The sequence below is a fragment of the Brassica napus genome, chromosome C2 (genome assembly GCF_020379485.1).
Source record: "Brassica napus cultivar Da-Ae chromosome C2, Da-Ae, whole genome shotgun sequence".
NCBI classification, from domain to species: Eukaryota; Viridiplantae; Streptophyta; class Magnoliopsida; order Brassicales; family Brassicaceae; genus Brassica; species Brassica napus.
Window position 1 is genome coordinate 15,235,744 of NC_063445.1, and position 72,089 is coordinate 15,307,832.

Below are 72,089 nucleotides of genomic sequence, written 5' to 3' on the forward strand. Positions count from 1 at the left end.
AACCGAAGAACCGATTGGAACCCTAATCCGAAAATACATCGGGTTGTACCGGTTCTTTGAAGATTTACTAAACCCGACCCGAACTCGATATAATCCGAACCGGTCCCGAACCGATCCCGAACCAAATTTTCATATAACTTGAATTGGGCTGATTTTGATAAACCCGAAAAACCGAAATCCAATTGGACTAAACCGAATCCGATTGGACTAAAGCGAAACCCGATTGGGATCCAGAATGTCCATGCCTAGAAAAGATAGTGGAAACAAATTAATAATAAAACTTACGTAAGCATGTTTATTGTCTGGCTGTTCTGTAGGAAAAAAAAAAACACAACTAAAGTAAAATAAAAAAATTCGTTACTTTATATCGAAAACTTTTATTTTCTTGTTTTATATTCTAAAATTTTCCGTGGACAGTTTAAGTAGAATTTTTTAAGTGTATTCAATATGCATGTGACTTAATTCTATTAATTTCTTCATTTTTTTTTTCTGAGAAGAACTGGAAAAGTAAAGTAGATGCTATGATTTTTGACCGTACGTCTAATTTTTCAACTCATCAATAAGACCCTCACCTTACCAACCAAATAGAATCTTCTTTTTCACACTTTTTTGTGTTTAAAAAGTTGAAATACATTACCTTTTGCGGTTTCTTGCAATGTATGTTATTTTTCACCAACAGCTAGAGTCGATTTTACGTTCTTACAAAAAAATGTTGATAAGTTGTTAATATCGAATCAACATGAATCAAAAGTCAACGATATTATTAGTTCTCAATAACAAAATCAATATTATTAAAACTGGGGTACATTTTACAAGTGTTTGAAAATACGAATAATAATATAAAAAATTATAATGTTGTTTGAAATCATGAATAACAGTATATTAAGAAAAAGATAATATCTAATCTATTAATTTAAAATTATATTTTATATCTACTGTTGAAAGATGTTATTTAAATTTTAGACCCTTATAAATAGGTTAGTAGAATATCACATGCTACTTATAAAATGTAATCAAGCTACTTAAACTAAACCAATATCGTAAGATAAAACTAAATCAGTGTCATATTTTTTGGTTATATGCTAACAGAAGCACAATTCAAAAAGTGAATAATATTATTTATAATATGTCTTTCAATACTGATTCTAAATAGACATCACGTTATTTTAAAATAATTGTGTTTGCGTCTCTTCTCTTGTGTTCAATACAAAATTGTATTTGCTTCTCTTCACATCACTAACTCCACCTGCAACATAACAAAATCTAATTAGATAAAACTTTGTCCATCTTTCATCGTAGTCTAAACTCTACCAAATAAGATAGTAATGTGTTGTCCACTTTATACACTTCTTCATGTATTAATGTGATGCACATTCCTTACTACGAAGCACATTTGTGTCCGTAATATGACATCCAAACCGCAATCACTTTCTCTTCTTTTAGAGTTATATTGACTTGGCATTACGAACAAAATATTGTCAGCATATAAGCTTGAATCTTATAAAGATTAGATCCGGTTCACCTTTTACATATCATGAACAGTATGTTTCTTTTGTTTATCACACTACAAAAAAAGTCCACATTCATAGCACATGATGATAGCTCGTTTTACTGATCTGCTATCGTAGATCCATATAAAATTTATATACTCTATAACAACACTAGATTAACGCTAAGGTAAAGTTTTAGTAAGCGGGAAACTAAATTGTAATTTTTCGCGAAACACTTAATGAAAATCACAAAATTTTCCTCTCATCACTCACTTTCCCTCTCTCATAGCTCTCATTTCCCCCTTTTCTCTTCGAACCCTAACAAAAGTGAGATCGATTCCATCGCCATTTCCATCACCATTTCCTTATCCCAACCGTAAATTCATCGCCATTTCCATCACCGAAGGTGATCTTGCTTCAATCGCGAGGTCAGATTTCGTGTTTAGATTTCTAGGGTTTTGATTTCGTTTTTGCATGTTCGATTTCGTGTTTGCTTTTACATGATTGACATCGATTTCATAGTTGTTTGCTTGAATTGAGAGACTGTATATATCGAGTTATTATCTACTGATATGTCTTCTGAATTTGATTGATTTTACTTTGAATTGGTTCTTTATGTTAGTAAAGGTTTCAATACAGGTTAGAACATACAATGGTGGACAAAGCGTGGGTGCATCTTAGCAGGTAATGAATTAAATCATATATGTTAGCTTTCGGTAGGTGTTTTGAGACTTAAATTAACTTGTTTATTTGCTTTTCCTTTTGATTCTGAAATGTAGAGTTGATCCTGCTTATGAGAGAGGGGCTTCAAAGTTTGTATGAGATGTGGCTGCAACTTCTGGAGGGATTGATATGATTGTATGTCCTTTCATTGACTGCCGTAATATAGATCGTCACTCAGGAAGTGTGGTAGTTGACCATCTCGTTACTAGGGGTATGGAGGAGGCTTATAAGATGCGGTCTGATTGGTATCGACATGGAGACTTCAACTCAGGGGCTGCAGATGAAGGCAGAGTTCATCAATGGAATGATGAGATCTTCGGGTTATACGAGCTGCTGAGTGTTTTGATGCAGTGTTATCTGGTACGGGGGATTTGTTTGAGATGGCAGAGGGAGACGACAAGAAAGAAGATGAGTTCTTGGCGAAGCTAGCTGATGCTGAAACACCATTGTATCCAAGTTGTGCAAACCATAGCAAGTTATCTGCTATTGTATCATTATTTAGATTGAAGACTAAGAATGGTTGGTCTGACAAGAGCTTCAATGATCTGCTAGAGACATTGCCGGAGATGTTACCAGAGGAGAATGTGCTACACACTTCACTGTATGAGGTTAAAAAAAATTTGAAGTCATTTGATATGGGTTACGAGAAGATTCATGCATGTGTCAACGACTGCTGCCTATTCAGAAAGAGGTTGAAGAAGCTTGATCACTGTCCTAAATGCAAGGCTTCAAGATGGAAGACTAATGTCCACACTAATGAAACGAAGAAAGGAGTCCCGCAGAAAGTGTTAAGGTACTTTCCAATAATCCCAAGACTGAAGAGAATGTACCGGTCTGAGGTAATGGCCAAGGATTTACAGTGGCACTTCAGCAACAAAAGCACTGATGGAAAACTTCGACACCCCGTTGATTCAGTCACATGGGATGAGATGAATGCCAAATACTCTACCTTTGCCGCTGAAGAAAGGAACATGGGGCTTGGACTTTCAGAAGATGGATTTAATCCATTCAATATGAAGAATACGATGTACAGTTGCTGGCCAGTTTTGTTAGTCAACTACAACTTGCCACATGATTTATGCATGAAGAAGGAGAACATCATGCTTTCATTGTTGATTCCTGGTCCACAACAGCCTGGTAATAGTATAGATGTGTACTTAGAACCCCTCATCGAGGATCTAAACCATATGTGGAGCATTGGAGAGTTAGTGTACGACGCAGTGACTCGATCAACGTTTACTCTGAAGGCGATGCTGCTTTGGACGATCAGTGATTTCCCAGCTTATGGGAATCTTGCAGGCTGCAAAGTAAAAGGAAGAATGGGGTGTCCTTTATGTGGGAAGAATACTGATAGTATGTGGTTAAAGTTTAGAAGAAAGCATGTGTACATGTGCCACATAAAGGGTCTGCCACCAGTTTGTAGATTTCGTGGAAAGAAGAAGTGGTTCGATGGAAACGCTGAACAAGGGAGAAGGGGAAGGACTTTAACCGGGCTTGAAATATCTCAAAACCTAAGAAATTTCAAGAATGAGTTTGGAAATGTTAAACGATCTGGAAGTAAGAGGAAAAGGGTGGTCTGTACAGATATAAGATCTGATACTGACGGTTTATCCAGTGAATCAGAGGAAGAGGAAGAGGAATATGAAGAAGTCAAAGTAGATGAGGATGAGTTATCTAGATGGAAGAAGAGATCAATCTTTTTCAAACTACCTTATTGGGCGGTAAGATACTACTTTCCTTTGCTTATATCTTTCTATTATTGTTGTATTTTGTTTAACTTAGATGAGGTTTTTATTGTTGTTTCTGTTATGATTAGGAACTCCCGGTGAAGCACAACTTAGATGTAATGCATGCTGAGAGAAATGTCTCAGCTAGATTAGTTTCGACACTGTTGCACTGTGGAAAATCGAAGGACGGTCTTCCTGATCGTAAAGATCTGGAGGATCTTGGTATTAGGCAGGATTTACACCCTAAAATCTAGGGAAAGAGAACATATCTTCCTCCATCACCGTGGTCATTATCCAAGACAGAGAAGAAGGTATTTTGCAGGCGTCTATTTGACTTCAAAGGCCCAGATGGATTTTCTTCAAACATTTCTAGAGGTGTTTCACTAGATGACTGTAAAGTCACAGGTCTGAAATCACATGACTACCATGTGTTGATGCAACAACTTCTTCCGATTTCTCTTAAAGGGTTGTTACCTAAAGGACCTAGGCTAGCAATTACAAGGCTATGCGCATTCTTCAATTTGTTGTGTCAGAGAGTGATCGACAGGGAGCAGCTTTTGGTCATGGAAGCGGAGATTGTGGAGACTCTCTGCTTGTTCGAAAGATATTTTCCTCCAAGTTTCTTCGATATCATGGTCCATTTGACTGTGCATCTAGGAAGGGAAGCCCGACTTGTTGGACCAGTCCATTTTAGATGGATGTACCCATTTGAGAGGTACTATTATGGTCCATTTTACTTATTTCATTGTTAGTATTCATTAGCTAATCTATATTTACTCACATTTGTTCAGGTACATGAAAGTACTCAAAAACTTTGTCAGAAATACTGCAAGACCATAGGGGTGCATCGCTGAGTCATATCTAGCTGAGGAATGTATCAAGTTTTGCAGTGAGTTTCTGAAGAAGACAACAAATGTAGAAGATAAAAGTGAAAGAAACATGGAGTATGAGAACAGCTCTATCTTAGAGGGGCGTCTGATATCCACCGGAACCTCAATTACACTCACTGAAATGGAGAAGAAAATAACACATCTTGCTATGGTTCTCGTAGAACCTTATGTAGAGTAAGTAACATATTCTTTTCATTGATCTTTATATGCATGTTTATATTAATGACTGACAATTTGATTTATTTATTTTGCTCAGTGAGCATCTCCACTATTTACAAGACACAAATGACAGATCATGGCACATCATACAATTCATACACATACATAAGATTAGCTATAAGTTTTCTTATAGATATAAACCGGTTCGTTTATATATATTGTATTTTGTAATTTAAAAAATGTTTATCTAATTATTATCTAATTCAATAATCTATCCAGAATATTCTAATCACATTAAGATAAGATTTGATCAAATCTACACAATGTGTCTTGCAAAAACAAAATCCTCTAACAACTTAATTTGGTTTTTAATTTTCGTTAATATATTTTATATTTGAAAGTGAAATTTTTATTTTCAGGATTTTTTCTTATATTTTGAGCTCTATTTTTATCAAAGTCCCATCTCCATTCTTTAGATTACAAATCTTAACTTCATGTAATATACATATATTCACAAATTGATTTTTACTAAAATATTTTGCTATAACCAATATAAAAAAATGTTTTCAATATATATAAGAAAAATACAATACAATGTCCAATTTCAAACACCAACTTAAATTATGGTTTTTGTATTTCACATTAAGTTATAAAAATATAATATATGTGATTATTTATATGATGATGCATATAAAATACTATTAACTATATGATTACTTATATGATGGTATGTATAAAATATGATTAATTATATGATGACACATATACAATATATAATAGTAAAACAAACATGAGTATATTTTTGAAAAAATATACCCACGCGGACGCGCGGGTCAAAGTCTAGTTTGGTCTATTAAAATTCCAACTTGATATTCGGTGATTAATACTGTTCGTTGATAAAAAAATATTTGAGCTACTTCGGGTTATTGGCTTCCTTATGTTATTTCATTTCTGTTTTTTTTTGTTGCCAGCAACTTAAATAGACTTATGTAGACTCTGCAAACCAAACAGGTAGATCTGCATCCATATGAACAACATAAGACAGTTGCTTCCTTGCAACAACATAAGACAGTTGCTTCCTTTCACTACGTGCGAGACTATATGCCCTTGTATTTTGTGTCCGTGATATATGAATGAGCTCTGAGTTGTTTAATTACCACATTACAAACAAATGAGAAAATATTGATTGACTTAGTCGTTTTTTTACAACGAACGACTATTCTATTATTCAAACTTGAGGTGATCTTGATAATCATACCGCGATGTAACAAAGCTCTCTATAAAAAGACTTCGCATTCCTAGCTAAAAAGTCTGAGATTCCATTTTGTTGGATTTGTTTAGCCCATGTCCAACTCTTTATTGTCTTATTAGTACGATATTGTCCACTTTGGACCTTAGAGGCAAATACGCATGAATTTACTTTTGGATTCCTTTCCAAAAGATCTCGTATTAATTAGAGTAAGAAATCACTTTATATATTAGACATTATTTGTTTTAACTTCTAATGTGTTGCTTTAATTGACATTTTTTTCCCTGAAATCAAGGACCATACTCATTTTGTATCCATTCCTTCAGCGAAATTCCTTGGCACCTATCTTGTCGCGTCTTCAACATCTGGCACCCAATCGCAAGGTTAATTTGTGTTGCTTTGAGGATGTTCTTCCTACAACACCATAGGTTCCATGATCTCCTGGCTAGTTTATGCCACATACCTCCTTTTCCGACTTAAAGGGTATTTTTTTTCTTGAAGATTTTCGTCCGCTCTGATACCAATTGTTGGAATTTTAGTAGCCCATGTCTAACTCTCTATATTGTTGGGATGCGCTTTTGGGATGTGAAAGATCTTCAATTCTGGAAAGCATATCAGCAGAGTCTTTATCGTCTCTAACTCTATAGCAAAACTTGGCCAATCATGAGTAGGGGTGTAAAAAAGAGCCAGCTCAGCTCATCTCATTTGTTATATGAACTTCAATATGTAAATTCGAACTTAGATCATCTAGAGCCTTGTTCGACCACTCCACTATGTTTATTATATGAACTTCAATATATAAAAAATTTAAACTTTTTATTTTTATATTTAGGGTCTATTCAACCACTCTAATTGCACAGACAGCCGTGACTGGTCCTACTGTTTTGATCACTAAATATATCAATTTAGTTTAGTTGAAATAATCAAGAGAGAATAAAGAGAAAAAGAAAATTGAACTTTATATTGAGAATTTTTTTTCAAAGAATGAGATCAAAATTAAAAGAAAAAGAAACATTAGAAGAAGTTTTGAGAAGATAAATAATCGTGAAGTTGGAAAGCTATGGGGGCCAATTAAAAAAAGGATTGAACTTACTTTATTATTGCATATGCAATTTGCAATGTAGATGTGGACACTTTATGTAGTGTAGATGCAGACGTAAACTGTTCTAATTTTCAACTGCAAATAATGTTTTAATGCAATTACTGATACGATGAGTTTTTTTTTATAGAAAAACTGTATAGATGAGATTATTGATAATACCATTTATTAAACGGAGTTACATTTGTTTTTCTAACAATAAACTACACTACTTCAAACTAGACACCAACGAAAGTATTCAAACCGGTGGAACAGTAAAATAAACCATACTTATATGATAGTTGAGTTTGAGCACTTCGTGTAAATTTATCCATCATTGTATTCTTTTTTTTTTTTGTGAAACAGAGAAAAATGCATTTCATTGTTAAAATTTCTTCAAATGCACGGTAAAAGCTGGTTTTCCTATAGACACCTATGCACTATTTTTAGGGTAGAGAATAGTCTGCGGAAGCACCATCTCTAAAACTGTAGAGTTTTAATCCACTCTATCGCCAAATCAAAGTTTTACATTTTGCATGTAAAACTAATATACTTCATCGGATATTCATGATTTCCAAGATATTGCATGTTAGATTTTCTGTGCACCAAAACCATCTTTGACATATAAATATGTTTTTACACTACAAGAAAACGTGCCCATAACAACGAACATTTACGACGAAAATATTTCGTCGTAAATTTACATGGTGTTTACAACGCAGTTACGAGGAATCCATCTTTCGTCGTAAACGCCATATAAATTTACGACGAATAGTTTTCGTCGTAAAATCCATGTATGTTTACGACGAATGTATGTGGAATGAGAAATACGTCGTAATCATTATATCGACATTACAACGAAACATGTTACCGTTATATTTAGGTGAAAACGTGTATTCAATGTGCTTTAGCTTACCTAATTTCGTCGTAAAGTCGTTGTAAATATTATGTTAAAACCATGTAAAATATTCCTTGTAAAATCGATGTTATATTTCAACTACCCAAATCGAAAATTTCTCTATATATATGTCATTTCCCACAACTCTCTTCCTCACAACACACAAACGGGAGAAAAAAAAATCAGAAAAAAAAAAATTTCAAAAAAAAATCTAAGAAAAAAATGGCCGGTGGCGGTAGTATTTACGAGTTACGGAGTTGGATGTATTTGCACAAAGATTCCGACGGGAGGGTGACGAACACATTTCTGAGCGGGCTAGAGACATTCATGCACCAGGCGGGCTGTACACCGATCACACTGGAAAGCAGTAAGATGTTCTGCCCTTGTCGAAAATGCAAGAATTCAAAATTTGCACGTAGTGAAACTGTATGGAAGCATTTTGTAAACAGAGGATTTACACCACAATACTACATTTGGTATCAACATGGAGAGGGTTATGGGGGAAATTAAGCTAGTAGTAGTAATAATAATTTTGAGGATGGTCATCATAGTGAAGAACCGAATCATTTGCATAATGAATATAATTATCATCAAGATCATGAGCAGATGGTAGATCATGATAGGGTTCAAGATATGATTAGTGATGCATTTTTGGAAACAACTACAACAATAGCTGATGGAATTGGAAATGTAGAAGAACCTAATTTGGATGCAAAAAGGTTTTATGAAATGCTAGATGCTGCAAATCAACCAATCTACACTGGTTGTAGAGAAGGTCTCTCTAAATTGTCTCTAGCAGCTAGGATGATGAATATTAAAACGGATCATAATTTACCTGAGAATTGCATGGATGCATGGGCAGAGTTGTTTAAAGAGTATTTGCCAAAAGACAACGTGTCTGCTGAATCTTATTATGATATTCAGAAATTGGTTTATAGTCTTGGGTTGCCTTCGGAGATGATTGATGTTTGCATCGACAACTGCATGATCTACTGGAAAGAAGATGACAAGTTAGAAGAGTGTCGATTCTGCAAAAAACCACGATTCAAACCGCAAGGCCGTGGGAGGAATAGGGTACCGTACCAAAGGATGTGGTACCTACCAATTACAGACAGATTGAAAAGATTATATCAATCTGAGAGGACTGCTGCGTCGATGAGGTGGCATGCGGAACATGTCCAGAGAGATGGTGAGGTTGCACATCCATCAGACGCAAGAACGTGGAAACATTTCAACAAGGTACACGCAGATTTTGCTACAAATATTCGGAATGTCTATCTTGGGTTATGCACCGATGGATTTAGCCCATTTGGAATGTCTGGTAGACAATATTCTTTGTGGCCAGTCATTCTTACGCCGTACAATTTACCGCCGGATATGTGCATGGAACAAAAATTTCTATTTTTGACCATATTAATCCCTGGGCCGAAGCATCCAAAACGGTCTCTTGATGTTTTTCTTCAACCGTTGATAGAAGAGCTAAAGCAATTGTGGTCAGAAGGGGTGAGGACGTACAATTGTTCCCTGAAAAACAATTTTACGATGCGAGCAGTTCTGCTGTGGACGATAAGTGATTTCCCTGCTTATGGGATGTTGTCTGGGTGGACAACACATGGAAGATTATCTTGTCCATATTGTCTTGGATCGACGAATGCTTTTCAACTGAAGAATGGTAGGAAGAGTTGTTGGTTTGATTGTCATCGTCGCTTTCTTCCACTTCCCCATCCGTACATAAGAAATAAGACATTGTTTCGGCACAAAAAAATTGTCAGAGACGGTTCTCCTCCATATCTCACCGGTCAGCAGATCGAAGCAGACATTGATTATTACGGAGCTCAGGAAACAGTTAAAGTTGGAGGAAATTGGCATGTTCCTGGAAATATGCCTGATGGGTATGGTGTGTCTCACAATTGGCATAAGAAGAGTATATTTTGGGAGCTACCCTCTTGGAAGGATCTTCTCTTACGCCACAATCTGGATGTCATGCATATTGAGAAGAACTTTTTTGAGAACATCATGAATACATTACTTAACGTCCCTAGGAAGACAAAAGATAACAAAAAGTCAAGGATGGACTTACCTGATATTTGCTCAAGAAGTGAGTTACATATCAAGAGCAATGGAAACGTTCCTGTTCCCATCTTCCGGTTGTCATCAGAAGCCAAAACAACCTTGTTTGACTGGGTCGCATCAGAAGTTAAGTTTCCTGATGGTTATGTTTCAAATCTGTCAAGATGTGTTGAACGAGGTCAAAAGTTCTCCGAAATGAAGAGTCATGATTGTCATGTGTTTATGCAACGACTATTTCCATTTGCTTTTGCCGAGCTCCTTCCAGCAAATGTCCATGAAGCACTTGCAGGTAATTATAATTTTATAATATATATACATATGTTATGAAATGTTATTAATTTGGTTACTTTTGCAATATACAGCCATCGGCGCTTTTTTCAGAGATCTTAGCACACGTACGTTCAAGGAAGAAGTCATCGAACAACTTCATCATAACATTCCGATCATATTTTGCAACCTGGAGAAGATATTTCCTCCTTCATTTTTTGACGTCATGGAGCATTTAGTTGTCCACCTACCGTATGAAGCATTGCTTCGTGGACCTGTTCACAACGGATGGATGTATCCGTATGAGCGACAGATGAAACATTTGAAGGGGAAAGTAAGAAATCTTGCAAAGGTGGAAGGTTCAATAGTTGCGGGGAGTTTGACAGCCGAAATATCTAACTTCACATCATACTACTTTGCTCCAACTGTTCGTACGAGGAGAAGAGTTCCTAGAAGATATGATGATGGTGGAGTACCGACATCATATCCAATTGATGGTGTTCCTGACATTTTCTGCGAAATTGCACGGTTTGGTGGTAAAACGAAACAAATAACCTCGATCCTGTTGTGAATCGAGGGATTCGGTATAACAAATTTGGTGTTGTAGATGTCAATTTTGGGAGAAGATACAACAAATTTGAGCCTTTCATTTTAGCTTCACAAGCCGAGCAAGTTAGCTTCCTTCCTTATCCTCGGCTTCGAACTTCCGGGATAAACTGGTTTGCTGCTATCAAAATTACACCTCGTGGACGCATTGTCGCTGGAGAAGAACCGCCCTTGCAAGAAGAAGACGCTATCAATGAAGTTGAGGTACCAGAACAACCAACTGATGAAATCCTTTTGATCGACCCGCAAAACTTTCAATATGAAGATATTCCCGAAGATGCGACAGATGAAGCACGTGAAAACGAGTTCGAGAGAAGCGACGATGATGATTGTAATGATAGTAATGAGAACGAAAATGATTTAGAGTGATGTAATATTGATGAGAACGAAAACGATTTAGAGTGATGTAATATATGTAACAAATGTTGTATTTCTCTATTGTAACGTATGTTTAAAGAAATATTGTTTTTTTACCATCCTAATGTATGTGTAACAAATGTTGTTTTATATAATATGTATTTCTTTAGTTTTTAAAAAATTATTTGGACTTTTAGGGTTTTAGAGTTTAAGTTGGAGAAAGAGCACAAAGTAGTAGAGAAGAGATATGATGTTAGATGATATTTGACTTTGGGGTTTTGGGATTTCATTCTCGGTGTTTAGGGTTAAGCGTTGTAAAATCGTCGTAAATGGTTATCTATTCCACGTAATTTCGTCGTAAATGAAAAAACACGGGCCTGGTAACTTCGTCGTAAACGTGGGCCTGGTAAATTCATCGTAAACCGACGTTTCGACGTAATTTCGTCGTAAATCAAAAAACGCGGGCCTAGTAAATTCGTCGTAAATGAAAAAACGCGGCCCTGGTAACTTCGTCGTAATATTACGTCGCGTTTACGACGAATCCTTTTCTATATATTGAGACGCCGAGACGAGGCTTCCTCGTTCATTCCTCCCAAACTCCTCTCCTCTCCCTCTAAGGTACATTCTCTTTCCTCCTTTTTTTTTTTAAAGTTAGTTTAGGTTATTAATTAGTTAGGTAATTAGTTTAGGTGATTAGTTAGATGACGGAATACTATAGTTTAGGTGATTAGTTAGGTAACGGAATAATTTTTTAATTATGTCGTCATAATTGATTAAATTTATTTAAATTTTTTTTAGATGGCTCCTAGAAGGAAACCAGCAGCACCTACTTATGCCCAGTTGTTTGGCGATGGTTCCGGTACATCTTCTTCCGGTCCATCGTCTTCCGATGCAGTTCCAGACTCTCAGACTTCTCAGAGAGTTTTTTCGAGTCCTCCTCTTCCACCGCAGATGCCTCCACCTCCTCCTCCAGCGGCTGCACCTGAGCCTGTCCCAGAAGGTGTAGTTCATCCGGATTTGAGTGTGCCTTCATATACTCCATTCGCGAGATATACGGTGGAGGATTTGCTTGCCCAGCCTGGACGGGAGGGTTTGGATGTTCTAGACCCCGATAGACCCCGAGGAACTTATTGGTAAGTTATTAATTTTTATTACATTAAAATTAAATTAATTTTTATTTTCTAACGGTTAAAGTGTATTTTTTTCAGGTTTGGGGCTAACAACCGTGTTAGCCGGAGCGTTTCGGCGACGATTAAGGGTTACTACGACGAGGCATACCCGAACTGGAGCAAGACACCAAATCACGTTAAGATCACGTGGTTTAAATGTTTTGCGGTAAGATTTTTAAATTTAATTAAATTTTCACTTTTAAATATATATATATATATAATATTTATTATTAATTGTATTTTTTTAAAAAAAATTATGTTTCAGCAAAAGTGGCATTGGTCTTTGGGAATCACCGAGAGGGTGAAGGCGGAATTCGTTGCAAAGGCAAAGATACGCCTCTGCAACACAGTCTCTGATTGGAAGGACAAGTGGGAGATCTACGGGTATGAGGGAAAGCCCACTGAGCTCACGACGGATGCGTGGGATGGCCTCATCGCCTATTGGGAGCACCCCTCTTCGATCAAAAAGGCCAATTCGTGCTCGGCTTCTCGAAGGACGAAGGATAAAGATGGTCATTTGCCCATGCTTCACAGAACCAGACAAAAACCTCATGCAGGAGTCCGTCTAGAAGCTGTAAGTTTTGTTTTAAATATATATTTTAAAATATATAAATTAATATAATTTATAATATTTAATTTAATTTTTTTTTGTAGTTCGAGAAGACAGGAGTCTTACCTTCTCTGTCTGACCTATTCAAGATGACTCACGCCACATCCGACGGAGTTTTTGTGGATCCTGCATCTGAGAAACTCTTCCAAACAGTGGCTGGTCTGATTAAAGAACGGGAGACGCAACTAACCCAGGAGTCTCCCGATGGATTACCAGTCACATTGTCCACCGAAGAGGTCGACAGAATCTTCGAAGAGGTACAATTTAAAATTTTTGTTTACATTATTTTAAATATTTTAACATAATTAACTATATTAATATATGTTTTGATTTTATAGGTGGCTCCTAAAAAGAAGGGACGGATAGTCGGTATAGGCTCTGTTAACGAAGTTGCAAGGGCAATTTCGTCATACACTTCGAGACGGGATGAAGAGACTGCTCAGATGAAGGCTCGAATGGATAGCCAGCAGGTTCGTTTAGACTCTCTTGAGGATTTGCTAGACGTGATGGCCGTGGGAAACCCGGTTATGCAGAGAATGTTGAGTGAGAGACGAGCCGCTCTTGGAATGCCACCACGAGATCCCCAAGAGTCCGATCCAACCCGTCAACAGCCGAGCAACCCCACCAACTACTTCGAGAATATGTAGTTTTTTTTTCTTTCTGTTTGTATTATGAATTTAAATATTATTGCATGACTTTTTAAAATATGTTTTCCAATTTCATATTTCGTTTTAAAATTTAAATTATTTTAAATTCTGAATATTAAATATAAATTAAAATTTATTATATACTAATTAATAATAATATAATAAGAAACGATGTAAACTCCTCGTAAACATTACATGGAGTTTACATCGAATGTTTACGAGTGATTAACATCGAAATATTTAAGAGGGTTTTACATCGAAATGTTTACGAGTGATTTACAACGAAAGTATTTACGTGGGCTTTACGACGAATGCTTACGTGTCGTTTACGACGAATCCTTTCCCTGCGCTTTACGAGGAATATATTTCGTCATAAACGTAACGAGTCGTTTACGACGAAACCTCCGTTACGACGGACGTTTAACAACGAAACGTCTTTCGATGTTAATTCGTCGTAACACCCCGTTTACGACGAATTTACAACGAATACTGCCTTAGTAAAAAATATGTTTTCTTGTAGTGTTATCTCTCTAAACTTCATCCACATTACATTTATAATTATATTTTGATTTAATTTTCTTATAAACACAAAAATAAATAATATTTTTATGGTGGTCATAAATATAGTTTTATATGATTTATAGTGACTACAAAATTACTAATTCAATAAGTAAATAAAACAGACTAAATTTTAAGTGACCGAATAGTCATGTTTGGTAAATATTTGGAAATTAAAATATAAGTGATACATTTAAAGAATATTTTCCACTATAGGTATTATCCGATCTGTATATTGAGATTACTTTCGGATCTTTTCCAAAAAAAGAAGATTGCTTTTCGGATAGTGAATAGATCTAATTACCGTTTCCCAGTTAAACGCAGATTTTTCAACCATCTATTTTATTAAAATAGAAGTGTGACCTATTGATAAAAGTATGGTCCAACTATTATTTTTTTTATTTTTATCATTATTTAGAATATTATTTATTATGTTTTATGCCATTAGACCTATATTTAAATTACCAATTGAAAAGACCTAAAAAGATGTAAAACAAAAAATATACCCGCCTTTTTTTAAGGGCGGGTCAGAATCTAGCTAATAAATTTGTTGATGAATTATTAGTGCAGTGACGTATTGAAGTCCCTCTCTTGATTAATCGCATTGTTGAATTAATAGACTATATCCCGTACAAATATATAAAGTAAATAGTGCTCTGATAACTGAAATATAGAATCTGAATCTCAACCAACTTAAATTTATTTAATGTCAGATTTATATGATTAGGGTTTCTGGACGTCATCACATTTTATGTACTCTCACGATCCAGCGCTCATGTCCTCATATGTCTATGCCTGCAAATTTACAACTGATATATAATGGAGCGCCCACATTATTGTTATAGAGTATAATCTACAACAATTACTTTTCTAAACAGCCGATAATGTATACTTGAGCATCTTTTATTTCTTAATGATGTATCATATTTATTACGGTTCGAAGTATATTTTATGAACTAGTATATTATATTCCATAGATTGTATGATTAACTATTTATGATTAGTCTCCTCATACATAAGCCAGAAGGAGATTAAGGGACAAGCGCTAGTCAACTTTGCCTTTTGGAAAAGACTTTAGCCATTGTCACTCTATTTTATCGAAGACGTTAATGCTTTAATTTGGCCTTAAGTACGCACTTAAAGCTATAAACTCTAATCATTTTCTACATATATAATTATTCAGTTCTTATGTTTTCCAACTATATATAATTAAAAACTCAAAATTCATTTCTATGGCAAAGATTTGATGTCAAGCTAAATTGTCTCAATTATGTGAAAAGGTAATTTGTTTTAATTATGTCAAAACGAAATTATCAAAAAAAAATTTAGATTTACTTCGTAATAAATTATCTGGAAAGCCACCGGAATAGAACAACTAATAAAAATATTTTTTTACGAAAAGCACATGCAGTATTAGCTAATGAATCGGTAGTATGTTTTGCGTTCAAGATGATAAACAATTATCATTTATACTCCTTCTGTTTCATTATATATGATGTTTTAGAAGATTTTTGTTGTTTCAAAATAGATGATGTTTTGATATTTTTATGTTATTTTTAACTATATTGAAAACTGTGTAATCAATTAAATGTTGTAGTCATTTATGTAATTGGTTGAATGATTTTTAAATAATATTTTTAAAACTACTTTTAGAAGAAAAAAAAATTCATAATATTTGTGCATTAAGAAATAACATCATGTATCGTGAAACGGAGGGATTATATGTTTAGATCAACTTGTAACAAATTTGGATCAATCTAAAAGGATAATTTTTTGGGGCAGATATATATACGAGTTATTTAAGCTATGAAAATTAGTGGTCGCTCTAGTGAAAAAAAAATGCGGAGAAGCGTAGCCGGAGAGATGACCCGTAGGGCCGTGACCGTAAACGGCTCATATTCTTTTTTGGAAACTCAAAATATTCTATCGATTTCCAAATTAATAGCCCCACCACGTAGAAGTAGCCTCAATTGGTATTAAATTTCCTTAAATCCCAACCATTTTAACACTTGTTAATTTGATGAGTAGAATTTGGTTGATGGTTAGTCGATTGGTTGAACCAAGTGATATTCATATTACTCATCAATAATATAATTTTGATGTTTTTATTTATATTACTACTTATTTGTTTCTAAATAACATCGACTAGTTCGGACATTTGTATGTAATACGTATGGTTAAAACACACAGTATGATAAGAGCAACAGCATCGCTCTATATAGCGAGATTTCTTAGCAATTAAAAGGGTGAATTTAAATAAAAAATGGTTATAAACGCAGATTTTGTTTGTTAATTAAGAAACGTTTATATGTGGTTTGTGGAGGCACGTGTCACCTAGACGAGACCGAAAGAAAGACGCGTGAGAGGGAGCAAAACAAATCAACTCCATTCTCTCTTCTTTCTTCTCTTTTCTCCCTTGTCTCTCTCCCGTGCGATATATGTATCTCTCGAAACCGAACCCGTGTTCCGGTTGTAACAACGGCGAATCGACCCCTCAAAGTCTACTTATCGAGGCCTCTGTATCCCTACGACGGTGATACGAACGATCTCTCTTCTCTCCTCTCAGTGTCGGCGTTATCTCTCTCTCGAGGCGATCTCCTCTCAGATACCGAATTGAGCCGCTCACATACCGAATCAAGGTCTGACATACCGAATCCACCGCTCACATATCGAATCGAGACCAAAGCCGTGAACCTCTGTCAACATCGATTTCTCCCCCGATTTGAACCAACAGCTAATTCGATCGAACATCTATGGGATAAATTTGGAGATGAATAATAACTTTTTATCTTTAACTTTTTATGAATTGAATAAAAATATTGTAATTTGCATTTTTAATGTTTTTTCAACTTTGTAATTTTTTTTTCCAACTTTGTAATTTTTTTTTTAACTTTGTATTTTCTTATGTTTTCAATTATCTATGTTATATGTTTTATTTGCTACACAAATAATTAAAAAAATTAAAATTAAAACTAAGAACCAAAAAAGGTTTCTACCAATAATCTTCATTTCTAACCAAGTTTCTTAACAAAGTTTCTTAACCTACTTTTTATCTTAAGAAACAAAAAAAGTTTCTAGCATTGCTGATGCTCTAACATATACACACACACAGTATTATAATTTATTATTATATATGATTATTTCACAAAGTCGTTGTTTGCTTTAACAGAAAATGTACCCGTTGTAATCAATGAACGGTAATGTGTTTGACAATGAACATGCATCCGACCATATACATATGTTAATAAAATAAGAAATGTGTTATTATAATTCTAATACGATTGTATCGAACCATAAGTAAATTTAGGCTACTTTCGTTTCAGTGTCTGTATATATCCATGTCAAACTGTCAATAATTAAAGCATATGCTTGCGCAACTCATTACGTGCATATTAGCTAGCTAGAGCACTGAATGCGTGCAGTTTTAACTTTTAACATATAAACACGAATTTAACCGAAATGACGCTTACATAATTTAAACTTAAGTCAGATATGAACAAGTCAAATTGTGTTGCTTTCGTGTATTACGGGTTGCTGTGTGTATATATCAAATAAAAGATATATTTATTCTGTATAACTAAGTCCAGAATATAGCTAGCCTACAAATGTTGCTTTCATTTTTAATTCTGTTTGTTATAATATAGATTCATAAATTTGTACAGCCTCTTTGTCAAAAAAAAAATTATGTACAGTCTATACATTTTTAAAATGCATTAGAAACCTAACCTTAGAAACGAATACATACCCATGTTGAACATGATCAGATCCCATTTTACATCATTTGGGCATTCATCAGTTTCAGCAACTTTCATTTGAATTACATCTTATAAATGCTATCTATACACTCTTATCAAATTACATAAACAAACGATGACATCACACATATATAAATTTTAAACAACTATCGTAGACAAAGAATACATAATTTGTGGCACCAAAAGGGATATGATAGAAGGAAATGTTTAGTAACAAACAAAACAATACATCATTATTTTAGCAAAAAAAAAAAAAACCACTTTTTAGTTTCACGCTTAGAGCACGACTGGACAACAAAAGTTTCATTATACATGATGATATCAAGAGTAGAGAAACATACATCCAGGATAAAAATAATAATTATCTTAACTGGAAATATTATAAATACTTACGAAGGAAAACCAGTCGTTTGTTTGGGTCGAATCTAATGCGAATTACTTTTAGAACTCTTCTTCCCATCTTTTATGTATTAGTGGCGCAGTCTTTATAGTATAAAGGTTCTATATTGGGAAAACATCCATTGAAGAAGCGTTTCCTTTTTTAATACCATGTAGGTTTATAGTAGAAACTTTTAGAAAACAGTGTTCTGTATGCTTCCAATAAATGACTTGTTTTTATACTTCTTATTTCTTTTCATTTTCTAGAGTTCTTATATTAGTAGTTTATGAAAAAAAATGTACAACTCAATATATATAATTAAGAAATTGTTTAGAATTTTACCACAAATGACAGAATTTAATCATCCATAAAATGTATCGATATGATAGAGGGCTTGGCATCTTTTTCTTAACTATTAACTAGACTTTGTCACTGCTTTTATGGGTTCTTCGACTACGACCCGATCGATCAAGAACCACTCAGAATCTACTTTTACATCCGTTACGATCTCAAAAGACTAAAAATACACTTTTAATCCGAATATGTGTGTGTTATGTATGCTCGTCGAGTGGGCACTGACTCAGTTTAGGTAATTTGGTGGACACAGAGAAAAGATGAAACAAAGAAATTTGCCTATTACTGGTAGTATATGCTCATTGGGCGGTTGATATTATTCAGCTTTTTTCCCTTGGATGTTACATCTTATCTTAAAAAGTATATTCCATTATTTTACAATTGGAATATTTGTTTTTTTCTTCAAGAATTCGCGAGTGTATTAATTTGGTAGAAAATGAAACAACGAAATTCAGTAATTTAAATCAAAGATTTTTTTTTAATCTAATGCTGAGAGATTGTCCATAATTTATCAGCTTTTTTTTTTACTCTTGATTTATTTTTGTAAGATTTTTTATTTTATACTTTTGTTTGCATTAATATTTTCTTGTGTGTTTTTGTTTTTTTTTTATAATAATTGGCTCGGACCGAGGCCCATCCTAATAAACGTAAACTTAAAAAAAAAAACCTAAAATAGGCCCAATTCGGGACTGTGTTGTTCTCCTCCCATTTATTACTCGGAATGTTTAGAACCAAAACAGGCGGTGGAGAAGACCCTGTAACAAAGCCGAGAAGTCCTTGACCACTGAGGAAGGTTTCAAACTGTCTCTTACAAAATGGAATGTAGAATGTAAAGATCCATGGCTTTAATACCATGTGAGTTGAAGCAAAGCTTCAGTGAAGATGATAAACTTTATGTATGAAGTTTAAGTGCAATTGTGAGGAACGTATGAAGTTTGATTGGGAAGCTACTCAATCCGAACTGTCAAAACATGCCGAGAATGCTCAGCCAAACATATGGAATGTTTATGAAAGGGTTACAAATTGTGATGAAGCATCAGTTTGGACTTGTAATTACTCGTATGGTAATGGATACATGGATTTCTGATGCTTTGTGAAGGAAGTTGAATGTGATCCAGAAAATTCAGTTCTACAAGAATATGTATCAGTGTTGGAAATTTTAGACCCGGAACAGCCTGTGAGAGACACAAAGAAACTCAATCTTCCTAATGGGTAAGCTGAAGTCATAGAACCAAAGTATGTACGCAAAAGTGATCAGAAGCAAGGATCTTGACTTGAATGGACAAGGAAACAGGCAAGACAATGGTAACACTTTGTTAATTCCTCCAACTACAAGGTTTAAAATGGTATATGTAGAGCATACATCCTCGGAAACAAGTGGTAGGAGCAGAAATTTAAAAAAGATGGGAACCTCGTGTTATGATAGTGAAATTCAGAAATTGATACATCTACAAATTATAAAGCTGCTCCAACGTTAAAGTGTCATAAAATTATCAAAAGCAATATGCTAGGTCCTCTCCCTTAGTAGCTTGTCTCGTCGTCTTTTCGTTTATTCTTTTGTATGATCTTGTTTAGTCTCTGAAAGTTGTTTCGTAGAACTTTGTTAAATTTTAACTTTGCATAAACTGTTTCGTAAAAAATGGTTTGGCATTGGCTTTACGGAATTTGTTTCGTAAAGGTTTGTTAAATTTAAATTTTTACGAAAAAGTATTCCATAAAACTTGTCGACGTTAGTTTTGTGAAAGTTTGTTTCGTAGAATTTTGTATATAGTGTCGTTTTACGCAAGATGTTGTGTAGAACTTGTGAAAGTTAGTTTGTACAACAATATTTAGTGTTATTTTACGAAAGATGTTATGTAAAACTTTATTAATTTTCTCGTTATGTTCTTTTGAAGGAAAGTTTTTCTGACTAATTATTATCCGCTCGGGAATTGAATTATTAACTCTCCGGAAAGAATTATACGAAGTTTATTCTCATGTAACCTTTGAATTGGCACAGCGTATACCACGGTTGTGGCAGTCCAGTTGGTTTAAACGCAGGCGTTGGTGCTGTTGCGCTCCTGGATTTGATCCACCGTGGGAAGAGTGTCCAGGACCTTAACCGATACAGACGCAGGCTGGCTCCGGGCCTAGGGGGAGTAAGGCCGAAGGCCCGAACCCTACTGGTTAACAAAAAAAAAAAAAAAAATTTGGCACAGCGTATGCATACTTTTTTTTTTTTTTTTTTTTTTTGCATACTTATTCTCTCAACATTTCCGGTTTGATTACGTAGATAACATGTTTTGTTATGTTTGAGTGATATTTAATTAGCTGTTGATATTACTAGAACCGATTTTGACCCCAAGTGGTCGGCTAAAGCAGACCGGAATATAACAACTATTGAAATACATATCTATATGATACACTCTTGCTATCTTGTGGATTTAAAAAATATTTTGAATGAAGACAAAATAAAAATATTTTGAATGAAGACAAAATAAAAATATTTTGAATGAAGACAAAATAAAAATATTTAACTAATTAAATAATATATATATATAAAATAATATATATAAAATAAACTAATAAACTAATAAATGGTAAAGGAACGTTTTGTATATAATTTAAGGAAAGAGCAACTACCTCTTTGTTTTAGAAAAAAAAAATTAAATACAAACTAAAACGGTAAAAGAAAGGAAAATGGGCAATTAGAGGGGTCTGGTGGGCGTTGAACTGAGGTTTGGGGGCAATAAACGGATTGGAACCAACCAGGCTGCAGAAAATTACATTTTTCTTATGCACATAATTTTATATGGATGTTTTACTGGGGCAGCTGCTCCCTCCTCATACCACGTACATCCGTCCATGTTAGCTAGTGAATTTAATATATTTTTTTTGTAAGCGAGGATGATAATTAACAAAAAAGTCTACATATATATTCTTTACTCTTGATAACTCTTTTAACCATGTTGAAAAGTTTGGCCACACTCTTGTATCACCGTGACCATATTTTTCAATTAGTACCAAAGTGTTGGTATGTCGACATTTCTAACATGTTTTTTCATAGTCGAAGAAAGGGTCTCAATCTCTGCATGTATGGATGACACTCTTTTTCTCTAATTTTCAGATTTCAAAAAGTTAATTTTTCCCGTTGAGTATATCCAAACTCATCTATAATCACTAAAAGAAGAGTCATGCGTCTAAAATTCATCAGCATACAAATCTCATGTGAACTTACACCCTGAGTCATGAGTTAGATGGTTAAAGAAAGACAAATAAAAATACACTGTAGACTGACTATATTTTTTTGAAATAATTTGTTGTTAAATCCTCCCAGAACTACAGAAATCAAAGAGAAATAATGAGACTTGCAATTTGTGAAAAAGTGAATAATTATTGTGGATAATTCATCAAGGAAAAAAAGATGCTAGGGGACCAACGTGGGGGTGGGTATGTTTCCGTTCAACATGCAACATTCAGTATGCAGTGTTGGCATTTGATTTATAAGAAACTGTGTTAAGAAAAAATCAAGCTTAGAACAGAAACGGAAATAAATAAACGGGGTAGACTCATTACCTCTTTATATCCGGGGAATAAAGATTCAGCATGATTGTCCATTTGGTATAATACGATCATTAAATTGCCTATTTAGTATAATTTTTTTTCATAATCCTAAAACAAGCTCTTGATTAATCAAATTAAACATACTAAACACAATTTAAAAGTTGAATTGAATTTTAAAAAGTTTAATAAAAAGAAAAAAAAAACATGTTTTACAAAGGTAAAAGAAATTAAAAAAAATTAAAACAAAAAAGGAACAACAAACAAAACATGTAACCCTAATTGTTTCCCTTGTTTTGTTCTCTCTCTCTCTCTCTCTCTCTCTCTCTCTCTCTCTCTCTCTCTCTCTCTCTCTCTGACCAAGATGGTGATCCCTTGTCTTATCCGGTGAAATCAACGGCGAGTCTACCAACCGGTGAAATTGAGCTTCCCTTTTGCTGTAACCCTTCGTCCATCTCCGACATCGCTGGCACCAAAGGTAAACACCAAACTTTCTCCTTCTCCTTCCAATTTGATCGAGTCTCCTTTCTCCTTCTTAATCTAGTACCTTTCTCCGCATCTCTCTCTCTCTCGATGAACATAAGGCGATTTCAGAGCTTCTCTCTGCCTCTCTGCTTCTCTCCGCCTCTCCGCTTCTCTCTGCCTTTCTGCCTCTCTCTTTCTCTGACATCGCGTGCTTCTCTCCGCCTCTCTCTGCCTCTCTCTTTCTCTGACATCGCGTTCACCTAAGGTATTATGTCCAAAATTTATCTTTCTTCTTTTCATGTTCCTCGATCTTGTTATCAGTTGCATGTGTGTATGTGTTTGTGTTCTTCATTCGTTTACTCTTTGTATGTTTCTTTCTTAGGATTTATAATGTTGTTATTCTATTGCTAACTGATTATGTGAAACAATTTCGTTTGTGAATTGTCTTATTTTGATTAATTGATTGTGTGTCTGAATTCACTTTTCTTAGTTTGATTAATTGATTTCTTTTGTGAACGGTTTGGTTAACTGATTTCATTTGAATTTTTTTGTTTTTTGGCTTGTCTTAGTCTATGTTTCATAATCTTATGTCCAATCTTTATCTTTCTTCTTTGCATGTTCTTCGATCTTGTTATCAATTGCATGTGTGTATGTGTTTGTGTTCTTCATTTGTCTAGTCTTTTTATGTTTCTTTCTTAGGACTTATAATGTTGTTATTCTATTGCTAACTGATTATGTGAAACAATTTCGTTTGTGAATTGTCTTATTTTGATTAATTGATTATGTGTCTGAATTCACTTTTCTTAGTTTGGTTAACTGATTTCTTTTGTGAATGGTTTGGTTAACTGATTTCATTTGAATTTGTTTGTTTTTTGGCTTGTCTTAGTCTCTGTTTCATAATCTTTTACCTTTTTTTCTTATAAAAAACTTGTTTCCGTATGTTCCTTTCTTAGGGTTAATAGTAATGTTGTTTGATTCATTCATTTTATGAATATCCATGAAAGGGTTTGTGTTTGTCTCTGTGAAACTTTTATGTTTGTTTCTTAGAATTAAATTAAAATCATAGTATGTTTGTGTCTGACTTTTGTGTATTTATGACATATGATACAAAGATATTGTTGTTCTATTTGTTAACTAATAATGTGAACCGATTACATTTGTTAATTGTCTTATTTTGCTGATTGATTGCGAGATGGAGACTGACTTGTCTTAGTTTGATTAATTAATTTACTGTTGTCTCTGAATTTAAATTTGATTAGCCATGTGTTTATTTTTTGGTGTTAACAGCCATGTGTGTTTTTTTTTGTCTTTTGTATATATGGAGTTAGAACTACCTTAGCGATTGTATGCTGAAGTTTTAGAACCTTAGGTCAAGAAGATCAACAACTTCTGCCGCATGAAACTTCCCGGAGATCTGAAGGAAGCCTATGTCTGCAGACTACAATGATGTAAAGATAGATCCTGTTTTTAACAAAACCAACAAAATTCTTAAGCTGTTGATCATTTGCAATGATCACAGGGTGGACATGTTGATGTATTGATCAACTCAGCAGGTAGATAACTCAACTCCAAATCGGCTAAGCTATCTTCTTCCAAACCAAAGTTCTCAAAAACCATTATTTTTTAAATCATCTAAGGTATAACTTGATTCTAATAACAATAGCCTACCCCATTTGTCATCATCCGAAAAACCCATCTCATAGTTGCACATAATTCCTAAACACCACATGTTGTATGCATCATAAAACAAGAGTTTGTGAAAATTACAAGACAAACTATGGAGAAATCATGGATTGATGAAGAAGAAAATATAGGATCGATTTTCTTTGATATTTTGACAAGAAAAATCGACCTATACATGTTTTAGGGAAGTTAGAATATTACAAATATTTTTAGAATATTTTCTTAAATGAAACTTCCGTAAAATTTCGCAAAATCAGAATACCTCGTAAAATTAGAAACTGCATTCGCCAAACAGTACCTATCTTTACAATTAATTTGCTTTCCCCATATTTAGAAGTTTAATTAAAAGTAGATTTTTCGTTATAAAAAAATAGATGATCTTATTTAATCTAGAATTCAATTTCTACTAACTCATTTTCCGTAGAAGATAAAATTTACTTTTGGTAGAACGTAATTTAAAGTTTTAATTTATCAAGTTTTTCAACAAAAAAAATAGTTTGTGTATATGGGTGTTTATCAGCTGTTTCTCTTTTATAAATTTTTGATTCATAAAACTATTTATTTCATTAACTTTTGGAAATGAAAAACTTAAAAGGGAGAAATAGTGGACAAAAAAGGTTTTAAACCAAAAGAACTATTATGCTAAATTTTTGTTCCGTTTTGGCAATTTTCACTTATATCTATAGTTTATTGTTGTATTTCTTTTATCTTTTTTTTTTCTTAAAGATTATTTATATATAGTGTCTGGGAAAATTCTCTTTCCTAGACCATATATATTATACTAGATGGTTTTTACGCCATGTACATAAATAATAATTTTTTTAATATATTTTATTTAAAGATGAAAAGTTATATTTTCCATACATTTAATTTTAAATTCATTATTTTTAAAAAATATTAAATAATCATTTGTATTTTTTTATTAGTTTAATTTTCTAATTTAATTTTATTTAAAAATAAAAATAATAAATTTTAATTTTTTTTTGTTTTAGTTAAAATATTTAATTTACAAAAACTATTTATTGAACCTAATAAATTGAAAGATAACCACTCTAATAAGTTATTTTATTGCAACTAAATTTTAAATATGTTCAGTAATTTAGAAAATTGATTAGGGTTATCCTTACATAAAGTAATAGACTTAAATATAGCTTTAGTTATTTAACAAATTACAAAAATATAAATACTTATAGAATTTTATTATCTTTTTTTGTGATGATATAAAGATTATTAATATGTCTTAAAATATTATCAAAATGTAAAAATATATTATAAAGTGATAATGTTACAATAATATTAACATCACTTAATAAAATTTAAAAATTATAATATATTATTAATAAAAAATATGGTGATGAATTTTTTTTATAAAATTAATTTTATCTTCCTTGAAATATATTTTTTATAAATAGATAAACTGTAGAATCTGAAACACATATTATTTTGCAAAATAGTTTATTTTCAGATTTTAAAATATTATAAATTCCTTAATATAAAGCATTTTTATTTACATTTGATAATTTATATTCTGAATTTTCGTCTTAGTTATATTATCATGTATATAAGTATATAAGTATATATACTTATCATATATAAAAAAATTAAGTATGAAAATATAAGGATAAGAATGAAATATCTTCTTACAATTTATCATATATGAATGATTTTTTTATTAGTATAAGAATGAAATATCTTCTTAATTTTATCATATATGAATGATTTTTATTTGCAACAATGAAAACATAGAAAAATACTTATAAAATAAATTAATATTTTAATTTATCTTTTATTAATTTATTTAGTGTGTAAGTTTATAATAAATCTTATTTAAGATTTAAATTATTTTGCTTATAATTTTTTAATTGGGGGAATTTTATTTTTAAAATAATTTTGAGATCGTTTTCTGAATTACCTTAAACATTTTCATAAATACCTTAAATTTATGATAAAATACTAAATTAACATTCTTAAATCATTTAAAATATTTATTAAATATTTATAGAAGTTTATAAGAACAACCCCATGCCAAAATACTAAATGTTAAACAATAATCACTGAACTTTTAATCCAGTATAGTATTTTTACTAAAGATTTTTTGAAAATTGTATCTAACTTATGGTATTTCAAATAATTTATCTTTAAATGAGGATAATTACCATATAGTTATTGTTTTGTCTTTAATTTTTCTAACTGCACTATGTGCCGTAATTAAATCAACCACTGTTATCATAAGAATTGTCCTTTAGTTTTCAAAGTTATTTACATATCCATACCACTGAGAATTAAATTAAACTTCTTACTTTAATGCTTGCATTTTCAGTTTGAATTATATGTTTTCCTTAAATAAATTTGAACTAAATAGTATTAAATCTAACTAAAATTACATCATTTTATCGTAATAAATAGTATTAAATCAAGCTAAATTTACATCATTGTTATCGTATTACATAGAATTTATTTATATGGTAACGAATATTGGTTATACAATAGATGCTTTAACACACAAAAATCATGATTTAGTTAATGTAATACAACCAAATAGTATAAATACATCATTTTGTACAAATAAAAATAAAAAATAGAAAATTGATATCTTTGCGGTTGTGCATATCAAAGTCTAGTTACTTTTAGTAATAGACTATCGTTACTTTTAATTATGTTCTTATAATGATTAAGGTAAAAAATAATTAAACAATCAAATACTATCTTCGTTTCGATATGTAAGTAGGTTTTGTTAAAAGTAATAAAAATAGCATTTAATATATAAGTTCAACCAATAATAGCAAGACATGAATTGTTGGATTGATCACACAATATCTAATAAATGTAAAAATTGCTTTAAATTATGTAAACACTTTATATCGTGAAACAGTTTTTTTTTTTAGTTAAATGTGTATATCTATATATTGAAACGGAAGTAGTAATATCTAGGAAATGTATAAAAATGGAAAACAAGAATTAACTTATTAGTGGCTGATGTGATGTTAGGTAATTCATAGAGTAAATTTAAGGCGAGGAGGAACCAAACAAAAGAGTGGCAACGGCTACTTCGTGGTTACCCATTTATTTTGCTGTCCAATGCAAATTGTTTTTCACTCAAAAGTTGTGCTCTTAAAACTTTTAATTTTAGAATTAAAAACACAATGTAATCTATATATGTGTTTTGTTAACATCATATGCTCAGAATATTCAGATAGCATAGACTGTCGTGTACATTTTCTTATTTACATATAGACATTTTACACAGTACACAGTACCCAGTACCAAATTGCACTAATATGCTCAATTTTATTTCTTCGTTTCCAAGAAAAGAGGTCACTAATTACATTTAAATATTTTTCTGAAGGAGACTCACAAATAAAGAAATTAATAACAGTAAATAATTATTTAATTAGATGATTATGTTAAATATTTACAACTTATTTTAAATATTTCAGATATATCAGTTTGGGATGATTTTATATGAAGTTAATTTTAATTTATAGTTGTATAATGGGTTTTCTGCAAAGAAACCCTCAATGTGGTTTTTTTTTGCAAATTAATCCGCGAACTCAAAAACCCACGGATCAACCCTCCAAGTGCCAGACAAACCGCAATATAACCCTCGGCCGTATTTATGTGTATTTGACTGTGTATAATTTTAACATTTTTTCAATACTAGGTCGTTTTGGCGTTAATTTTTTAATGAAAAAAAATTGTTGAACTCGTGGTTTAAAATTTGAACCTTAAATACCATATGCATGCTATATAACCATCTCGGCCAACAAATATATTTGTTTACTTAACAAACGCAATTATATAGATTTCTAAAACGAAATGACCTTGTTTTTCTCGGACATTGGAGCTTGCGTAAATGCACAATGAAGGTGGGGTTCAACAAATTTTTTTTATTAAAAAATTAGCGCCAAAACGACCTAGTATTGAAAAAATGTTAAAATTATACACAGTCAAATACACATAAATACGGCCGAGGGTTATATTGCGGTTTGACTGGCACTTGGAGGGTTGACCCGTGGGTTTTTGAGTTCGCGGATTAATTTGCAAAAAAAAAACCACATTGAGGGTTTTTTTGCAGAAAACCCTTGTATAATCTCCCTTTTAATATTATGATTCAAGTTTCTAGATTTTGTTTCCCACTGTACCACTGTGACTACTGACTGTGTAGTGTCTGTAGATTTTAGAACACCGTTGGATTTATTTTTGACCGTTTGAAATCTCAAGAAAAGATCTCAGCCGTCCAGCCGACTGCTACCTCATTACTCTCTCTCTTTCGATATCACCAACAAATTTTCTAACTTTTTCTCCATGTCCTTTCTTCCTCACAGCTTTACCCTATTTTCTCTACCCTCACGCAATTTTCACCTTTCCCCTTTTTGTGGGCTTCAACTTATTCTTCATAAAGTCGACATTTTTATAACTCACAACCCATAAATATTTGCTTCCTCCTCTGTTTCTTGTCTCTTTGGGTTATCTCAGATTCTCAGAAGAAAAAGTCTATCTCTGTCCATGGCTCCTCATCTTTTTCTTCCTCTTCTTCTCCTTTCTCTTTTCGTTCTTGCTTCAGCTTCTCCCTCTGCTCCACCTGATGAAGGTGAGTACATATTTTCTTGTTCTTGAATCTCTGTTTTCAATCATTGAGCTTGAGTTTCAGATTCATATTCGAGGCTTAACCAAAATCTCCATTTGATAGCTTTGCATGTGTCAGTTAGTTACATTTCATTAGTAATGCACACTGTCAGTGATGAATGAAATAGCTTAAATCTGGCTCTTATCTCTTATTATAAACTAATTTTAGAACACTTTAGCATCAGATTAATAAGGTTTTGTATATGTATTGTTTGGCTTTATCTATCCTGTTTAATTGATTGAGTGGTAGGTTATGATATTAAATGTCTGTATGTGTTTGGCAGGTTGGCTTATTATTTTAATTCCCCCACTAAGAAACAAGAATGGTGTCTTTAATGCCCCCACAGATTTATTACAGAACAAATGTATTTGGACATATAATGGATATACTCACAGTAGTCTAGTGTTTAAGGGTTAAGGGCATATAAAAACAAAAATGCAAATCTTTATGTATTATCTTGATGGCTTAACGGTTTGTTTACAATTTTTCAGGTGCGTATATTGGAGTAAACATAGGGACTGATCTTTCCGACATGCCACATCCAACACAAGTTGTTGCCCTCCTAAAAGCACAGCAAATCCGACACATCCGCTTATACGACGCTGATCCAGGGATGCTAATTGCTCTAGCAAACTCAGGGATCAAAGTCATAATCACAATCCCTAATGACCAGCTTCTCGGCATTGGTCAGTCCAACTCAACCGCAGCTAATTGGGTTAAACGCAACGTCATCGCTCATTACCCTGCGACGACTATCACCGCAATTTCTGTTGGCTCTGAGGTACTAACCAGTCTCTCAAACGCCGCACCTGTTCTAGTCAGCGCCATCAAAAACGTTCACTCCGCTTTGCTCTCCGCGAATCTCGAACGTTTGATCAAAGTCTCTACTCCGTTATCCACTTCCTTGATCCTTGACCCTTTCCCTCCCTCGCAAGCCTTCTTTAACCGGTCTTTGAATCCGGTTATAGTCCCACTGCTTAGCTTCCTCCAGTCAACGAACTCGTACCTAATGATCAACGTGTATCCGTACTACGACTACATGCAATCAAACGGCGTGATTCCTCTGGACTACGCGCTCTTCAAACCGATCCCTCCAAACAAAGAAGCCGTTGACGCCAACACGCTTGTCCACTACTCAAACGCCTTCGACGCGATGGTCGACGCTACTTACTTCGCAATGGCTTTCCTCAACTTCACGAACATCCCCGTTCTCGTAACCGAATCAGGCTGGCCTTCCAAAGGCGAAACCAACGAGCCCGACGCTACGCTGGACAATGCCAACACTTACAACAGCAATCTCATACGACACGTTCTCAACAAGACGGGGACTCCTAAGCGTCCCGGAATCGCCGTGAGCACTTACATCTACGAGCTTTACAACGAAGACACGAAGGCGGGGTCTTTGTCGGAGAAGAGCTGGGGTTTGTTTAACGCGAATGGAGATCCTGTTTACATACTGCGGCTCACTAACTCGGGCTCGATTCTAGCGAATGACACGACGAACCAGACTTACTGTACTGCGAGAGAAGGCGCTGATCCTAAGATGCTTCAGGCTGCTCTTGACTGGGCTTGTGGGCCTGGGAAGATTGATTGTTCGCCTATCAAGCAAGGAGAGGCTTGTTATGAACCTGATAATGTGATTGCGCATGCTAACTATGCGTTTGATACTTATTATCATCAGACTGGGAATAATCCGGAAGCTTGCAACTTCAACGGTGTTGCTAGTGTCACCACTACAGATCCAAGTAATTGACCAAAAAAAAGATTTTTTTATTATTATTAAATATTTACAGTGTGTAATACTGATATCCTTTTTACATGTTTTGTGGTTAATATGCAGGTCATGGTTTATGTGTGTTTGCAGGAAGGTACATCATCGTACTTCTTTAAGCTATTTTTGGTTTAGGTGTTTAAACTTGGTTTATGCTCGGGTGTATTCTGGTTTTGAGTCCACCAATGGGTTTACATAGTTCGGTCTAGTGTACTCTCAGATTCTGATTATGTCATGGTTATGTCTTTTTTACTATTAATATTTGTTTGTTTTTGGGGGTTGCAGCCGCGGTAGTGGCAAGAACGGGACCTCTGTGAACATAACGGCGCCATCGGCGAATTCGACGAGCTCTGGAGTAGGGAGTGATTTGTATTACAGTCGGGGAATGTGGAGCATTTTGACAGTGATTTTGAACGTTGTTGCTTTCTTGTGAGAGAATCTTTCGGACATAAGAGCTTTTTTAACTTTCGTTAGGTTGGGAATTGGAGTTAAGATTTGTGTTGGATTCGATTTTGTACACAACAAAAACCAAGAAAACATTTAATGGTCCTTCCTTTCTATTCTCACTCTTCAGCTTTTGATCTCACTCAAAAAGTGGGAACTTTATATAAGACTGAAGAAGTGTAGCAAAATGCTACAAAATCATAACACCATGTACGTGAAACTAGGTCTTTCCTGATAAACGAGTCCTACTTTTATATCTCAAAGAGATGTGAAATGGATGAAGATTCCACACACAGTAGAACGTTTCGTAAATGTAGAAAGGCTACTTTGATATATCCGAGAGTTTAACATCCCAAAACCCCTGGTCCAAAATTTCATTGTTTGTGGCTTTGAATCGAAAGAAGGAGGAGACGCTGCGGAGATGATTGCGTAGTGATGGCGCAGTTCAAGAAACTGCGTAACAAAGGAGACATAGTATTTTGGCATGGTGACCACGAGTGTCTTTGGCAGAGTAAGCCACATTTGTTAAACTTTAGATCTTCAATTTTTTAGTTCCAATTTTTTTAATAAAAAATCAAAAATATTTTTTTGCTGAGAAAGCAAACTAGAAGCTAATATTTTTTTGCTACAAAAAATAAACCAAACAAGCAGCTTCTAGTTGGGGTTTGGTCAGAGAAAACTATTTCAGTACTATTTCAATAGCAATAACTGTCCCACAATGTAATAAAAACTTGTACATAGACTTTATATGTAAATCACTCTTTTTTTTCTTTTTTTTTTGACATGTAAATCACTCTTAAATCTATGAATATCTTTCCTTTTTATAAATAGAGTGTTTTCCTCTTTTTTTCTCTTTCATCCGAATATATAACAAAGCTTTGCAGAAATTTAACCTTACCGTCATAGTTCTCTTTCTCTCTTTCGGCCTCTTTCTCTCTTGTGTCGCTCTCTCCCTTCGCGCCTGAGCACCACTGCATTCCATCACCCGTCGTCCGCACGCCACCACCCAGCTGTCTAAAAACTTTATGTCTATTTTTCAATTGTTTTTGTTAAATGAAGATATTATATGTAGTAGTAACCTATGAGTTTTAGCTTGAAATCATCTTGATACTAGACCAGTTATTCATATTCATCATTTTCATATTCATCGTTTTTAATATTGACCAAACTTGCTAATATTTTAGAGAACGAGAATTATTATATTTGACTACCACAGATAACATGGCATACATACAACAATTGACAAAGAAGTATGACTCCAAGAAAAATTAACAAGATTTTCAAATTCAGACAACAATATGAACTTGAAGGATTGCACATGATATAAAGAAGTTTAAGAAAGTAAGAGTGACTAAACATATCCCTTTACTATTATTTGAGGAGCATTCTAATTATTAAACCTTTGCTTCATGTGTTATTATTAAATTTGCTATGAACTTATGATAGCCATCCTCATAGCCTTTAAAGAATAACTCTCCATTGCCTAAACTAATTACATGTTATGTCATTGGTCATTTAACGTGATAACCCTTACTTAAAATTGTCATGTTTGTTAATACTTAATATACCATATAGGATACTATGTTATCATACTTAAAAGATCTGTGTCTTGCGAGTTGCGATATCTAAATATACTTTTCTTTTACCATGTCACTACATTACAATGAAATTTTACCGTATCATGAAAATATATAAAACATTATAAGCTTTAATATATATATATATATATGATCGAAAATCCCACGTCAAACAAGAGACATCTTAATTGTGTATAAATTGACCAATGTGGTCATCTTAGGTTACGTTATAATTATCTGATCTTTTAATATTACTCATCGAGGGTTTGGAAACATGATTTTTTTGATCATTTGACCTGCGATTTTAATATTACTCATCGACGTTCTTTTAATATTACTCATCGAGGGTTACGTTATAATTTTCTGATCTTTTCATTATAAGGTTTAGAAATATATATATATTAAAATCTCTGGTCAAATAAAAAGAAACCTGGTCATGTCTTAAGTTTGATCCTTTTCATCCAGATCATGTTTTTCTATTGATCTATTTTTTGGCAATTTGAATATCTGTAATGGCAATTTGTGTAGGCGTATTAATCATATAACGCCACTCGCAATGTGATTTCTTGACTGATTGGAAGATAACAATTTGAAAATTTCTTGCTGAATAATTAATTGTGGTTTCCAACTTCAACCTTTATAGTTATAAAATAAAAATAATGTTTCCGATTTTCTGAATAATTAATTGTGGATTCGATCATGTATTTGAATTTCGTCAAATAAATCAATTAGTAGTCATATATTTATGGGATTCTCAGCACTAATTGCTGTGTCAACAAGTAATTGAAGAAATAGACTAATTATGGATACCATATATGAAATCGTCGCGATGCAGTCCTCTCCGGTTAATATAGGAAAGTAACTAATATCTGATTTAAAACTTTATGGAAAGTCAATATGTTATACATTTACTTACGCATAAATTTCCTTAAGTCAATATGGAAAGTCGAAATCTTTGTGATTTTTTGATCGCCTACGATCTCGCGATGTAATAAATTTATTTACGTAATTCTTGTGCACTAAACCCTCTAATTTATGCATATATATCATACATACATGGAGTAAGTATTCCACATTTGAATTTTTTTTTGACTCATTTAATTTGTTTTCATGTGTGCTGAAATATTATAATTTTTAATTGATTATAGTAACGTCGTGATTAATTGTGTTGCTTATGAAACACTTGCTCATGTTTTCCAAGACTTATGGAATTCTACAGATGCAAATGTTGTATCCTGTGTGTTACAGTTTTGGAAAGTAGGTAATATACTGTACTAATTTAAATAAAAAGTGTTGGAGGTGATATCCCCTTAATATTTTGCCTACAATGTTTTGTTTATCTTGATAAGGTCGATTGAAGAACATTACTAACATTGATGGGTTTTCAAAAATTATTTATGAACCCAATGATGTTCTGGTAAATCATTTCGTTTAGTGAATTTGGAATATCATTAATTGTGTTTAGTTTAGTAGGCTGATACTTTGTTATGGCTATTTATAGGATTGCATACCAGGAGTTCTGAAGACACTTTTCACAGCAGTTGTGATTTTATCAGTTTTTAATTTTTTTTTTTTAATTTGTTTCTTTTGTATTTTATTACTCTATTCCCTATGTTTTATTTTATTTTATATTCATAATTTATATTATGAAAACAATAATTTTATTGTTTATGTTTTGTTTTATCTTAAACTCATAATAAATTTATATAAGTCTTTGCTTACTCTTGTAGATTTATTTCCTTCAAATATACTAAAATTACACCAATAAATTAATATATATAGTTTCAAAGTCATAATCTCTTTTAATCCATCACTCCACGCAGGGCACGAGATACCACCTAGTATCAATTAATATACTAGTATAAACATTTTTCATAACAAGATCACCTGTACATTATCAATTTAGCTAAGCCAAAGATGCACCAAAAGCAAAAAAGAAAAAAAAAGATAGAAGCAAAAGCACAGGTTTTAGCAAGAAATTGTAAGTGAGTTTTTGCAAATACATCTTCATAGTACACATTCCTTGAATTAAACAAAACCAAAATCGAATACAAACTAAAGATAAAATTAAGCAGGAACAACAATAACGGAATCTGAACTCAAATGAAATTAAACTAGCAGGAAACAATAACCAAATCTTTAAAAGAGAAAGTTTTTCATTGGTTCATAGAGATGACCAAGTCCCCATCTTTCCTGAGGCTCTTATTCATAAAAGAAATAAACCGAAACAAACTTAACATATTTAAACAAGAACATCCATTCTTGAAGTTATTAAACCAAACTTGAAAACATTATTAAATGGCAAAGTAAACCCGGTAGTGAAGTCTTGATAGATCACCTCTTCAAGAATTGTGCACCACAACTTGAAGATGCTTTGAAATTTCCTGCAACATTTCAGATTTGGCATATGCAAACACCTTTCGACCGTTGTCCAAATCAAACGGCATGTATAGCTCAACTCTTTCCAGTCGCTTACATCCAGATCGAATAAAAAACTTCACTATGTGCAGCTCCTTTGCGCCACCAATGAAGTTTTTCACTATAACTGCTTTTAGAGTTTCTCTCTGGCACTCATATGGTATGTTTTGCATCCAGTATGTCTGTGGATCGATTCCAGCATACGATGAAGCCGTCTGAGAAATATGAAATTGTTGTCGCATGGTTTAATAATATGAAGAGATCCACATATACATATACACTAGATTAAGACCCGCGCCTTGCGCGGAATAAACATTATATATAAAATCCTTTTATGTATTATATGTTCTTACATATTATGAAATAATAAATATATATTGAATAATTAAAAGTCAGTAACTATTACATATATAATTAAATTGGTGCGAACGAATAAATCAATTTTATTAATCCAGACATTTTTTTAAATTTTTTTGATAGGATATGTAATTAAATTTAAATGATATTAACATACATAGTATATTTTTAATATTAATGTCTATTTTTTTTTTAAATGATGCTTTCTACTCATATGTTTTTTTATCATGTGTATTTTTAATAGCAAAAAATTTAAATTACTGATAACAAAATTTTCATTGTGGGATTAATAATTTTAGTAATTGATAATTTAAAAAAATTTATCAATGTTAGTTCAAAACTTTTATCAAAAAAAAATTATTCAAAGTAAATTTTGAAACTTAAATATTTATTTATTCAATATGGTTTATAGTTTAATTTAGAATGATATATATACATATATATTTTAAATCTTAATGATTAATTAAATTAGACTTTTATATATATGATTTTGTAATCATTTGTATTTTGTCATAACAAAAAATTTAAACCATGGATCGCAAAATTTGAATGTGAGACTTTTAACAGTTTTAGTAATTTATAGTCATTTTTTAAAATTCAAAATATAAAATATACAGAAAAATCTAAATTTTTATAATATGGTTATTGTGTTTTTTAAAAAATTATTTTAATAGTTTTAAATTAAACAAATTTGATTGAAGATACATTTTTTTATCAGATCTTTATTATTCAAAATCATTAATTGTCATATATACTTTACCCACATTAGGCAATTCTGTAATCTTTATTTAAGGAAATAATAAATGACATTAATAATGAATTTATGGTTAGTTTAATAAAAAGCTTATTATATAATTAGATGGACCAACCTATTTCTCTAATAATTTTAAGAATCATCATAGTGATGACATGTGGCTACAAAAAGAAGTTGTAATGTTTCACAAATAATATATAAGGGGATATATATATATTGGAACATATAATTCATATTTGAGGGTATATATTATTCACATTCAGAAAACTTACCGCAATGGGGCTTGGAGGAAGCAAATCTATTGTGAGTGTTTCCAATTTTGGGCAATTCATGAGAAGAAGCCTAATTCCATTAAACTCTCTCGGATGCAATTCCGTCTTCAGCACTAAATGTTTTGTTTCCATCGGGCGAAGAAAATGTGGATGCTCAGATCTTGGAATCATCTTACATAAGAAAAAAAAAATTCAATATGTCACTATTTTATTCTAAACAGTCAATATATACAACAATTTAACGCTAAACTTTTAGGTATAGCACTTTGTTCACTAAGAAATTACTTTAATTAACCCTATGGAAAGAAATATTGTCTCCTATGTAAACAAAATATATGCATTTCTTATTTTATAGATTCTAAAACATATTTGGGTTTTAGGTTTTCAAAAACACGTTTTAAACTATTCAAGATTCAGATTTTGGCTTTAATTTTTTTTTAAACACTTTATTAGCCAACCTAATTATTAATAAATAGATTTCCTAAAATTTAGGAAAAGTAGTTTCAATTTTGTTTGATCATTTATGAACAAAAACAAAAAAAATAACTTATGTGAGATTTTAATTAAAAACGAATTTTTTTGTTGTATAGGAATTGTTACTTTTTAAAATATAATATATAGAAACTATCAACAAAAAATTAATAAAAACTATTTTATATTTAACAGAAAAAATCTCATTGTTTTTTTTTCTCAAAATATCATTTCTACAAAAAATCTCAACACTATATTTCGAAAACACTGTGACACACACACACTTAACCTAATAAATTTCAAAAACTACTAATATCTAATCTGTTTATACAACATCTAAATATTCAACATATTTTATTTTCACTAGGTACAATTACTACCACATGCCAAAGTATTCAAAAAAATTCAAAGAACCATGAATTAAAATGAACCTATACTGAATGACCTAATGTGTGAAAATGTAATGTAAATCTAAAGACATACCTTGAGTAGAAACGGACAAACCGTTAAGGTCGTAGCAGATCGACCACCATAATCAAGGAGATTATTAAGGAGATGACAAAGCATTCCTCCTTCTGCGTTGGAATCGTTTGATTCATCATTGTTATTGTCCAACACCCGAAAATCAAAATCAACTTCGCTTATTATGGTATTCATGTTATCGAATTCGAAGGGGAAAAGATCTCCCGAGTACTTGAGTATGTCAACTCTAGGGAGATCAAAGATGCAGTTAAGGAGAAAGTCGCAGTTTATGATTGCAACTTCTCTCATATTCCCTTTTATCGTATTGAAATCAAGTTCCCAGCAGTCATTGATAGTTAAACTCTCAACCCTTGAAGTCTTTAGCAAAGGTTCAGGATCTGTCAGTTCCATCCAGCCGAAAGAGACGGTTTTGAGCTTCTCTAGGTTTGATAATTTTGCAGGGTCAAACTTCTTGCACGCGCCAACTTTCAACGACTCAAGAGTCGCTAGATCATAGACGCTTTGTGGGATTTCAACAACCAACTCATCAAGGTTTACATCGTGAAAGGTTCTCCATGCCGGGTTTGAGAAATCAAGAACCAAGTTCTTGACCCTTTTTCGGACCGCGAACGCTATCAGTGACTCGATCACATCCAAGTAAGTCTTTGGATACGAGATAGAGATCTCGAACGTGTCGATGGGTTGGTCATGGATTCTAGCGACCCAACGACGCACGTAATCAACGAACACAATCCTACCCAAAGCATTTCTTATGGGATTTGCGTTGACAGAAGGGCTAAAGAAGTCGGTTTCCTTGAAAGAAACATTCCTCGTCTCAAGGTAGACAGATCTCCATCGCTTGGAGAGGGCACATGTTTGAACACATTCCTTGAATGACAAGCATGAAACTATGAGGACCAAAAGAACATCTGGTAGATTTGATATTCTGTCTGCTTGATCACTCGAATCCATTGTGGTAATCAAGAGAAAGTGGAGAATTTTGAAAGAAAAGAGGTGTTTGCGGATTTGTATCGGATATGTTAGACGCTACAGAGTGCTTATATATACACTCTTGATAGGTTGCATGATAGGGTTCTGTGAATCTAGTCATGATCTGAGAGGTGTCTCCAGAACAAAACTTCTATAAGTGGTATTTTTTGAATATAGAAACCTATCTTTGACCTCCTAAGTCAACAATTGTTTGCATGACCTGAACTATAGATTTTCAATTCTAATTTTCATAAATTTTTTCTTGTTATTTTTTTTTCATAAATCAATGAAAAATTATTAATTAAATAAACTTTTTAACTATGAACCCTTCGCCATGTTTAGTTGGTAATGCCTCTTTGGCATTATTCGAACACCTAGAATAATTTTGAGGTTTTATCACAACTAATGCAGTCTTCTCTTGTTGCCCACTATGATGCAGTCTTTAAAATCAACAAGTTGAATGGAAATCATCTATTATATTATTTTAAAAATAATTTTTGATTAAGAATAATTTTAAATGATTGATTACAAATTTTGAAAAATGTTATTTATCTTTAAAAATACGTATTTTAAAAGGAAACTGTTATTTATCAAAATATTTAATAGTGAACACATATAATTTGACATCCATTTGTTTTTAGGAGCTTTGCAAATTTGCACTATTTGCTAATAATGTTAATAAATCTGTCATCTATGCATGAAGGAACCGAAACAAGAAAAAAAGGGGTCAAATCTTTAAGAATCTTTAGATTCAACGAATGGTAAACTATATGATGATGTCGTCATAATTGCTGGATATTCTTAGTATATAAAGATTAATTTGGAATGGAAAGTTGAATAGGACTAAATATTTTTTTCAATAAAAATTTAAGAGGAATTATTACATACAATTTATTCTCTTTATTATATTAGTTAGGAATTAACTTTGACTAAGAATCATTTTAAATGAGACAAACAAACACCTCAATCTGTAGAGTCAACGAATGGTAAATATATGGATTTTGTACCAAATTTGGAGTGGTAAACAATTTTCTTAGTAGACAAGATTATTAAAGGGTTTGACAATTTTATCGTAGTAATCTATTGTGAATCGTAGTGGTTGTTGACGTTTACAATAATCACAAAAGATTGAAAACCACTTCAAATTGTTTAAAAAATTTCAAAATAAAAAATTAGCTTAAGTTAACGTTTGCAGTTAAAAGTTAAAAAGCAATTAAATATAAATAATAATAATTTTTTTTTAATATTTTAAATATCATGAAGAAATTTAAAACCAAAATTTATAAATACAAAATACAAAACATTTCATATTTTAATTTATATCCACTAAAACTATCATAATTTATATTAAAACTATAAACCAAAAATATTCACTATAATTTTTTAGACACTAATGTATATACATATATAAAATATATACATATATAAAATATATACATATATATATATCAAACATAATATATTTTAAAATGTTAATATAAATGTTCACAATTTCATTGAAATTATCTTTCATCTAATAAAAATAAAAATAAAAGTAAAAGATAAACATAAGATTGTTATTAATCATATTAAATGACTAATTTTATATATTATCATAATAGTATGATTTTAATATTGATAAATTATTTAACTGCTACATTATCTTATATGTAATCAGTCATAAGTATTTTAAATATGTACTCATTTCTAACTAAGTATCAGTCTTACATATCGTTTAATGACTAATCTATATATAAGTATTTTAAATATGTACTCATTTCTAACTAAGTATCAGTCTTACATATCGTTTAATGACTAATCTATATATATAAAGTTGGCTTTTTCTCTTCTTATGACATGTGGAAGGGGGGTTTGTTGACATGTGTCCTCATGTTTTTTTTTGTATTTAAATTCTTCTTCTCTTAAATTATTGCAAATTTCTCCATCAATTTCTAATTGTGTATTATCTAATCTTTCTCACACTTATTGGTCTCTAAAATTCAAGAAATAAATAAAATAATATAAATATATTTTAAATATTTAATTTATTCACACCTAAAAATAGTAAGACTTTTCATCATTTTATTATTTTTACTAATTTTTATTATTTGATTTACAAATTATATTTATTTCACTATTAGTATCATAAGATAATCAAATTAAGAATAAGAAACTAGACAACCAACGCATAAACTAAGAAAACGGGCCAAAGGGAGAATAATAATTGAAAAGCCAAAGTCACCAAAAAGCAGGAAAATATATGCCTAAAACACCGGAATAAAAACCAGTAGCTAAAAAGTATGAAACACCTCACAAACTAAACAAGAACATACAAGACGACATGCAAGTGAAAAACCACAAAGCTCTGGATAGAAGGGACCAAAGCTCCAAGAGACTAACTCCGCACACCTATACCAAGAAAAACATGGAAAGAAAAGAAAAAACTTGAGAGAGGGAGAATGGAAGACAAACACCAAAAAATTAGAGACTAAACTTGAGACCAAAAATAACTTTCCAAGCCTACATAGCATACACGAACAAAAACATTATCCAAATCTCGAGTGGCAAACATGGTGTAAGGGAGAGCCACCAGAGATGCGATGAAAGCTGCAAACAGATGCAAGAATAGGGAGGGAAAGGGAGATGGAGCGAAATCAGAAAACTATGGAGCCGTCCTCGAGCTATGAAAGAGAGCATAGAAGTCATAACACCAAAAACTAGATCTTGAAAACCAAAACGAGCAGAGACTATTGACGGTAAGCCAACGACGAGGAATACAAAATCAAAGACGAATAAACTCTAATCCAACCAAGGAGATGCAGTTCCTAACATCACCTGAAATCTAAGGAAGAAGAGGAGCAGTCAATATTGACTGGAACAGCCTATAATGCTGTGGGAAGCAACCGAACAACTGAAAACTCATAAACCCGATCTGCAACAAATACCATATAATCTCATAGGTGAAGAAGGCAAGGAAGAACAAGAGAAAAATGTGAGTCTTTTTCCGGTGATGGTGAAAAGCATCGCACACCAGAAATGTAACGAAATACATTGACGGTGAGGGCTCAAGTTTAAAATATGGGGAGAAGGCAAAAAACATCTTAAAATTATAATTTTCAAAAATATGAAAAAAATATAATACAATTTTGACGATGAAACCGTTAATCTTAGAATCAACAAATGCGTAGATGCAAAGTTATTGAAATTCAATATTAGTTTACGTTAAAGGCTCATTTGACTACTAACAAGTACTATACACACAACAACACATTAATAAAAAAAAAACAAACGCAAAATATATTAACTTATCACCTACTACATAACACACTAAAAATATCAAATAATGATTTTAACAAATAAAAACGACAACATAATTACATTATCCAAAAAAAATTCATGCTCTTAACAATAATAAAACAATATTCCGCATAAATCGCGGACACCCCCTAGTAATACTTGAAATAACATTCAATTACAACCACACTCGCTGCATTAAAACTAATCAGATACTAAAGTCAACATCGAGGTTCAATTGGAGTTACAACATACAGTATATTATATTGTTCGTTTATTTGGACAGTAGTTTTGAATAAGAATCAATTTTAGGTTGGTTGATTACTAAGTTATCAATAATAAAATGATTTATTCAAAATATTCAATTTACAAAAAAAAAAAATTATTTAAACAATTACGTCAAACAACCTAAATAAATATAATATATTTAAAATAAAATAATACAATATTTTAGACTAAAAGATGCAAAATTGTATTGAAACTTATACAGATTTAATAATAATTACTTTATAATAAAGGGAAATAAAACAATTTTATTTTTAATGTTTTATCAAGGGCATCGTATTAAAAATACTTGACAGTAGTTGTAACGCAGGTAGTACCGTGAAGAGGAGGCAGATTGTTTCCATCTTTAAATTGTTCAACGCATAGCCTCCTAATAAACTACCGCATATTCCACCAACAGTCACAGCACACCCTGAAACAGACTGAAGATCACTAAGCGAGGCTCTGATAAACCAATCAGAAAGGAAAACTCAACTAGTGAATAAGAATTCAACTATAATCTTCACAGAGAGTCTTACTTCTCAGCTCTTAGTGCCTCAGCTATCATGGCATCTATGAAAACATCAGCCATGGCTGATCCAACATTCTGAACGCTCAAGAAAAACATCAGATACAGGCTTGAACTACGGGAGGTTGAGCCTAGACCAAGCAAGAGCCATGGGACAAGAGAGAGCACGTGTGGATATCAACAGATACGACGTCCTCTTTTTACCTCCGGTTGGTATACAATCTGAGATGATTCTACATAAATCAAAAAGAAGAAAAGAAACACGTCACTATAAGTTTATAACTCTCACTGCATGCCATTTTAGCTTGATTTATGTTATGTTCCATCTGTTTGATACCCGTATAATGGTTTAATGCTCCATGGGAAGAAGGAAACAGAATAGACAAACTGAGAAGCTGATGGTGATAACTGAATCCTGTCTTTGAGCTGGAAACAGCTGTCCACACGAAAGATCTAAATCCCTACATATATATAAAAACCGGTAAATCAACTTGAGTGTCACGCAATGCAGTTTCTATATATAGCTAATGCTGAGGAATCAGTTACATTCTCTATTTTGGTTTAACTAGAATCTCCATTTTTCAGATTGAGTTAGAGAGATTGAAGTAGACCTGAGTGAAGTAAATAAGACAAACGAGCCATAAAAACGGGATGCCAAACGCTGATCATATCGCAGCTGCTTAAACCAATGTATCATCTTCTTCTTATTGCGAGGAATTCAGACAGAACAGCTTCTTCCGATCATCAATAATCTCTTCCTTTCTTGTTTTTTCTCGGCATATCTTTAGATCTGCCAGATATATACTTATTATAATATGCTTTCTTTCCTACCCATTCCGACATTCACTTTCTTTTTCTGTCATGACGTTGAGGTTTATTTCAACTTCTTAGAGCACCTCCAATGGGAGGTTCTACCCATTGGAGTTCTAAACTTTCATATATGTGTATGTATATATTATATATGCGTATGTAATTCTGACTACTCGTGTTCTCGGGAAATATTGTCGGAGTTCATGAAGTTTTCTTGTAGTGAAGAGGTACATTCTTTTAATAATGAGTAGATGATACTGAGCATCCAATGACTCTGCAGATAATAGTTTGACAAGTCGAAGCCTATCTACGTACAAGACATTGGCATTCTCTTTACAATTCCGAGTAATCGTTGTCTTTTTATACAATAAAATATTGAAGAACCCCATGATTTCAGCTGCATGTATCAAGCTTCTTTCTAGAAAAGAGTTTCACGCACATTTTCTTGACAAAAATATGAAAGTGGATATGTTTGGGTAGTGTTGAGAATTACACCAGCGGCTTGAGGCAGCTCATGGGGGGGGAAAGGAATTGGCTCAGCTATGAGACAATATATATGTGCGTGTAATGTTTGTCTTGGAAAACTACATGCAGATGCAAAAAGATCCTTGGCTGTTACATACTAATGTGTGCAGATTTAAATTTCGAAAGAAAACACAAAGAAGAAAGCTAAGACAGAAGCAGGAAGGAGATCACAACAACGGAAAATCTGGGTTCTTTTTTCTTATATGAGAGGCTGTAATTGATTCATGCTAGACAGAAAACAAGCTGACTCTCATGGAGAAAGGACAAATGATTAGGCATCTAGGATCATTTGTACGGGAAGAGCCTTTTGGCCATATGAAAACACAAGATATATTCTCATTTGCAACTGATACAAGTTCAAATGATGCCATAAATTTTTTTTTTTGGAGAAAGTTCAAGTTATATGAACGAGACAGGATGTAAATTAATCATATATACTATATAAACATTTTTCATAACAAGAGCACATGTACTATCAATTTAACTCGGCCAAAGATGCACCAAAAGCAAAAAAGAAAAAAAAGAAAGAAGCAAAACCACAGGTTTTAACGAGAAATTGTAAGTGAGTTTTTGCAAATACATCTTCATAGTACACATTCCTTGAATTAAACAAAACCAAAATCGAATACGAACTAAAGATGAAATTAAGCAGGAACAACAATAACGAAATATGAACTAAAATGAAATTAAGCAGGAAAAAATAACCAAATCTGTAAAAGAGATCAAAGTTTTTCTTTGGTTCATAGAGATGACCAAGTCCTCGTTGACTTAACGGATTCAAACAAGAACATCCATTCTTGAAGTTATTAAATCAGACTCGAAAACATAAATAAATGGTAAAGTAAACCCAGTAGTGAAGTTTTGAATAGATCACCTTTTCAAGAATTGTGCACAACAACTTGAAGATGGTTTGAACTTCGCTGCAACATTTCAGATTTGGCATGCGCAAACACCTTTCGACCGTTGTCCAAATCAAATGGCATGTATATCTCAGCTCTTTCCAGATGCTCACATCCAGATCGAATAAAAAACTTCACTATGTGCAGCTCCTTTGCGCCACCAATGAAGTTCTTCACTATAACTGCTTTTAGAATATCTCTCTGGCACTCATATGATATGTTTTGCATCCAGTATGTCTGTGGATCGATTCCAGCATATGATGAAGCCGTCTAAGAAATATGAAATTATTGTCGCATGGTTTAATAATATGAAGAGATCCACATATATATATATATATATATATATATATATATTGTAACATATAATTCATTTTGAGGGTATATATAATTTACATTAAGAAAACTTACCGCAATAGGGCTTGGAGGAAGCAAATCTATAGTGACTGTTTCCAAGTTTGGGAAATTAATGAGAAGAAGCCTAATTCCATTGAACTCTCGCGGATGCAATTCCGTCTTCAGCACTATAGGTTTTATTTCCATCGGGCGAAGAAAATGTGGATGCTCAGATCTTGGAATCATCTTACATAAGAAAAACTATTTCACTATGTCACTATTTTATTCTAAACAGTCAATATATACAATAATTTAAGGCTAAACTTATAGGGTATAGCTCTTTGTTCACTAAGAAATTACTTTAATTTAAACTATGGAAAAAAATATTGGCTCCTATGTAATGCAAAATATAGGCATTGCTTGTTTTATAGATTCTAAAACATATTTGGGTTTTAGGTTTTCAAAAACACTTTTCAAAACTATTCAAAATTCAGATTTTGGTTTTACTTTTTTCTAAAACACTTTATTAGCCAACCAAATTTTTAATAAATAGATTTCCTAAAATTTAGGAAAAGTAGTTCCAATTTTGTTTGATCATTTATGAACAAAAACCAAAAATCAACTTATGTGAGATTTTAATTAAAAAAGAATTTTGTTTGTTTTATAGGAATTGTTATTTTTTAAAATATAATATTTAAAATATATACAAAAGTATAGAAAATATCAAAAAAAATATATATTTTCTATTTAACAGAAAAAAAATTCATTGTTTTTTTTTGCTCAAAATATCATTTCTACAAAACTCTCAATACTATATTTCGCAAACACTGTGTGCCACACACACACTTAACCTAATAAATTTCAAAAACTACTAATATCTAATCTGCTTATACAACATCTAAATATTCAACATAATTTCTTTTCACTAGGTACAATTACTACCACATGGAAAAGTATTCAAAAAATTCAAAGAAGCATGAATTAAAATGAACCTACACTGAATGACCTAATGTGTGAAAATGTAATGTAAATCTAAAGACATACCTTGAGTATTGATTAAACTCAAGACGATGAACTCAAGAGAATATAAGAAACACTCTTTCTTATTAGCTTAAGAAAATAACTCAAAACTTAAGCTCTCACACAATAATCTCTAAACTCACAAGTTCATGGCACAACTCACCATCTTCTTATATAGAGATATTATATCCTAAACTCATTAGGATTCACACTTATCTAAAACACATATTAAATAGGATTAACATAACTTGGCTTCTAAGTTAACTTCAAGTTTATCTCCAACATTCTCCCCTTTAAACTTGAAGTTAACTTTATCTACTTCTTGAACTCCAATGAGATCTCTCATTTCTTTTAGCTTTATTCTTCCAAGCGCTTTGGTGAGTATATCAGCTTTCTGTTCAGTGCCGGGAACGTGAAGAACTTCAATTTTCTCATTCTCAACGCATTCTCGGATGAAAAGATAGCGTTTATGTATGTGTTTGCTTCGTCCATGGAACACCGGGTTTTTGGTCAGTGATATTGCAGATTTGTTGTCGACATAGATGGTTGTCTTCGTGATCTTCTTCTCAGTAACCTCTTCTAGTAACTCCTGCAGCCATATCCCCTGTTTTGCAGCTTACGTGGTGGCCATAAACTCTGCCTCACAAGAAGAAAGTGCCACGGTTTCTTGTTTCTGAGAGCACCACGAGATTGGACACTCGTTCAGATAGAAAATATGTCATGTGGTACTCCTACCATCATCTTCGTCTATGCAGTGTCCGCTGTCACTATACCCTACAAGCCGGCTTTGATCTGATCTCTTGTAGACAAGCCCCTGCGGCAATGTACCCTTTAGATATCGGAGAACCTGTTTTAAAGCTGCATCGTGGCTTGTCTTTGGCTCATGCATGTAACGACTCAAAAGTCCCACAGAGAATGCAAGATTCGGGCGTGTATGGATGAGATACCTAAGACATCCAATCAAGCGACGATACTCTTTAGCATCGATGCATTGCTCTTCTGTTGCTTTGGTTAGCTTTAATCCAAACTCCATTGGAGCTTGCACCGAGTTACAGTCGTCCATCCCCGCTTCACTCAAGATCTTCTTCGCATATCTCTCTTTACTCAAAAGTATTCCTTCTTCACATTGAACAACTTCGATTCCCAGATAGTATCTCAGACGACCTAGATCACTCATCTCAAAGATCTCCGACATCTCTTTCTTAAACTCATATATCATGCTCGCTTTTGACCCTGTAACGAGTAGATCGTCCACGTAAATAGCCACTAACAACAGATTTTCTCTCACTTGCTTGCGATACAAGCTTGCTTCCTTTGAACACTTTCTGAACCCGAGTTCCTCGAGAACCCTATTTAGCTTCTCATTCCACGCTCTCGGAGCTTGTTTTAATCCATACAATGCTTTGTGTAGTCTGTATACCATATGTTCGCTCCCCTTGATCTCGAACCCTTTGGGTTGAGTCACATAGACAACTTCCTTTAAATCCCCGTGTAGAAATGCCGTTTTGACGTCTAGATGGTGAATTTCCCATCCACTCGACACTGCTAATGCGATGATAAACCTCACAGTCTCGATCCTTGCGACTGGCGCGAAGACTTCTTCAAAATCAACACTGTGCCTTTGAATGTAACCTTTTGCAACCAGTTGTGACTTGTACTTGTTTATGCTTCCATCCGAGTTTCGCTTAATTTTAAATATCCACTTGAGACCAATTGGTTTAGCTCCTTCAGGAAACTTTACTAAGCTCCATGTCTTGTTTCATTGATGGAGTTTATCTCACTCCCACATGCATCACGCCATAATTTTTCTTCCATCGCCTCCTCAAAGCTCCAAGGTTCTTCGTTAAGGAGAAGCAAGAGCTTTTCTCCTTATATCTCTGATAGATACACATAGTCATCTAGATAACTTGGTGCTTTAGTAACTCGTGTTGATCTTCTCAAAGTTATATCCTCTGAGTCGTCCTGCTCTGTGTCTTCACTATCTTCTCTGTTCTCCTCAAGCTTTACCTCATTAGCTACATTCTCAAGGACACCATCAGCCTCATCTTCTCTTATGCCCTGATTTCCATAGTCCCCAAAGGCGAAAGTAAACATTCCTGATTTCTCTATCTCTTCATTGTCAAAGTTGCTCCACTTCCAACTCTTAGTCTCGTCAAACACTACGTCTCTGCTCACTATTATTCTTTGAGTGGTTGGGTCAAACATTCTGTAGGCTTTAGACCCCGGTTCGGTTCCTAAGTGAACCAGGACTTTGATCCTATCATCAAGCTTCTTTACGTTTGGCTTAGTAGACTTAGCATACTCAATGCATCCAAAAAATCGAATGTGTGCGACATTAGGTTTCCTCCCCTTGTAAACCTCATACGGAGTGGCAAAGTTCAATGCTTTTGTTGCTGCTCGGTTAATAATATAAGTGACGTGCCTCACAGCTTCTCCCCATAGATAATTTGGTATCGTCATGTGCTTTAGAATGCTTCGCGTCATCTCCATCAAAGTTATGTTCCTCCTTTCTACCACACCATTCTGTTGTGGTGTGTATGGGGCAGTCAAGTGCCTCTGAATTCCAGCTTGATCACAGAAACTATTGAACTCGGTGGAAGTGAATTCACCTCCCCTTGATCATGTCTCGCTTTCTACCTGTGCTCTAAAGCTTTTGAACTTTGTGAAGGCTTCTCCTTTCTCCTTTAGAAGGATCGTCCACATGTATAAGGAGTGGTCATCTATAAGCACAAAGATATATCGATTGTTTGCTGCTGTAGGTAGTGTAATAGGTCCGCAAAGAACTCCATGGATGAGCTCAAGAACTCCTTGGGCACGATATTGTGTCGCCTTTCGAAACACATGTCTCGCTTGTTTACCAAGTAAGCAGGATCCACACGTTTCTTTTTCAATGTTGATGTGAGGAATTCCTATGACGAGCTCTCTTCTTATCATTGTTTTCATTGTATCTGTTCCAATATGACCAAGCCTCGCATGCCACCTTGCTGATTCACTTTCTACGGTCACGTTTAGGCATCTTGTCTCAGTTATATCCATAAGCACCTTGTAGAGTCGGTTCCTTGATCGTTTCGCTTTGGTGATTAACTTGACATCCTTGTCGTGGAGCATGAGATAGTCTTCTTTCATCCTTACTTCACATCCAGATTCTATAGCTTGGCCTAAACTGATGATATTACTTCTAAGTTCCGGTATGAAGTATACATCGGCTAGTATCTTCTTGCTTCCACTCTCAATGATGAACAATATGGACCCTTTTCCTTTAATATCAATCCGAGAATCATCGCCAAAACGAACCTTACCCGAGATAGTTTCATCAATGTTCTTGAAATAGTTCTGGTTCCCTGTCATGTGATTACTAGCGCCATTATCCAAGTACCAAACTCTCTCGCTGTCTGTACCAGACTCAAACTCTTGTGGCTTGACGTTTTTCTCGTTAAGGTACACGACCTCATGCATTAGTAATCCATCTGCTTCATGTGTATCATCACCTTTGGTCTCGTAAGTTTCTTGCAGCTTAAGAAGTCTGTCTGGACAATCCTGAGCGAAGTGTCCATTCTTATCACATCTGAAACAGGTGATTCAAGAAAGATCAAGTTCTCTGTATGTCCTTCCACGCCCGCGTCCTCTGTTGTAGAAACGTCCACCTCTTCTCTTGTTTCTAAAGTCTCCATTATAGCTTCGCTGTGTTTGTTGCCCTTCCATGTTCGAGTAGAGTAGTTTGCTTTGAGTTTCCTGTTTGTCTTCTTCATCTTCTCCTACTCTTTCTTCATATGCCTTAAGACACCCTATGTTGTCTTCGAAGCTAGTAGTTTTAAGATCTAAGACTTTCTCGAGCGAGGCAACTATATGTATATACTTTTTGCGTGGAAGAGACGAAGGAAACTTCCTCACCAACTTCGACTCTTCTATGTTTTCTCCCAAAGATGATGATTTTGATGCAATCTCCGATATTTTTCCAACGAAATCATCAATAGTATCAGTATCCTTCATCTTTAACCGCTCGAAATCAGACATTAGGGTTTGGAGTCTAGCCTCCTTTACTCGATCTGCTCCCATATGCCTTGCTTTAATTGCTTCCCAAACCTTATTTGCATTATCCAAGTCTCCTACTTGCAAGATAAGAGCTTCAGGGATTGATTGAAATATCAAAGCTGTCGTTTTTCTTAATCTCCGTAGTCTCGTGCTCAATCACATCCCACGCCTCATGTACCTTAAGCAATATCTTCATCCGAATGGCCCACACAGTGTAATTTGATGTTGTTAGCATCGGACAGCGTATGGAGGAGGGTCCTCCTTCTTTACCTTGTGTAATCGCACCGCACCATTTGTCGTGATATCACCCATGTTTGGCTCTGATACCAAATATTGATTAAACTCAAGACGATGAACTCAAGAGAATGTAAGAAACACTCTTTCTTATTATCTTAAGAAAATAACTCAAGCTCTCACACAATATTCTCTAAACTCACAAGTTCATGGCACACCTCACCATCTTCTTATATAGAGATATTATATCTTAAACTCATTAGGATTCACACTTATCTAAAACACATATTAAATAGGATTAACATAACTTGGCTTCTAAGTTAACTTCAAGTTAACTTCAAGTTTATCTAAAACACATATTAAATAGGATCAACATTGAAGTCTTTAGCAAAGGTTCAGGATTCGTCAGTACCATCTATCTGAAAGAAACGGTTTTTAGCTTCCCTAGGTTTGATAGTTTTTCGGAGTCAAACTTCTTGCACGCGCCAACTTTCAACGAATCAAGAGTCGCTAGATCATAGACGCTTTGTGGGATTTCAACAACCAACTCATCAAGGTTTACATCTTGAAAGGTTCTCCACGCCGGGTTTGAGAAATCAAGAACCAAGTTCTTGACCTCTTTTTCGAACCGCGAACGCTATCAGGGACTTGATCACAGCCAAGTAAGTCTTCGGATACGAGATAGAGACCCTGAACGTATCGATGGGTTGGTCATGAATTCTAGCGACCCAACGACGCACATAATCAATGAACACAATCCTACCCAAAGCATTTTTTATGAGATTTGCGTTGACAGAAGGGCTCAAGAAGTCGGTTTCCTTGAAAGAAACATTCCTCGTCTCAAGGTAGACAGATCTCCACCGCTTGGAGGGCACAGGTTTGAACACATTCCTTGAAAGACAAGCATGAAATGATGAGGACCAAAAGAACATCCGGTAGATTTGATATTCTGTCTGCTTGATCACTCGTATCCATTGTGATAATCAAGAGAAAGTGGAGAATTTTGAAAGAAAAGAGGTGTTTGCGGATTTGTATCTGATATGTTAGACGCTACAGAGAGTGCTTATATATACACTCTTGATAGGTTGCATGATAGGGTTCTGAGAATCTAGTCATGATCTGAGAGGTGTCTCCAGAACAAAACTTCTATAAGTGGTATTTTTTTGAATATATAAACTTATCTTTGACCTCCTGAGTCGAAAACAGTTTGCATGACCTGAGACTATAGATTTTCAATTTTAGTTTTTCATAATTTTTTTCTTATTATTATTTTTTCATAAACCAATGAAAACTTATTAATTAAATAAACTTTTTAACTACAAACCCTTCACCATGTTTAGTTGGTAATGCCTCTTTGGCATTATTCAAACACCTAGAATAATTTTGAGGTTTTATCACAACTAATGCAGTCTTCTCTTTTGAATATAGAAACCTATCTTTCAGTTTGCATGACCTGAGAAGAAAGTGTATTGCTAGCAAAGTTGATTAATCTGATGAACAAAGAGAACAAAGTGTTTTGTGAACAAAGAGTGATTAAGTTGCGAAACTTTGTCTTTAAGACATCTAAACAAATTCCAAATTGAAGATATATTTTCTTAAAGCCTTGCCATTAAATTGCCGTTTCATATTATTACCGTTAGTTTTGCCACTTAAAGTCGTGTCGTTAACCTGTCATTCCGTACCACTTCCATTAGCTTACCACTTTTCTCTTTGTTTGCCAATACTTAAAGAATAATGCTGGTATTTCAAAATAATGAGATTATTTTTACAAACTTTTTTTCCGTAGGGTACTGATTTCACAGTGACATTTTAAATTCGAGTAAAAATATTATCGATTATTGCAGCAATACTCTTGTAGTACTCCATTACTTTAGTTGCATCCCCATCTCTTGCTGCATAATCCAGCTACAAATTTACAATTGAAAAGTTTTTCTTTCAAAAAAAGGAGTATGTATTTATTAGTTAGAGCGAAATGAAGAAATCTACCTTGGTGATAGTACTGAACAGAGATGAATAGAACGACCTAAGGAGAGGTCTATCCTTGGGAGGCTTTGCTTGGATGATTAAATACAAATCTTGTTTCATGTTTGATGCAGTTCTTCTTAACTCTGTCCCTCCTTCTTTCCACCTCTTATTTTCTATCATTATCTCTTTTATCTTTTTTATATTTTCCCCATTTTTTCTTAATCCTTCCTATCAAAGATAATTCAAAATTTATGAAAACTTCACATCCCAAATGCTAAGAAATTAAACTAATAAAACCCACAAGTATAAATATTATGTTAGTATGTTATAAGTCACTGGACCTTAGCCATCTCGACAGTGCGTACAGGCTCGGGTTGTGGTGCCAGGAAGCTGAAAAGGTCAGCAGCACTTGCGGAGGAAGAGCGTTTGAGGTCAAGGAGAAACAGTTGAGGGATTATTGTTCCTGAGACTGAGAGAAGAACGTCTCTTCGTATTCTTCTTGATGAATCAGTAGAGAATGTCAAGGTAGAAGCCGCAGTTTCTAGATGAGGATTTGGATTGTTAAAGGGACTAAAATGTTGTGGTGGTGGCTTTGAGAGTGCCATGTCTTTCTGTTTGAGTGAGCACAAATCAGGATTGTAGAGGAGAAGAAGATAGTGTTGAGGCTAAAATTGTAAAAAAAAATGGAATGTCATTTTGTAGGTTTTATGCAAGATGGTATTTTAGCAAATTGAATAATAAAAGGAAAATGCCTCGAATGTTTTTTTCAACTTATAGAAAGTATGAATTTTTCTACATATTTACTTGTTGATGTAATGATGATATTCAACTATATGAATCTTTAGCCATAAAAATCTGTTAAAGAAAAAAAAACTAGAATTCATGTGGGTGGTAATATGTAAAAATAATTTAAAAAACATAAAATATACGTAAGAACTCAAGATACACCAAAAGTAAAGTTTGAAAACTTATTATTTATTCTAAATACTTTTTAAAATTTCAAATAATATATATATTCTTGGCGAACTAAATTATCATTAACTCTTAAATTATCTATTCTTTTACATGAAACAAAAAAAAACTATTTTCAGATTTCGTCATGGTCACTGTCTCCATCTTCATCATCATTTGGGTTCGTAAAGCTAAGTGCGTCACCTTCTTCGACTTCCCATTGCTTCTTCAGCGCACTGATCGCTCTGGAAGCAGCTGCTGCAATCGCCGGGTTACTGTCTTCCGCTAGTCTCTGTTTTTATATTATTTAAAAGTCCCATAAAAAATGTTGCACGAATGATCATAATCAATATCATTTATCTTATTACCTGTAACGCTCCCATGCCTGCATTTCCCAACGTCCACATCGATGGCGCAGCTGCTAAGGCATTAGCCAACGCTTTCCTACACCAGAGAGCATGTCAATGTTCTTTGAATCAAAAAAATTGATGCAACCTAAACACTATCCATGTTTTCCTACTTGAATGTTGTGTATTTATTTAACTTGTTTACCTTGTATTGACGTCTGGAGAGCTAGAGCATTCAGCCAATAGTGATGCACTACTTTTACCATCCATTGCATCGAGGTCGATCAGAGTAGTTACTAACAGTTCAAGCTGTCAAAAACCCAAAAGAAAAACAACAATTTATAAAAAGGTTAGATAAATTGTAACAGAAAGGTATCATAGATCTATGGACCGACCTCTTCAGGATCAGTGTAGTCAATTCCATCGGCTTCTGAGAGAGCTGATGCCATACTCTTGTAAGCTTCCTGTTTCAAAGGAAGAATCATCAGAGAGAATAATATTTTTAGAACAAGACAATGTGTTTTCTAGTAAGTCAGGACCTCAATAGCAGATATGCTATCAGATGAAACTTCCCCTAGGAAAAACTCTAGAGCTTTTCCATTCTTCTCAAGCGATATGCGGTCCGTGGTACCAGTTTCGGATGTTACCCTATTAAAATGACAACTTTTACTTTAGATCATAAAATAAAACAAAAAAAAAGGTGTCAAGGATGTATGCTTCTTTCTTACAAGCTATCAACCATTTTTTGCACCATCATATCATGAATGTTCTTGATAAACTGCAACCAAAACAGGACACAGGAAGTGTAAGCATGGAAAAAACATCAATACTGTAACAGATAAGACTTTGATATTACCTCTAAAGCCATTAAAGCATCTTCCATTGCCCGTTGTTTAGCGCGGAAGTCCGCTCGCCTTAGATCAGCCTGGAAACAAAGGTAAATCTCTCAACCACTTTGCATATAACTTACCATAAGCATACAGAAGATGAAACGCAAACCTCTAAGGCGCCGTCACTCCAATGCTTATCAGCAGCATTTTTCAACTTAGACTGGGCTATGTTTTTTAATATCTATGCACGTAAACCAAATAAGAAAAGCCCCAAGAATGGTCGATAAATGTGCATATATTTAAATGAGGCATACAGTAGCAATATGATGAAGGCGCTCGGCCTTTCTCTTGACATCCCGATCAATTTTCTCTGTATCTTCTCTTGCCCGAGCTACATAATAAACGCACAAGGCAGGATTACAAATAGACACATCCTATATAGATAACTTTGTCTAAGAATGGTCCCTTTCAGTTTACCATCCAGTTTAAGGAACCCCGACCCAAGAATTGCAACGCCCTGACGTGCACGAGCATCAAGTCTCAAAATGCCACTGAAAAGAACAGGAACATGGATCTCAACACATAAGAATCCTTTAAGATGTCATGTAATAAATAAATTATTTAGCTCCTTTTGTATACTAAAAAAAAAAATACCGAGAAAGAAGAACAAAGTCACTACGAGCTCTTTCATTAACAAACTTGGCATCATTAGACACATACTCCACCAGAACCTGGCTTGAGTTGCTTTTACTCCTTGGCATCACTTCCTTCTCACCTTCTTTTTGAACAGTTTTGGAGCTGAAGAAACATCACCATGAAACTTATCAGCTAAACAAAAACCAGAACTATTGAAGGTAAGAGCAAATGGGCCAAACTTACTTGGGTAAATCAAGACAATCCTGATGAGGTTTAGTTTCCGTGTCTTGAGACTTGCCAAGAAAACACACAGTAGATGAAGATCTACGAGAAGTAACAAAAGTGAGAGGCTTTGTACAACAGAGGCCTTGTAATTCTTCTTTAGACGAACCCTTTATGGAGGGAAACGTTAACAGAACGCTTTGAGATCTTGAGACACTAGCCCTCTTCGCTAAAATGGGACTCCTAGGGACCACTTTGCTCACGTTAAGAGCCATTGAGATTATAAACCTAACACGTCTCTGTAGATATCGAAAATACAAAGCCTTGTTAGCTAGGAATTTCAACAAAAAATTTTAAGTGTTAACTTTAGCGAGACAACTTTTAAATCGTTTAAATTCTAGGAAGGTTCTTTGATTGTAAAGGCAATCTGAAGACTCCAACATTAATACAGGATCGTAAAGACTGAATTTTGATGCAGAGGGATCGAAACAGAGAGAGAGGAAGACTAACCTTGTGAAATAGACGAAGGAGAGAAGTGGAAAAGAGAAAATCCAAAGAGCGATAGGAGAAACAGAGAAGCAGGAGGAGGATTATGGATGAGAGTGAAAATTGTAACCACAAGGGTTACCTTGTGGCCCAGTGTGAGCCAACCATATCTCGTCTTTGTTAGTATGGGACCCACTCTTTAGTTTTGTTTTTCTATACAGCATGAACTCGTCTGTGGGACATCCTCTGACCGGTCGGTACACCGAATTACCCGGTTAGGCGGGATAGTTTTTTGATAAAAATTAAGCTAATATTGGCCGTGTTCGTTTACATGTCGTGCGACCTACGACCTGCGACATGCGACCTGCGACTGATCGCAGGTCGCAGGTTGTTGTTCGTTTTACTGTCGCGTAACATGCGACCTGCGATTGGTCGTAAGTCGCAAGTCGCAGGTTGTTGTTCGTTTTGATGTCGCGCGACTGATCGCGCGACCAGTCGCGGGTTCCCATTTAAGTCGCCCGAAAAAACATCGACTAAAAATTAAGAAAATTTTGATCGCGCGACTGGTCGCAGGTCGCAGATCGCAGGTCGCGCGACACGTAAACGAACATAGTTTTAGTCGCAGGTCGCAGGTTTAGTCGCAGGTCGCAAGTCGCAAGTCGCGCGACACGTAAACGAACGTAATCTATAGTCGCAAGTCGCAGGTCGCAGGTCGCGCGACATGTAAACGAACATGGCCATTGTAACAAATAAATGAAACAACAATTGAGTTAGTCCAGGAGACACAAGTTAAAAGAAAACTAAAAATGAGATGAAACTGGTCTCTTGGTTCTAATCTAATCTATTAATTTAAAATCATATTTGAAAATTACCTTGGCATAATTTTTTTTGTATCTATTAAACAATGTTGTGACTAAATATATATACATGCTTAATTTTTATAATTTCATTAATATCATGAGTGATTTAGTTTAAGAGACACATTTATGTCTTTTGTTACACTAAGAGACACTTGTTGCTTGGTGGATACAATCTCTCTTACCAAAGTGTGTTTTGTACTAATATACCCTTACAATTGTCTCAATGATAAAAGAAGCTAGTTAGGGAAGGAATGAGATCTCTGGTTCATGTGACTAAATGAGAACAAAGTCGTACAATTATTATAATTAATATAGTTTGATTGCTCATAAAATTTTATTAACTTTTATTGTTTTTACTTTTTTATATTTTATTAGTTTCTACTTTCTTTTCTTCTCCACCAAACCTATATATCTCTACCTTCACGCCTTCCATTTTCACCGGATACACCACCACCTCCTCCTCTCGAGTAAGTACCTCCACCGTCACTCTGTATTTACCTCTTGTATCCATGCTTACGTCTTCCACCACCACCTTCTCCACAACCACCACCTCCTCCACTGCAGTGTCCACCACCACCTCTACTACCACCACAACCACCTCCTCGGTATCCAACTTCACGTCTTCCACCACCGCCTTCCCCATAACCGCAACCTTCTCCACAACCACAACCTCACCGCAACTGCCACCTCCTCCAACGCAACCACCATCACCGCAACCGCCACCTCCTCCTCCTCCTCCTCCACCATCACCTCCACGGTATACACCTTCACGTTTTCCACCACCGTCTTCTCCATAACCACCACCTCTCCGCAACCACCTCCACCTTCACCGCAACCACCTCCACTGTGGTTTTCACTTTCACGTCTTCCACAATCCGTAACGACCGCAAAACATATATCACCTATTAGAGCGAAATGAATTGAGTTCCGTTGTGGGAGTTCTCAGCTCAATTGGTGCTTTAGGCCTCGATTGGTACAGCTGATGATAAAGCAGTAGCAGTATGCTGTATAAGCAGTAGGCAGTAGAAGCTGTATGCTTTCATTAAAGTTTTTAATAAACTGATTGGTAGAACAGAAGCAGTATACAATTTTAAAATTACCACAAAAGTAAATATATAATATATTTATTTTGAAATAATATATATTAATAATATATTTGTTATTAAAACTAATAAATCTTATTTAATTATATAAATTAAATTTTAAATGGTAATTATTATTATCTTAAAAATGTGAAATTTATTTAAAAATATAAAATTTATTCAAAAAAACAAATTATATATAATTTATATATAAATTATCATTATTTATTTATTAGTAGAGCAGTAAATGATTCATATATAATATTATCATAAAAATTAATATATAATATATAATTTACTTATTTCAAAATAATATAGATATTTTTAATTTATAATATGTAATATATAAATATATATTATGCTATGTTATGTTATGTTATTAAAAATAATGAATGATATGTGTAATTATTTAAATTATATTATATTTTAAGTGTAAAATATTGTTCTTTTTAAAAAGTTAAAAATATTTAATTGCAAATTTTATTTTTTTTAAAGCAAATTTTGTTTTTTACTATAAACATAATTTTTTTATAATATTAAATAAAAATAAATTAATTATATATAATTTTTAAATTTTTTTATATATTCTAAATACAAATGCTCTACCAAAAGCTCTAAATGAGAGCATTGAGCAAAGAACATTTGGAGAGCATTAGCATCTTATAAATGCTTTTTTAAATGCTTTTGTGGTAAATGTTGATTGGATAATGACGAGCATAATGCTTATGCTAATGCACTACCAATCAAGCCATTAGAGATTGAGAGAGAGAGATGATGGTGTTTCAGAGATTGAGAATGAGAGAGAATGTAGGTTAGTAAAATAATTGGGAAAGTAATGTTAAAAAGAAATAAAAACAAAACAATATTTTGTTCGATGGAATAAAAAGAGAGAAGGATGTAGTTAGAGGGTATATTTGACAAACAACATATAAAAAGTGTGTGACAAGCATGAAAGACAAAAAGTGTCTATAAATGTAATTTTTTCTTAATATTTCTCGGTTTATACATCGTACTAAAACAATTCCATCACGACTACCATCTAAAACGATTATTTACGTTCTCTATCAACCAAATAAAACCTGCATATAAGCTAACATGTATAGCATCTATGGTGGTTCATCCTTCACATACACGAAGAATCATCTTACTCATGCTATTAACTTCTATCCGGCTTACCTTATCACTTTGGATCAACAGACCATTGAATAAGCATAGTTCATAGTTTACCTTTCATGAATAACCTATCACATTTAATCATCCCAGTCTTGTGATGTTAGGTGTTTCTGCCTAGATCAGAACGTGAGCCCGTCTCAACCATCTTATTCCTCTCACATTGAATTATCTCCTGTTCATAGTTTATCTTAAATATTTCTCACTGTTCCCTGTATCAGGGTCTTCATTATTCACAGGAGATGAAGAAGATGATATCATTTGGTAGTTTTACACGTGATAATGTTGGTTAGTTATATTTCACAGAAGATTTAATCATAAAAACAAAATCAAACAATATCTTCATCATCCCTAATATCTACTCTACTAAACTATATCAAATGAACAACTTGCTAAATCCTAAAACCAAAAAGTAAATACTAAATCGAATAAGAAACAAAAACGAAATCAAACTTTCTGAATCCTAACTTTCTGAATCCTAACTAAAGAAACAAAAATAAAAAATCAAACCCATTACTTTTTATAAAATAGTGCATTAATTAATTTCATAATTGGTAATATATTATTAATTATAAATTAATTTTAGTTAAAATTTTATAATAAAACGAAAAATAAAAATTATATGCTATATTTACAAACTAGGTGTTTTGCCCGCATATACGGGCTTAATCGTTTTACAAATATTTATTAGTTTATTTTTTATTAATTTAAAAACCAGCATAATAACTTATTATTCATGTTTTCAAAAAATTAAATCTAACATATATATATGACAAAAAACTAATTAAATATATATGTTTAATTAAAATTTATTAAGAATAACATTGACGTTAACTACTTAATTTATTATAATTGTTTTATATTTTATTTTTAAATTTTATAATTGAAAAATATGTTTTAAGATAACAACACAATATATAACTAATAATATATAAAATTTCTTAAGGGTAGTATGGATATTAACCGCTCTAACTTTCAACGTGAGAGCTCCGTTGCAAAAAATTACTTCGCAAATAATAGTATAGATTTTATCATTTTAGTCTATATGTCTTATTAAAACATAATTCTACCTTTGGACCGAAACTTTCTTTTGTAAGTTTTTTAATTAAATACACATTTAACGGTCCTATTTTTATCTACCATTAATAAGTCATAGTAGTACCACTTAAAAAATTATTAATATGACATATTTGGTTATTTACATAAATAATAAACCAACTATAAATTTGATTTTTTTTTAATTATAACAAAATCTGTTGAGAAAGAATATAAAAAAATCTTACTTAAAAATTTAAATATTTTTTTAAAATAGCATATTAATTAATTTCAAAATTAGTAATATAATATTGTTATAAATCAATGTTAACTAAAATTTTATTATAAAACAAGAAATAAAATTATATACTAATTTTATAAATTCTATAATTATATTATGTATTATATAAAAATAGAAGTGCTATATAAATTAAATATAAAAATTATATTAAATAGGAAAATTAAAATTTTCATTTTTTAAATTGTGTCATTTAAATAAATTATAACTCATAATTAAAATGAGTTAAAATTCGTAAACTATATAATATTTTTATATAAAAATAAATTTATTCAGATAGGTTAAAATTTTATATCTACAACTATATGTTGCGGGTGATTAGTTGGACCGTGGCTCTAAAAATTTATGTGTAAAAGTTTAGCTATAGGTAAATTGGTTGTAGCTTTAAAGTTGTTATTGTAGATTTTTTTCCAGAGACTTTTGTTGTAGTTAAATTTGTTGTAGCTGTAAATTATAGGCTGTAGATATTTTAAAATAAAATATGTGAAATCTGTGATGCATATATAAAATAATTATTTTTTATCAATTAAATAATTTATATTAATATTATTTATAAATTCTCAAAGTTTATTGCTATTTAAAATGTGATATGTAAATAATATATATTTTATTTAAAATATTTCAATAATTTTTACAACACCCAAAATTGAATTAAATATTTATAGATGTTTTTAATTATGATTATCTAATTTATTTGATATTATAGATTTTTTTTTTATTTCACAGATTCTACAACCTATAAAAGAAAGATTTAGATTATTTACCTAAAATACATTAAAAAAATTTTGCTTTGGTTGCCATAGCTTTAAAAATAAAGCTAAAGCATGATTGGTAAAAGTTTATAGAAACTTGATTAAATTTTTAACTATTAAAATAAAGCTACAACATGATTGGTAAAGTTTAGTGATTTAAAAGTAAATAAAGCTAAAATAAGGAGATAAAGCTCAATCACCCCCGTTATCTTCTTATTTATTTTGAAACTTTCAACAATATATTGTTTAAGATGTTTATATATAAAAATATAATACTTTATAATAATCTTTAGTTCATATACTATTTAAAAATATGTTATTAAAAAGGGTTTTTTGCAAAATTGACCTAAAACTCAAAGTCAAACACAAAACTAACCTCCTTTTTTTGGAAATTAGTTTTGCCCTATTCACCCTACAAGTTCATATAATTCACGAAAATGCCATCAAATTTTTTTTTTTCGAAAATGACATTTTTACTATCTCACCTTCATCATCTTCAAGTAATTACAAGATTGTCATTGTCATCAATACCCCAACCACCATGAACAACCAATTTGAAGCTCTTAATGCTCCCAAAATCGATTTACCCTTCTTCTTTCTTCTTTCTTCTTTCTCCATTCTTATGAACTAAACACAACATCTCTCTCACTTTCTCTCCACATTCAGCTAAAAAAACTCAAGATTTTGATTCTACATTTTTTATGGTTCATAGAGTCATAGAACCTAACGATTCTGGGTGGGTCACTTTCGTTTGAGATTTTGTGTACTTGGAGAAGCCTTATGTGTGCTAAGAAAGTTATCTCACCAATTTAAGGTATGAAATCGAGTTTTTTTTTTCATATCTGTTCGTCCAGACGACTTCCCTGGAAGTCGTCTGGTCAATGCAGATGTTATTTTTGCAATTAACTTTGAATTTTTTTTTCTGAGACGACTGAAATATAAGTCGTCTGCTTTTGTTTGGTTACAAAAAAAATCTCCAAAGAACCTAGACGACTTACATGTAAGTCGTCATAGGTTAGTTTTGCATTTGATTGGATTTTTTCGGAATTTTGACTTTCTTGGACGACTTATTTTGTAGTTGTCTAGTGGAAAATTGAAATATCAATATTTTATTAAAACCCGACGACTTACATGTAAGTCTTCGTAGGTTAGTTTTGCCATTGAAAAAAAAAACTTCAATATTTAATTATACCCAGACAACTTACAATTCAGTCGTCCGCCCGACGACTTACAATTCAGTCGTCCGCCCGACGACTTACATGTAAGTCGTCTAGGATTTTATTCTGAGATTTTGGTCAAACCTCGTAAATCCTGGACGACTTAAATGTTAGTCGTATGACGGACGACTGAATTGTAAGTCGTCTATATATAATTAAATATTGAATTTTTATTTTTCAATTGCAAAACTAACCTATGACGACTTAATTGTAAGTCGTCGAGTTTTAATAAAATATTGATATTTCAATTTTTCACCAGACGACTGAAATGTAATTCGTCCAGAAAAGTCAAACTTCTGAAATAATCCAGTCAAATGCAAAACTAACATATGACGACTGAAATGTAAGTCATGTAGCATTTTTGGAGTTTTTTTTAACCAAACAAAAGTAGACGACTTATTTTTCAGTCGTCTCAGATAACAGATTTCAAAGTCAATTGCAAAAATAACCTTTGCGTTGACCAGACGACTTTTGTTTTAGTCGTCTGGAAGACTTAGATTGAAGTCGTATGCGTCGATTTTTAATAAACTTTCGTTTTCTTTGTTTTATGTTTGCTAATGTGTTTTATTTTGACTATTTCAGATGATGCGTCAGTTACATGTAGTGTATGGAGAATGGTTGTTGAAATATGGATGTTGGAATTTTGTGGTTGATCATTTCAAAGGAGCGAGAATGTTATTTTTGAGGGAAGGTTCGACACATGCTGATCTTGTTGCAATGGCTCAAGAAGATTATAACCTGGACATGAACACAGAGTCTATGGAGTTAACATACTCATTACAACAGATGGCTCCAGACCTTCCTCCTATTCATGTTACAAGTGGTAGACAAGTTCGGAACTTGCTCGAGATAACTAAAACGCATGAAGTACGTCTGGTTGTAGACGACTTATATGGAAGTCTTCTGGTCAATGCAGAGACTTACATGGAAGTAGTCTCGAATTGTTATATGCTTTGACTAGTTACTATTGTTTGTTTCCATCTCTTAAGTATTATTGTTATAGACACTAATGATAATTATTGTTATGAGTTGGAAGAAAGGTTAAAATGCTTCTTAAAATGTTGTATCAATATGAAGCTACCAACATTCTTGTTTATTAAAATGAGAAGAAAGTCATTGGAGTTTATTATTGCATATGGGAGATCCAAAGATAAGAGAAAGGCTATTGAAGTATATTATTTCATTGATTTGTAAATGTGTAAACACATTGTTAGCACATGTATTACATCTTGGGAAACATTATTACTGATTTTACTAAAAATTCACAACTAAAAGAGTAGACAAAATCACAAAACAGACCACAAACAAAACTAGTGTAGATCATTCCTCTACAAAGACAAGCATGGACTCCACTTGATATGGAAGAAGACTTCGTCAGAAGAATTCCAGGAAGTCGTCTAGCGCATTATATTTTAGACGACTAACAGGTAAGTCGTCCCAGAAGTCTTCCAGATCTGAAAAACCTGCATATGAAATCCAGATCTGAAAAACCTGCATATCAAAAAACGTTCAAATGGCTTAAAACAGAGAAAATGAGTGGAAGATTAGATAAATCTACCTTTATAGAACACACAAAAATACATATCTAAAATTAATAGATCTACCTTTAAATGAGTGGAAGATGAGAATCATCTGATTAAAAACCTGCAAAAAAAAAAGATAGATTAGTGAGAAAGACATGATACAAAACTGAAAAATTCATATAAAGTTTGGTGTTTTCAAGTCAAAGAGGTTAGAGTGGGTTTGGAGAGTTTTAGTTTGGGAAAAAAGTAAGACCTTTATAGAACAGTAAGCTACCAAATGAAGAAAAATCAGACATAAAAACTTACCAAAACGCTCAGATCTGTTATGAAAGGGAGACTTCGTCAGAAGACTTCCAAGAAGTCCAGACGACTTCCTGGAAGACTTCCTGGAAGTCGTCTAGCGCATTATATTTTAGACGACTAACAGGTAAGTCGTCCCAGAAGTCTTCCAGATCTGAAAAATCTGCATATCCAAATCCAGATCTGAAAAACCTGCATATCCAAAAACGTTCAAATGACTTAAAACAGAGAAAATAAGTGGAAGATTAGATAAATCTACCTTTATATAACACACAAAAATACATATCTAAAATTGATAGATCTACCTTTAAATGAGTGGAAGATGAGAATCATGTGATAAAACACCTGCAAAAACAAGATAAATTAGTGAGAAAGACATGAGACAAAAACAATAAATTGATATAAAGCTTAGTGTTTATAAGTTCAAAGAAATTAGAGAGAGGCTGAAGAGTTTTAGAACGATGAACATTACATTTTTGTTGCTGCCATTTGAGGGAGGAGAGAAAATGTGTAAATTTTTCTTTATATAGGGAGACAAAAAATCCAATTAGGTTAAAATATTTTTGATTTAGACGACTTCCTAGACGACTTACTTGTAAGTCACCCAGAAGACTTTAATATTTTTAGCGGGAAATTAAAATATTTTTAGCGAGAAACTAAAGTAGAAGACTTCCTAGACGACTTACAAGTAAGTCTTCTAGTTTAAATTATTTAATCGGAAAAATAATTTTTTAAAACATTTTAGGCGGGAATATTTCAGCTAAAATTATTCATAAAATTTTCCCATGGAAGTTGTCTAGACCCTAACCATAACCTCTAAACTTAAATAACTAACTAAACACTTCATAAAATCAAATTAAACTTTAAAAGTGTTTACTGTACACAAAAATAAACACTTACAGGTAAAAATCAAGCTTTCCAAAATCTAACCCTAAGAATACATACAATACTACAACATATGTTGTCAAATCCTAGACCAAAGAATACCATGATTCACTACCTACACTCATATATGTTGAAAACAATTCAGTTTTGTTATAATTTAATTTATATCACTTAAAACTGTTTATAAGTACATGATTTTAATTTTTCGCTTATCAAAATATATTTTAAAAAATTTATAAATTATTTTTAAGATCAGCTACACCAGAAGACTTACTTGGAAGTCGTCTAGAAAACTTCTAGTATCTCAGACGTCTCAGATGACTTACTGGGGCTATATTCGTAAAAATGGCTTCTGTTTTTTTCTTTGGTCACAAGGGGATGGCTGTATTTTCACGTGGCTTTTAGGTTAGTTTTGCATTTGATTCAAGTTTAGGTATAGGTTTGTATTTAAAATCAAGTTGTGAGTCATATTTGGCAAATTCCCCTATTAAAAAACTATGAAATTCTAGTAATTCATTTAAAATATTAATGACAAATAAAAGTTTAATTATAAATTTTTTAGTTTAATTATAAAAAAATATGTTGAGAAAAAAATTAGAAAATATTACCAAAAGTTCAGATATTTTTTTATAAAATAATGTATTAATGTATTATCAAAAATAAATTCAAAATTCATGTAATCTTCCAAATTCAAAAATAGTAGTGTAATTTTTCAAAGTTTATTAACAAAATATAAAATTTTGAATATAAATATTCAAACTCAAAATGATAATATTTCAAATTTTTAAAAAAATATTTTCTATAATATAGATAACTAAATATTAAAAATGTATTATAGCAAAATGTATAAATTTAAGAAAAAAAAGCATATTTTGAAGGAGATTATCTATTTAATCATTTCATATTGTTATTTTATTAAACCTAATTCGAAAATATATTAGTGAGTAGTAAAAATTAATAACAAAGTAAAATATATTAAACAAATTACTATATAGTAATAATGTCGAATAAGAAATAAACATTTGTAATAATATAAGATAAATTTATAAAACAAAAAAAATACCTGCACGGACGTTCGGGTAAAAATCTAGTATTCTTTCAAATAGAGTCTCTTCTTCGTTCTTCTAGCATCTTTTGTATTGTTTTAAATCAAATCGGTTCTTACTTTTTTATTTTGTTTTAAATAATAAAATTTTGTTTCTTTTTCTCTTCTAACACATGTCGGGCTTCGTTAGTAGAGGACCTAGAGGCTGTGGTTTTAAAAACATTTCTATAGATTTTGTGGTTTTATCTTTAGATTTTATAATGTAGAATTATTTCAAAATTTTAAAATCATTAAAAATAAAGCTGTAGAAAATTGATTTCTAGAACCAATATATTTTCTTTCTAAGATTTTGAACAGTAGCGTTAGACTTTACAGGAGTGTCCAATCCAGATGTTGGTTTGGTTTCGGTTTATAAAAATAGATATCATATTAAAATCATATCTATTTTAGTTTAATTCGGTTTATATACCGTCAGTTTTTTGTTTATTCGGTTTTATACCAAAAAACCTAAATATATTTATACCTTATCATATTTTGTGAACTTTATTTTATATGATTAGTTATTGGATTTAATATAAGGGAAATTGCACATAATAATTAACAAAAAAAAAATGAAATTAAATAACCAAAACCCATTTCCCTGTCTTCCTTTCTCTTCCTATCTCTCTCTACCCTCTCTCTAGAAATTTAATTTTGGTTTTCTATTTGGTTATTTCACCAATTCTCCCTTAATATAATACGAAGATATTTCGGATTTTAAATAGACTAACTTTATTTGTTCTTTTAGTATTTAAAATAATTAGTAAACATATTAATTTAATAATACTAATATTTTTTTATAGAATAAAAATAAGAAAAATTAGTAATCCATAATATTTTTAAATAACTAAATATTAGCACACATATTTGTCCACAAAATAGTAAAAATTATGTTTAGTTTATATTGATAAAAATGAAAAAATAACTCTAACATAAAATAAAATATTAAATTAATAATATCAACATTTTAAGTATGAAGATCATATCAATAAAATAAATTATGTATATATTATTAATTATATTATATAATTTACATATAATAATACTACTATATTTTAATTGATCGGTTTATTAGGTTTATTCGATTTGATCAGTTTATATACCTAACCATATCTATATACCACAGTTTCTTAAAAAATATCATCAATTCGGTATTACCAAATTCAAACCACTTTCTTTCTTTCGGTTCGGTTCGGTACCGATTGTACACCCCTAGTTAAAATAATATACTTCATCTGTTTCATAATATAAGTAGTTTTAGAAGTATTTATTTTTGTTTCAAAATATAACGACTACAGTTTTGGTCGCTAATTCGTCGTAAGACCGTTTAGGACGAATTAAGGACGAAACGGCTTTCGACGTAAATATTACGACTAACATTATTGGTCGTTAATTCGTCGTAAAGTAGATATAATATTACGTCATTTCTGCTGGTCGTAAAGCTTCGTTGTTAGATAGTCGGACATACTAGTCGTTAAAGTCATGTTAAACGGTCGTATGGTTTACGACGAACAGTCGACGTTAACACCCTGGCTATTTGTCTTGTCATTGGACCTTTAAAAACAATCGGCGTTAAAACATCTTTAGTCTCTTCTGGTTTGGTCAGACTGTCTTGTAAGCATTGTATATCTGGTTTGGTTAGATCATGTTCTTCTTGGTCTGGTTCAGCTGGAATGTTCTCATCATATCTCCTGCCCGGCGGTTAGTGCATTAAATTTTGGAGGCTATAAATACTCGTTTACCGATTATTAATCACCACATGACATTTTCCGTGTTTTGGTCTCACTCACACGATATCCCGAATCACTTTCTAATAGGTCACCTATCGTTCCACTACTAAAGTTCAATCACACTTACTAAAGTTAGTTTATAATATTTGACCAATAAGATAAGTGCAATTTGATAATTTAGGTAGTCAAATCAATTTGATAATGTATGCTAAGTGCAACATACATTAGCATATATCACAAACTGAGATATTACACATACGATCGATAATTTTTTTCCTTACGAACAATAAATTGGGAATGTATATATATCATTGATGTTAGTATAACTATTTGCGCTTTTATAAAAACAATAATTTAAAGACAAATATTTTGGTGGTGTATTTAAAAATGAAAGAATTAAAAATCGGTAAGTTTGAAACAAATAGTTAATACTCCTCGTTCCCGAAAGTAAGATTTTTTAGATTTTTTTCTTGTTCCACAAAGACAGATTTTCTATATTGTTAACATATTTTTTTATAATTTTGAGGAACATTAATTGAAAATATTTGAATTGATTAAATTTCATTGGTGAAAAATTATTGGAAAATGTATAATAAAGTAAAAACTAAATTAAATTATAAATATGTATTAAATTCTTAATAAGCGTGCATACTCTAGAAAATCTTACTTTCGGGAACGGAGACAGTATTTTATTTTTGTGACTCACCTAACATATCATCATTTTGTCCAATCTGAAGAATAAGAAGAAATGTCATTGCCACCTTAGCATATTCAAATGATTGATTAACTGAATTTCGGTGAATGTATAGTTTGCCAATATTTTAAAGGTGTGATTAAAAAAACAATTCCACACAAATATCTCAAATAAATTTTGTTAATCTTTTTAATACCCAGAATTTTTAGCTACCTACTTTAATATCTCAACTAATTATTTTACCATTTTAATATACAAATTTTTAAAAGGTGTTCATTTTAATATCCAAAATGTATTTATTTGAATCAAAAATATTAATAAGTTTAAAATAAAATTTAAAAATCTTTAAAATTCACAAAACAATCTTTAAAATATTAATTTTATTTTTAAGTCTTAGAAATAGAAGTAACTAAATTGTGTATAATCTTAAATTGTGTAATAAAAGTTTTAAATTTTAATATCAAATTTAGTTTTTTTTGGAAATAAAAAACTAATTTGTTTTTTCCTTCAAAATTATTTTTTTCTTAATTTAATTTTCCATAATTTAGTTAATTTATTTCCGTTAACTGAAAATAAGTGTATAAATATTTTTTTTTAAAAAAACTTAGATTTTGGAAACTTTTAAAATTTCGTTTGAAATTTATTAATATTTTGATTAAGATAACAAAGTTTGGGTATTGAAATGTGCACAGATTTAAAAATTTGTGTATTAAAATGAGTAAAATAATTAGTTAATGTATTAAATTAAGTAGCAAAAAAGCTTGGGTATTGAAAGCTTAAGGAAATATAGTTGAAGTAATTTATGGAATTTTCCTATTTTAAAAACATGAAATCTATATAAGTTTTTGCACGTGTAGTAAATATATTATTTACGTCCGGTTTGGGATCACATCTCATGTTGAGATACGAATTAGCCATTTTGGGGACAATTGGCATATATATGTTAAGATACGAAATAACCAATTTCCCCGATTTTCATCGTCATTTGTAATCACATTTTGTAGGTTTGACTTGAAATGGCAAAATAAAATGAAACGAGAATTGAATGAAATTGCCAAACCGTTAAGACGAGGCGAGACGTTAGGAAAAGAAAATGTCGAGAAGAAACCTGAGGCGCGACAGTGTTCTTGTTATTATTTCTTGTTCCAACCACCATTGATTCTCGAATTTGACTTTAATTTTCAAACTTTATTATATGTTTTTAATCAGATAGATTGGGTTTCAGATCAGATACTAGAATAGATTGGCTCGTTCTTGGAATGGGTAGGTAATTGCTAGTTGAGTTATGCAAAATATCATTAAATTGTTTTTTTTTTTTTGATAAAAGATAATAGAACTTAAATTTAAATGAACCAATATCATTAAATTGTTTTGGACTAAATTTTCTTTAATCAATTTTAAATTAAAATAAATGATAAAAATATATTTTACGTTGAATGTATTTTTGGAAGAATTTTCAGTTTGAAGACTATCTCAGCTGTGGAAAATGAACTAAAAAAAAAGTCCGCAGAAGTTCCTCCAGTTGCGGAGACGACTCTTTCTCCATATTATCATCATCATCACGCCAAAGAGAAAAGTTGACTGACCAAATTCTGATGCAAGCTTTTCTTATTCTTCTTCTTCTTCGTTCATCCCCTGGATTTCAAAGCCTCTCAGGTTCTTTCTTCTCACATTTAGTTATTACATACTAATGTTCCAATTTGTATCTTCAAGTTTCTGTTACTCTTTGTTATCAGAAGATTTGAAGTATTGAATTTTTCTGTAGAAGTGGCAACCAATAAGCAAGACAATGAAGTGTGCAATCAAATCTGATTCAGGGAGCACATCCACTGCTTCCCTTTCAACGACTCTTACAGTAGAGAAAGATGAGTCTGAGATAATGAACCCGAAGATATTGTGTGCAGTAAGAGCAGGTGACAAAGAATCCCTTGTCAAAAGGATAAAAGATGACGCAAAGACCATTCAACGACTCGTAGATAATCATGGAAACTCACTACTTCATATCGCTGCTGCCTCGGGTCATGGAAATATAGTTGATTATTAAGTCTCTAAATTTCCCAATCTTGTTAGAAAGGGAAATCTGATGGATGAAAATGCTCTTCACGTTGCAGCTAGAGCAGGCTGTCTCACTATTGTTGAGTTTCTTGTTAGATTCGTAACAGAGTCTTTGATGTGTGATATGTTAATTTCTGCTAAAAGCAACAACGGAGATACGGCTCTACACATTGCGTTGAAAGAAAAACATGAAGATGTTGCTTTCTACCTTTTAAGTGTGAGGCATGATGTATCATTTGATGCGAACAATGATGGAGTTTCGCCCTTATATTTGGCTGTAGAAGCTGGATATTGCGAGCTCGTAACAAAAATGCTAGAGTCTTTATCTTGCCCATCTAAATTAGCTTTGATGTATGGTGCAAAATCTCTTGTACATGCAGCAATGAGGGCCAAGAGAAGAGGTTTGTACGTGTACCTATATTTATAAGGCTCTATGTTACTTAAATTTGATATTCCCTTCCTGGTGATTCCTTTTTTTTTTTTTGCAGATATCCTTGGTATTGTTCTTCGTCAAAATCCAAGACTTATTGAATTACGCAACGAAGAAGGAAGAACAAGTCTTTCATTTGGAGCATCAATAGGATTTTATGAGGGGATTAGCTACATACTATCAGACTTTGACAAAGCAGCTTCAAGTTTGTGTTATGTTGCTGATAATGATGGATTCTTTCCGATTCTTATGGCAGCGAGTGAAGGACATGTCAGAATCATAAAAGAGTTTCTTAAACATTGTCCTGACTCAGTAGAACTACTTAACAGTCAATGTCAGAATATTCTTCATGTTGCTGCCAAAACTGGCAGGTCCAAAGTTGTCAAGTATCTTCTAGAACTTGATGAAGAGAAAAGAATGATGAATGAACAAGATGTGGACGGAAATACTCCATTACATCTAGCCACGAAACACAGGCACTCGATGGTTGTGAATATACTTACCTGGAATGAGAACGTTAAGCTCGCAACAATGAACAATGATGGCTTAACAGCTCTAGATACCGCTGAGGCGTTAAAGGACAATGCCTACATACTTCGGAAGGTATGTCAACCTTTGTAGTTGCATGTGTAAAACACATCCTTATCCTTATATGACTTTTTTTTGGTTTACAGAGATTGACTTGGATGGCTTTGTATCCGCTGGTGCTCCAAATGGTCCGAAACAGATTCCTTTGGACAGGGTTTCACCTAGTCTCATAGACAATCCGGAAATATACAAAGATAGTTTCCACACTCTTAT

The 72,089-nt window shown here is 32.6% G+C and overlaps 5 protein-coding genes and 2 pseudogenes across 7 annotated transcripts; 3 read left to right on the forward strand and 4 right to left on the reverse strand.

The window, feature by feature from the left end:
• Window positions 1-2,593: 2,593 nt before the first annotated feature.
• LOC106409737 lies at window positions 2,594-4,780 on the forward strand. The gene is made up of 4 exons (XM_048748782.1): window positions 2,594-3,934; window positions 4,030-4,162; window positions 4,406-4,655; window positions 4,732-4,780. Exons 1-4 carry the CDS (start codon window positions 2,594-2,596, stop codon window positions 4,778-4,780), a joined length of 1,773 nt encoding a protein of 590 aa, XP_048604739.1.
• Window positions 4,781-28,960: 24,180 nt separating this feature from the next.
• Window positions 28,961-31,632, forward strand: LOC106381341 (glucan endo-1,3-beta-glucosidase 2). Of its 2 annotated transcripts, none has more exons than XM_013821245.3 (4): window positions 28,961-29,265; window positions 29,793-31,046; window positions 31,142-31,169; window positions 31,358-31,632. In XM_013821245.3, exons 1-4 carry the CDS (start codon window positions 29,181-29,183, stop codon window positions 31,503-31,505), a joined length of 1,515 nt encoding a protein of 504 aa, XP_013676699.1. In that variant the 5' UTR covers window positions 28,961-29,180; the 3' UTR covers window positions 31,506-31,632. The 2 variants fall into 2 exon arrangements, with proteins under 2 accessions (XP_013676699.1, XP_022554737.1); XM_022699016.2 differs by lacking the exon at window positions 28,961-29,265 and adding an exon at window positions 29,557-29,665.
• Window positions 31,633-36,797: 5,165 nt separating this feature from the next.
• On the reverse strand, window positions 36,798-42,988 carry LOC106380397 (putative F-box/LRR-repeat protein At1g56400). The gene has a single exon (XM_048748241.1). The coding sequence runs from the start codon at window positions 38,797-38,799 to the stop codon at window positions 37,837-37,839; it is 963 nt and encodes a 320-aa protein (XP_048604198.1). The 5' UTR covers window positions 38,800-42,988; the 3' UTR covers window positions 36,798-37,836.
• An 8,091-nt stretch (window positions 42,989-51,079) lies between these two features.
• LOC125582207 lies at window positions 51,080-51,711 on the reverse strand (annotated as a pseudogene).
• A 749-nt stretch (window positions 51,712-52,460) lies between these two features.
• LOC106379456 (psbQ-like protein 3, chloroplastic) lies at window positions 52,461-53,514 on the reverse strand. The gene is made up of 3 exons (XM_013819402.2): window positions 53,043-53,514; window positions 52,723-52,929; window positions 52,461-52,641 (listed from the first exon to the last, which is right to left on the reverse strand). Exons 1-3 carry the CDS (start codon window positions 53,304-53,306, stop codon window positions 52,546-52,548), a joined length of 567 nt encoding a protein of 188 aa, XP_013674856.2. The 5' UTR covers window positions 53,307-53,514; the 3' UTR covers window positions 52,461-52,545.
• A 141-nt stretch (window positions 53,515-53,655) lies between these two features.
• On the reverse strand, window positions 53,656-56,365 carry LOC106381344 (senescence-associated protein AAF, chlorolplastic). Of its 2 annotated transcripts, none has more exons than XM_048748242.1 (13): window positions 56,198-56,365; window positions 55,709-55,986; window positions 55,484-55,627; window positions 55,307-55,380; window positions 55,144-55,220; window positions 54,999-55,070; window positions 54,856-54,924; window positions 54,728-54,777; window positions 54,539-54,647; window positions 54,395-54,463; window positions 54,205-54,308; window positions 54,021-54,096; window positions 53,656-53,944 (listed from the first exon to the last, which is right to left on the reverse strand). In XM_048748242.1, the coding sequence occupies exons 2-13, from the start codon at window positions 55,960-55,962 to the stop codon at window positions 53,789-53,791; spliced, it is 1,254 nt and encodes a 417-aa protein (XP_048604199.1). In that variant the 5' UTR covers window positions 55,963-55,986; window positions 56,198-56,365; the 3' UTR covers window positions 53,656-53,788. The 2 variants fall into 2 exon arrangements, with proteins under 2 accessions (XP_048604199.1, XP_048604200.1); XM_048748243.1 differs by lacking the exon at window positions 56,198-56,365 and adding an exon at window positions 56,067-56,182.
• Window positions 56,366-70,472: 14,107 nt separating this feature from the next.
• The window catches only part of LOC106379457, a 3,967-nt pseudogene continuing 2,350 nt past the window's right edge, over window positions 70,473-72,089 (forward strand).

Bases quoted from the DNA above. Each gene is read 5' to 3' on its own strand.
- LOC106409737 (XM_048748782.1), top strand. From the start codon at position 2,594: ATGGCAGAGGGAGACGACAAGAAAGAAGATGAGTTCTTGGCGAAGCTA. The intron at 4,163-4,405 runs GTATTAGGCAGG...TTTCTCTTAAAG, and splicing joins TAAAGATCTGGAGGATCTTG to GGTTGTTACCTAAAGGACCT. The intron at 4,656-4,731 runs GTACTATTATGG...ACATTTGTTCAG, and splicing joins TGGATGTACCCATTTGAGAG to GTACATGAAAGTACTCAAAA.
- LOC106381341 (XM_022699016.2), top strand. From the start codon at position 29,572: ATGTGTTTGGCAGGTTGGCTTATTATTTTAATTCCCCCACTAAGAAAC. The intron at 29,666-29,792 runs GTATTTGGACAT...ACAATTTTTCAG, and splicing joins AGATTTATTACAGAACAAAT to GTGCGTATATTGGAGTAAAC. The intron at 31,047-31,141 runs GTAATTGACCAA...GTTAATATGCAG, and splicing joins TGTCACCACTACAGATCCAA to GTCATGGTTTATGTGTGTTT.
- LOC106380397 (XM_048748241.1), bottom strand. From the start codon at position 38,799: ATGGATTCGAGTGATCAAGCAGACAGAATATCAAATCTACCAGATGTT.
- LOC106379456 (XM_013819402.2), bottom strand. From the start codon at position 53,306: ATGGCACTCTCAAAGCCACCACCACAACATTTTAGTCCCTTTAACAAT. The intron at 52,930-53,042 runs GTCCAGTGACTT...TATCTTTGATAG, and splicing joins GCACTGTCGAGATGGCTAAG to GAAGGATTAAGAAAAAATGG. The intron at 52,642-52,722 runs GTAGATTTCTTC...GTAAATTTGTAG, and splicing joins TGTTCAGTACTATCACCAAG to CTGGATTATGCAGCAAGAGA.
- LOC106381344 (XM_048748242.1), bottom strand. From the start codon at position 55,962: ATGGCTCTTAACGTGAGCAAAGTGGTCCCTAGGAGTCCCATTTTAGCG. The intron at 54,925-54,998 runs GTTTGCGTTTCA...CTTTGTTTCCAG, and splicing joins GGAGTGACGGCGCCTTAGAG to GCTGATCTAAGGCGAGCGGA. The intron at 54,464-54,538 runs GTCCTGACTTAC...CCTTTGAAACAG, and splicing joins ATAGCATATCTGCTATTGAG to GAAGCTTACAAGAGTATGGC.